This window comes from Triticum urartu, chromosome 5A (assembly GCF_056163025.1).
Source record: "Triticum urartu cultivar PI428250 chromosome 5A, HENAU_Tu73, whole genome shotgun sequence".
Classification (NCBI taxonomy): Eukaryota; Viridiplantae; Streptophyta; class Magnoliopsida; order Poales; family Poaceae; genus Triticum; species Triticum urartu.
The window spans coordinates 577517832-577589920 of NC_141877.1; the positions used below are offsets into that span (position 1 = coordinate 577517832).

The following is a 72089-nucleotide window of genomic DNA, read 5'->3' on the forward strand; positions in this document are numbered from 1 at the left end:
AACTGGCATCATAATGAACTTCCGCTTCATGCACATCCAAGGAAGAAGGTTATACATACATAGAGTCACGGGCCAGGTGCTGTGTTTGCTGCTTTGCTCCCCGAAAGGATTAATGCCATCCGCGCTTAAAGCAAACCATACATTCCTTGGGTCCTTTGCAAACTCATCCCAGTACTTTCTCTCGATTTTTTTCCACTGCGACCCGTCAGCGGGTGCTCTCAACTTCCCATCTTTTTTTCGGTTCTCACTGTGCCATCGCATCAACTTGGCATGCTCTTCGTTTCTGAACAGACGTTTCAACCGTGCTATTATAGGAGCATATCACATCACCTTCGCGGGAACCCTCTTCCTGGGGGGCTCGCCATCAACATCACCAGGGTCATCTCGTCTGATCTTATACCGCAATGCACCGCATACCGGGCATGCGTTCAGATCCTTGTATGCACCGCGGTAGAGGATGCAGTCATTAGGGCATGCATGTATCTTCTCCACCTCCAATCCTAGAGGGCATACAACCTTCTTTGCTGCGTATGTACTGTCGGGCAATTCGTTATCCTTTGGAAGCTTCTTCTTCAATATTTTCAGTAGCTTCTCAAATCCTTTGTCAGCCACAGCATTCTCTGCCTTCCACTACAGCAATTCCAGTACGGTACCGAGCTTTGTGTTGCCATCTTCGCAATTGGGGTACAACCCTTTTTTTATGATCCTCTAACATGCGACCGAACTTCAGCTTCTCCTTTTGACTTTCGCATTGCGTCCTTGCATGGACAATGACCCGGCGGAGATCATCATCATCGGGCACATCGTCTGGTTCCTCTTGATCTTCAGCAGCTTCACCCGTTGCAGCATCATTGGGCACATCGTCTGGTTCCTCTTGATCTTCACCAGCTCCCCCCATTGCAGCATCACCGTATTCAGGGGGCACATAGTTGTCATCATACTCTTCTTCTTCGTCGTCTTTCATCATAACCCCTATTTCTCCGTGCCTCGTCCAAACATTATAGTGTGGCATGAAACCCTTGTAAAGCAGGTGGGAGTGAAGGATTTTTCGGTTAGAGTAAGACCTCGTATTCCCACATTCAGTGCATTGGACAACACATAAAACCATTCTGCTTGTTTGCCTCAGCCGCATCGAGAAACTCATGCACGCCCTTAATGTACTCGCAGGTGTGTCTGTCACCGTACATCCATTGCCGGTTCATCTGCGTGCATTATATATAATTAAGTGTCCAAATTAATAGAAGTTCATCATCACATTAAAACCAAAGTGCATACATAGTTCTCATTTAACAACATATAGCTCTCCAGAGCATCTAATTAATTAAACCATACATTGAAACTATGTAACAATTGATCCAACGGCATAATGATACCAAGCCTCGATATGAATGGCATATGTTCTAATCTTTCTAATCTTCAAGCGCATTACATCCATCTTGATCTTGTGATCATCGACGACATCCGCAACATGCAACTCCAATATCATCTTCTCCTCCTCAATTTTTTTTATTTTTTCCTTCAACAAATTGTTTTCTTCTTCAACTAAATTTAACCTCTCGACAATAGGGTCGGTTGGCATTTCCAATTCACATACATCCTACATAAATAAAATCTATGTCACGTTGGTCGACATAAGTTTCATAAACAATAAATGAACCAATAGTTATAAAGATAATATATATACCACATCCGAATCATAGACAGGACGAGGGCCGACGGGGGCGGATACCAAAACCATCGCACTATATAAGATGCAATAATAAAAGTAAGAAAATAATACAAGTATCTATGTAAACATACAAGTAAGAATATTTTTCCTTTCAGATAGAAGATAAGAACAAGAGGCTCACCACGGTGGTGCCGGCGATGAGCTCGGCGCGGGTGATCGACGGCGGTGAAGACGGGGACGGGGCATGACTGACCGCTAAACCTAGACAAATATTGTGGAAAATGGAGTTTGGAGGTCGAGCTTGGAGAGGAGAAAGCTTAAGTAGTGTGGCTCGGGCATTCCATCCAACACCTTGTGTGCATAGGAGGTGAGCTAGAGCACCACCAAGCCCTCTCCCCCTCGGCCAGAAAAAAACAGAGCAGTGTGCTCTGCTCTCACGCGAGGGGGTATATATAGGCACTTCATTGGTCCCGGTTGGTGGCATGAACCGAGACTAAAGGGGAGCCTTTGGTCCCGGTTCAAGCCACCAACCGGGACCAATGGTGGTGGGCCAGGAGCGAGGCCCATTGGTCCCGGTTCATCCCACCAACCGGGACCAAAAGGTCCAGATGAACCGGGACCAATGGCCCACATGGCCCGGCCGGGCCCCTGGGCTCACGAACCAGGACCAATGCCCCCATTGGTCCCGGTTCTGGACTGAATCGGGACTAATAGGCTGACCCGGCCTGGACCAAAGCCCTGTTTTCTACTAGTGATATATGTTCATGACGATCTTTTGTTTCCTTCGTTTGCTTGCTAACACAATATATGAAACACCTAAATTAACCCCCCAAAACCCCCAAACCCCCCTTTCAAAAAAAAACAAAAACCTCAGTCACAGAAATGCTGACGCGTGGATGCCTATTGGTCCCGGTTGGTGCCACCAACCGGAACCAAAGGGTCTCCTGCCTGGGCTCCGCGCACAGGCCACGTGAAGGCCCATCTGTCCCAGTTCTGGATTGAACCGAGACTAAAGGGACAGGGCATTAGTACCGACCCTTTAGTCCCGGTTCAGGAACCGGGACAAAAGGCCCTTACGAACCGGGACAACAGGCCCTTTTTCTACTAGTGAGTACTATGGAAACTTTGGACAAGAAAGGTTCTCGGCTTGCATACTCCGGGCATACCTCTTTGTCTTTACTCTTGACGTCGTCCTTGCTCTGAAATTCCCGGCCTCCTTTGGTTTAGAGGAATTTCATAGGAATTCTAGAGGATAGGATTCTTACAAGATTTTTTTTCTTTAGAGCTCTTTGGTTCATAGGAATAGATTCCTATTCCTACATATGATTGGTTCCTATCCTCCACATTTCATAGGAAAATAAAAAAGAGCCTAGACTCAATGGAAAAATTACTTTGGTGTCAACCAAATGACATCTTGTTTCCTATTCCTACTCATAGAATTTGATATACATGTCATCTCATTTCCTACAAGATTTCTATTCCTATGATAATTCTATCCTATGAACCAAAAGAGGCCGTAGATTTACATGTCAGCTGGTTTCTATATGCACACGGCGGAAACTATGGACAAGACAGGTTCGAGCCATGCATGCATGTTTTCGAATACCATGGACAAGAGCATGCCTCTGTGGTTTGACGTTGTTCTTTGAACTGATACGCCCGTAGATTTGCATGCATGTATGACTCTTCAAATCTCAACGTTAAAACATGGCTTCTACACATGATCTCCCTCTTCCCGTTTAAAATTTGGCACCAATGGAAGGGTACACGCACGCAGTACTGGGTGGACGTATCCACGCACGATTCATGTCGGTTTTAGGCTGGTCACAATGGGGAGGAATTTAGGAGTAACATCACACACTTCAATACAACTTTGCTTATGTGTCACATATTAATGAAGAGAGAGGTGCTTGTGGTAACTAGCTAAGTTACCGGAACATCACACACTCCAAGAAACAATGAGTCTATAACCTAATAAATACATTGTTGCATGACACTATATAGATGTTCCTACCCACTGTGGAGGTAATAACATAGTCTAGGAAAGTGTGTAAATTACTAGACTATGTTCTTGCCCATTGTAACTAGCCTTAGGGGGTGAGCCAACAGATGCGGCGAGAGTCCACCACGCTTTATTACGTCCGGCAACGGACGATGACGGAACCATGCACGCACGCAAATAAAACGCGGCCGTTCACTTATAACCTACGCGTACGAACTTATATAGCAAGCTACGGTCTACATACGTCGTCACAGAATCGAAGGGCAGTGGCCCATGCGGCCGGCAGGTGAACTCCGTCAACGTTGCTCCGCCGGGCGCGCCACGCGTATCGCCGTGGCCCATGACGAGACGCGGCATGGCGCCGCTCCGGCGCCCCCACCTCGCACGTCTCGCTCCCGAACAGGGGGCTACATGCCTACGTACATGAAACTTTGGCAAGGCTTTTGGCCTACGCGCAACTGAAAAAAGGTCAGTGACGCAAACGTTGGGAGGGCATATTCCAGAAACTTCTGCTTCACGCTTGTATCGTGCACGCAGCTAAGCTCTTATCGTTTCAAGGAAAAAGCTACTTTCTCTCCGTTGAGGTTTGCAAGGCCATTTACAAAACTAATGAAATTCCTAAAATTAGGATGCGATTACCTAGTAGACAATGAGACCCATTCCTAAAATACTAGGTTCTTTTGAGTCTTATGACTGGCTGTGGAAACAACAAGATGCCTTCTCCCCAGCTCCTTCTTGAAGCTCAACCTAATTTTTTTTTTAGAAGCCTGCTAATTAAGGGTTAACCAGTAGGTTCCTAAACTAAAATTTTAGGTTCAGCGTCTAGAATAAGTTGGGGAGGAGACGTTTTATTTTCACAACCAGCCATAAGCCCCAAAAGAACTGGCAAAGAAAGTTGTATACAAGTCTATGTGTGCGCATGCGTCCCTGCAAGAGATGGGTTAATATCCGACCAATTACTCATTGTCTTGGTTTTACAGACATGGCTCTCCTGCCTAACAAACTCGAATGGAGGTACTACCAAAATCATAAATCATGAAATAATTCAAACTACAAAAATGTTATTACAAAAGTCTCTTACTAGTCGTTTGGAACAATTTTGTCATCTAAACTCTAGAAAGTAGACAAACCCTCTCAACTTTCAAATAAAACTTCGTACTCGTTGACTTAAAGGGGTTTGATTAGCAGGTGATGGGATTTTCACACTCTTTGTAGCCCTACCAGTAAAAAATAAAAAAATGTTTAGGATAATGATAATAAACAATTGGATAAATGGGATTTCATTTTTCAAATGAAAGCTTGAAGCCAAACCAGGAATTCGAAAAATTATTGAAAAGTCTTAAAAAAGGCAATAAGTTCATGAATATCCATGGAAAATCAGGAAATATAGGGATTTTCCATGAATGTTTTTAAATTGTTTGTGATTTTTCATTGACTTATTCATAATAGTATATGTCTTTTGATTTTATGTTAGTATTTTGTTTCTTGCAATCAAATTTTCTTGGTAACATATATAGATTTTTCCAATTTGTTTTCTGCTTTGAAATGGAGTGTGATGTTTTTCTCTTCACAAAAATAGTTTATTTTCAATGAATATTTATATCCTTTTCATATTTCTTATTCTTCTTTCACTTCTTTTGTGTTGGTTTGTGCTAGATCTCACAACCATATCATTGGTTAACTGCATTGAGTTGGGAGACAGGTAAATCTAACCACATTTAAAGCTAAGGGTATGCTTATCATGTTTTACAGTTTAAGGACCAAAAAAACGGTCATAGTTGATAGACTACTACTATATCACATAGCTAATCTACATCATTAATTCCATAGAATGTACTAAGCAAATAATGCACACGTGATTTCTTATAGTGTTATTTATGCTTAATCTAGTACTATGCCAAATGTATAGACTGGTCAGTAGACAGGGTTAGATCTTCTCTAGCACTAGTGACTCAATGGCAAGAAAGCATTTTAGTTAAGCTTGAGAATTGCCCCACTTTATTCTATTGAGGGTCATGGGTTTATCAGCTACCACTATCTGAAACCATAATGCTTCTTTTACTATCGGAGTTTCACATTTGACAATCTATGTGAGTTGTGGAGACAATTAATCTAAAACATTCTCCAAAGACACCTCTAATGTATTCACGTAATTTCATAAAACTGTAAATAGCTTAAATTCGTAACTGCACAAGATGTTGATGGCCCTGCAAAAAAAGCAAGATGTTTGATGGCACCCAAACAATGGTGCCAATTTAGTCATATATTTTCTGGGGAGTATCTAACACTTGAGTTTTTTTTAATTGTTTGGATTGCTTGCCACATGTATCATGTGGTACCTAACACTTGAGTTATCTTTCCATACAACCGCATAACTTGCGGTGGGGTTCCACTACGAAAAACAATAAAAGAAACAATAGAAATTACTATTCAGCCACATCAGAGTTATTTTATTTAAAAAGTATCTTAAAAATTTCAAAAAATATTCTGATCCATCAAACAGTAGTTTGTTCTTGTATTAACCATGTGATCTTGTCACAGTACCTTGCTAAGTTTTCATAATTTCCACATGACCGTTGGATGCCAGTCTGGCGGCAAGGAGCTGCATGTTACTGTAAACTGTTTGCTGGACGTTTCTCATGAAGAACGCATTGCCGTGTTTAACTGTACGTAATGGAATAAAATCACGTCGAAGTATTTTCTACCGGATGTAGTATTTGGACTGTACCTCACCCTGTGTGTGTTGTGCAACTTAGAGCATCTCCAGCCGCGTCTTAGGAAGGTCTCCTTAAACGATTTTCTCGCACCGTCATTTAAAAAACGGCCCAATCACGTCCCCAGAAGCCCGATTTTTACCGGCCTGAGCCGAAAACAGCGCCAACGGACTCAGGCCGAACCTGGCACGCTGGGGGGCGCCGGGGCGAGCTGTTTTGGCGCGAAAAAGCTGCGGGTTAGCCGCGTCAGCGACACGTCGCCTCGCCTTCCCCCAACGGCCTCGGTTCCCGCGGGGAATCAATGGCAAGGCTGCCGCTGGTCAGCCTTGCCATTGATTCCTCACGGACGACGCGTCACGGGACGGCGCGCCGACGCCTCCCCTCCCTCGCACGCGTTCACACGGGCGCGACGCGACTATATAGCCGGTGGCCTCACTCGCCTGTGCCCACACCAGCCCCGCCCCTCGCCGCCGTGCAGCCCCTCCCTCTACCTCTCCCTTGCGCCGCCGCCCAGCCCCTCCCTCTCCCTCTCTACCTCTCCCGAGCCCGTCGCCATGGCAGAGCGTTTCCCCGGAGACGAGGCGGCGGCCAACGGCTTCGGTCGCCATTCGCTGCGCGAACAGGAGTCCTGGCTCCTGTTCCAGGAGAACATCCCGGCGCCGCCGGAAATGCGCGCCGGGCCGACGGGGTGGAGACTCAGCGACGGGGGAGTGCCCGTTCCCCCGTTACCCGACGCCGTGGCCAAGCCCAAATACTTCGCCGAGGAGGTCGAGGTCGTACGCGCCTCCCTCACCGACGCCCAGCTCTCCCTCCCCCAGTACGCCGCCGACAACCACGCGGCTTGGGCGGCGTACTTCGAGCGCCGCCAGCAGCAGCGGTTGGCGTCCACCAACGACGCGCCGGTGGTCGGCGGCCAGAAGAACAGCGAGGGGTGCCACCTGTGGTGGGGCGTCCCCGGCCGCACACTCGAGGGCGTGCTGGCGTACCTCGAGGGAGGCAACGACCCGCCATTGGCGTACCCGGCGAGGGTGGCCGCCCCGGCGCACCACCGACGCGCCGGGCCATGGGCGCCAAGGAGGTTCGGGTCCTCCTCATCTTCTTCCTCCTCGCGATCTTTCTCGCACTCCTCCGATACTCCGGCCCTGCTTGGCGTCAAGGCCGAGCCCGCAGCGGAGACGCCGCTCGGCTGGCGCACTCGCGGCGCCGGCATCGTCATCAACGAGGGCGGCCGGCGCGCCTCCTCGTCGGCTCCTCCTCCGCGCTTCGTCAAGCCAAAGACGGAGTCGGGGCTCGCGCCGGTGAAGACGGAGCCGGGGCTCGCGCCGGTGAAGACAGAGCTCGACGACGACGACGCGACCCTGGAATGGGCGTGCAGGGACTCCATAGCGATGGAGAAGGAGCATCTGGAGAAGGCGAAGGAGCGCCAGTGCGCCGCCCTGCGCCGCTTCGCGGAGCGCCGACGCGGCCGCGACGAAGGCGGAGTCGTCGTCATCTGCGACAGCGACGACGACGACGACGCGCCGCCGCCACCAGCCCGCGTTGGTTTCGCCGATGAGAAGTCCGACGACGGCGGCGACGATGGCGGCGACGACGGCGACTACTTGGCGTTCAACCAGTTTCTTTTTTAGATTAGTTATGTATTTTGCTATGTAATGAAAATCCGCGAGCATATCTAATATATGCCCAAGTTTACCAAAATTTATCGTGTTTAACCGAACTTCGCCGAACTGTGCCGAAATTTGCTATACAGATTTTATTTTTAAACACGCCTGGGGGCGGCCCTGGGGCCGGCGGCTGAGGACCAACTCGCTCCAGGTCCAATTTTTACGCCGGCTCACCAGGCAGCGATTTTAGACGCCCCTGAGGTGGCAATGGCTGGAGATGCTCTTAGCCGCGTGGTTATGGTTTTGCTAGTTGGCCCGTTGGCCGGAGCTCACCGTCCGTGAGCATGATTTCTAATAATCTTCACGAGTAGCCAACTGACTGGTGACTGCGCTTGCGGAGAAGAAAAGCCCGACGAGTCCACGGCTCCACGGCATCCGCTGGCCGCAACAAACCTCCAGCCAGGCTGTGCTGCCCCCACTCCCGCCTACACGACAACGCTCCCTCTGCCTCCCCGCTGCGTCTCCCTCTGCCGCTCCGCTATATATACCTCTTCCTCCCCATCACCGTCTCCGGCAGCAACCACACCGCGCATTACATTACCACCGCAACAGCGCGAACAAGAGAAGAACCAGACAGTAGCAAGCAGCAGCAGCAGTAGCACACACGTGACGACCAAGACGGAATGGGTCTTTGTGTGTCGTACGACGCGGCGGCCGACGGCCCGGCGCCCGCGAGAGTGGTGCTCCCCAGCGGCGAGCTCCGGGAGTACTCGCCGCCCGCGACGGCGGCGATTGCGCTGGAGGAGGTGGGCCAGCAGGGGTGGTTCCTCTGCGACGCCGACAGGATGGGGTTCGAGGGCTCCGTCGCGGCGATGGCGGCCGGCGAGGAGCTCCAGCCGGGGCAGATCTACTTCGTCCTCCCCGCAGAGATGCTGCGCCGCCGCCTCACCGGCGAGGAGGTGGCCTCGCTCGCCGTCAAGGCCAGCGCCGCCCTCGTCAAGGCCGCCACCGCCTCCTCTGCCGGCGGCCGGCGCCGGCGAGGCTCCGTGGCGCCGCTCGTGTTCGCGCCGTCGGAGGAGGACTACTCGAACGAAACCTTGGCGACGTTTGCAGTGAAGCCGGCGGTGCCGCAGAAGCGGAGGGTGGCCTACCGAGGCGGGAGGTCGCCGCCGAGGTTCTCGCCTGACTTGACGGCCATCCTGGAGAGCGAGTAGAGCCGCGGAGCGCACGAGACTGCCAGAAAAGAAAAGCATCTTTGCACAAAGCCCTGCCTCGCCTGGCCGCGAGTGATGCGTGACCCGGCCGCTAATGTTGGATCGAACGGCGGCGACGCGGTAAATGATATGTGGAGTTAGTTTCTCGAGTTGGGTCGTAGGGATAGTCGCGTTTTGGACGTTGTTAATACTATACACGTCAGGAACATGTAGGGAATGCACATACAGATAGGTCAATGTAAATAACTGTATAAACAATGTGGGCCTAAACTCCACTGCTCGTGCCCTCATCTTCTATTCTAAATAGTTAGCCCCCACTAAGTATTTCTCTCAACATACAAATATCCCACCTCATCATTCAACATGCATGGAAAAAGGTCCATCTCAACATGCAACTATTCATATTAAAATTCCACCTCAACATGCAAACATGCAAGCATGAAAAGATCCATTCTATTGTGCTATTTACATTTTACTATTATATTCGTTCAAAAAACTATTATTTCAAATATTCATGTTTCATATAAAAACTTTATTGAAATGTTGCAAAACGTTCCCGCAACAACGGGCCGAGCTTCATCTAGTTTTTATGTTTGTCATGTGCAGGAGTAATCCTCCGCGTTCGAAGCCAATAATCGAATTGGAACCTGTAAAATTTAGGGCATGTGCGGAACTTAAAATTGACGCCTAACTCTTTGGAAAATCTATAGTACTGTCATAATTTTTACTTGAAAAACATCATCATCTTTATTTGAGAGTGGATAATGGCATCCATAGCAATGTGATATATCAAGAATCGTACCTTCGGTATGCAGAATGCCGGACATAACTCTCACTCTCCCTCTATTTGCTCCTTATCCAGCACAATGAACGGCATTGTGCTAAAAAAATGAACGCATCTTGCCCGACAAGTCAAGAAATAAAACAAGCAAAACAGAATTTTACCGATTAGGGTCTACACCAGATCAATCACAATTCATAAATTGTCAAGTTCGCAAATCACAACAACTTAGATGCTTTGAATTAACTCGAGCAAACTATATTACATAGAGGGGCTGAAGATCTCGTGGCCTTGAGTGATCGACGATGCCACAGAAGGAGAGGAAGATACCTAGGGCATGAGAAGCCGACTTGCGAGTGGCAATTGGGCCGGCCTGGCTCGGGCACGACACGACCCTTAGAGGCCCGTATATAAACAGGTCGTGTTGTGTCGGCCCAAGTGCTTCACCTCGCGGCCTAGGCATGACACATAGATTGTACAGGCCGGTCCAGCATGGCACGTGTACTGGTGGCTCACGTGCTATTTGGCCTTTTACGTTGTTTTTGGGCCAATTTTTGGCCTTTGGGATTGTTCAAAAATAAAGAATAACTGAAGAAAAAAACATAATCAACAAGTCGTGTTGTGCCGGCACGCGAGCCTCACACGGAACTTGACACGACCCCAGGCGTGCTACGGGCCAGACACGGCTGGTTTAGCCACATGTTGGGCCAGGCCGAGCACCCATGCTTTGGTGTCGGCCCGTGAAGCAAAGGCCCATTGGCCATCTTTAGTTTGCACTGTGGAGGATACATGCGAGTTAGGGCTAGCATTACAAAAATCCTATTACCCACTTGTATCGGGGTATACTTATTTCCCAGTATAATAAATCGTGTACGGGCGATGGTGATGGGTCAGTCCAACTAGAAGGACCGGGTGTAGTATTTGGTTCCGTTTTTGGAAGGTTCTCCCGGTTTTCCCTCTTTAATACATTTTTTCATTTATTAAATTTTTATCTTTTACGTTTCTATATACTTGCTTATATTTTATAGTTTTTCTTTTATGTTTTTTTATTTTTGGATATTTTTTCTTCTTCTTTTCTATGTCATTTTTTATTTTTATTATATTCTCCTTTTAAATTTGATGAAATTTATTCAAATTCATGTTTTATTTTTTTGAAAATTCCTAAAATTTTCAATAACAATAATTTCACAAACTTTTAAATATTCACAAAAAATTTGATAAATTTTAATATTGTTTTATAGAAATTTAACAATTTCCACAATCTCCAATATTTTTAAAACTCGCAACACTTTTTAAATTTATGAATTGTTTTTTAAATTCTGACATTTTTTGAATCATAAAATTAGTTTTTGATAAACATTATATTAATGTTAGGCACTTTTTATATTCATGGACATCATATGAATTGCAAAAAAAAATGTAAACATACTAAATCTAAAGAAATAATGGGATTTTTTTTCTAAAGTGGAGCAAACGTACGGGGCGAAGCCGGTTCTATGGAGAGCGGGACGTAATGAAGCAAGGGGGGGGGGGGGGGGGGCATTTGCAAAATGCACACTAACTGGCGCCTGAAGCGCCAAATAGGAAATGTCTGGCGATCCATACAACACATTCTTCCACAAATAGACCGCTAGACGCACACCGCACGAGCAAATGGCCCATTAAGAGACAATCTTTCTTCGCCTCTATTTCGTGCTTTTTTCACTACCTGTTGTAGTGACTCGGTGGCATTGCAACAGATCGGAGTACTGTAGCACAAGGTTTTTTTGCTCCTTCGTTTTTTAATTATTTCTTGGAAAACATGAATATTTTTAAAGTTTCTGACATTTTTTCAAGACATGGAGATTTTCTTATAAATGGCAAACATTTTTTCAAAACATGAATATTCGAAATTTTGAATTATTTTTTAAAACGGCAACATTTTTCTTATACTGTATTTTTTGGAAAACACGAACATTTTTTGAAAAAACAGGAATTTTTTTTAAATGTAGACTTTTTTGGAAATCCCAATATCATTTGTAATTATGGCCTTGAGAAAAATCCAAACTTTTTGAAATAAATAATCAGATATATTTTAGAAAGCTAGACCGGAACCTAAATCAGGATAGGAAACGTATGAAAAGTTCCTTAAATCGAATTCATGTAAGTGCTAAATGGGCTGGCCCATTTGTTGCTCGCTCGGACGATCAGTTATGCCAAGACTTGGGCAATTTGATGCAAAATGTGTCGAATAGAGATTACTGGTGTGCACGAGGAAGAGAAGCAAGCGCAGTGGATATAACTAGTAGCCCACATGAAACAAGATTGGTCCCAGCAAGCTCTTGGTCTTTGAGACCATTGAGTTTCCTTGTATCTAAAAGCCACTCCAATAGAGACGGAGTGGCCCCAAAGACTTAAATTTCTTTCCTTTTTGAGAAAACTCTATCAGTTTCTTTCTTTCTTGAGAAACGACTACCAATTTCTTTTGGCACGCCTTTTTCTATTAGAGAAATTTGTACACCATCTGATGCACAAAACATCACAACCCTCAACCCACAAAATACATGACTCATACCCATGGAGTCACGAGGTAGTCACTCAGACCCGCAGCCGTATTGTTGTTTCCTGGCGCTATTCGACGCCTACTGCATCAGATTTTTTTTTGAGGGAATTTACCGCATCAGATTGTGAGCAAACATACAAAGCATCGCTCCAATGGGCCAGCCCAACTAGACGAAACACGAAGAGTTTTCTTAGACTACCCACAATGAAAGTAATATAGGTGGTAACATCACACTTATCTAGGTAAAATAGATGATGTGGCATGTAATTAATGAAGAAAGAGAGGCATGTGGTAACATAGCTAGTTTTTTTTGCGGGTAAAACATAGCTAGTTACTGTAACATCACACATATCAAAAAAAGATGAGTCTACAACCTAATAAATGAAGTGATTCATGACACAACACATATGTTACTACCCACTGTGGAGGTAGTAACATATACTACTAACATATGCATGTTACTACTCTAAGTTACTCCCAACTGTGACTAGTCTTAGTAGCAACAATACAAATACGTGCCTTGTAACTCCTCCCATCACAGAGTAACGACACCGCAAGATTAAACCTAGCACCAAGCACCTCTCCCACTGGAGATAAATTGATCTACTTGACCAAAAAAATGGATAGATCGGAGAGAAATACAAGGCTATAAAATCACATAGAATAAAGTTTATAAAAGACTCAATTACTTTCAATAAATAATCTAATTATAAACCCACAACTCATTGGATCCCAACAAACACACCGCAAAGGTTTACATCAAATCGATCTTTGAAGAGATCATTATATTTAAGATCAAAAAGGGAGAGAGAGCCATCTAGCTACTGCTATGGACCCGTAGGTCTTGTAGGAACTACTCCCACATCATCATGGAGGCGGCAAGGTTGATGCAGATAGCCTCCCCAATGGTTTCTGTTGGGGATATTACTACTGGGCGTAAACTGGCCTATCTGGGCCGGATTAACTTCGTCAGTAGTTAAGTATGTTAAAGCCCGACAAGGCAGATAAGGGCTCAAGGCCCATGGTCGGTTCAAGGCCTATAGCCATAAACCGGCGTTGGTAGTTAACTTGTATTATAAGTTAGGAATAAGTAGAGACCAAACCGGACACATCTATGAGCCGGTATTGGGACTCTGTGAACCGACGGGCGTCACCCGTGTATATAAGGGGACGACCCGGCGGCGGTTCAAGGACAACAGACAACAACTCGAGACATAGGCGAAGCTTGTTTGCTCCCTAGTCATCGAAACCCCATCAATTCCATCACAACTAGACGTAGGCTTTTACCTTCATCGAAGGGGCCGAACTAGTATAAACTCTCTTGCGTCCGTGTGTCCGCTTTAACCCCTTCAAGTTAACCCGTCGCGATGGCTCCACGACTAAGTCCTTTCTCTAGGACATCTGCCGTGACAAAACCACGACAGTTGGCGCCCACCGTGGGGCTATCGCACGATGGTTTCAAGTTCTTGGAGGGCCGCTTTGAAGGACTCGAGGGCTACGCCATAGGCCGGATGACTAAGAGTCGTCGCGGCAAGCTCTACATCGACGATGCAGGCTGGGGCCCCGAGGCCGGTTCAGTTGAGTACGGGTACCGGGTCCCCTTTGGTGGCATTCACGTTTTCATTGGCAAGATCGGTGAACCGGGCCCTGAGCCGGACATCTGCACCGACCTCGTCGAGACGGCTCAGCGTGCGCGATCCGCCCGGATTAAACCGGCCATGAAGCGTGCCTTCGTGGGAGTCATCCATGGAGGAAGTTATGAGGATAGATCGGAATCTCGCGGCGAGACCGTCGTTTGTTCCGATGACGAGTCATCGACCGGAGAAACCGAATCTCTTTATCAGCTACAAGATGGCCGGATTGGGGGCTATTCCGATGGCGACAGTATTCCGGACCCCTCTGATCTGCCCAACCGAGTTGGAATATTCATGACCAGCACACAAGCAGCACTTCATTCTTCGACCGCTGCGGCAACAACCTCCGGTTCAGCAGCGGCGACGGCTGCCAGGGCAGGAGGCCCTGTGCGCCCGCCGGCTCAAGTTCTATCAGAGCTATTTGATGCATTGGCTGTGCTTATGGCGGAAGCTAATCCGGCGGATCCGGACGTCCACAACGCGGAGATTGCAAAAATAAAGGAACAGATCACCCAGGCCAAGGCGGATCTGGCAGCTGAGGACACTAGGATGGCCACAGAGCGGGCCGCTCTAGACGCACAAGCCTACAGGCTCATGTTGGACCGGAGCGCGTCGCAAGAAGTCATGAGGAGGAAGTACCGATCTCGTTTGCCTCCGGTTTTCGAGGCCAGAGACCTTTTCAACACCCCAGGAGTAGGAACCAGTAATCCGCTGGAGGGAAACCGGGCGGAAGCTCCTGGGACCGGTGCACCGGTTCAGCCTCGTCGGATGGAACCGCCTCGTCAAAACACCGTTATACCTCAGGCTGTTTTAACACCTCCGGGTCACTACTCCAACCCAATGGACAATCTCGTCGCCGCTGCTGCACGGCCGGAGGCCATTCCAATTGAAGGTGACTCGCCGCAGGCAGTAGAAACGCGACGGGTCAAGGAGCTTCTGAGGACATCTTTGGTCCAACAAGAAGCATACTCGTACAGCCGCGACCTGATCCACTCGACCCCCCGTCCAAGCCGGAGCTATAGCAGACATATGGATGAACCGGCAGTGTCAAGTAATGAACGACGTGGAGCACCCCGTGGCAACAACCCAGCGGGTGGTGCTGATAATGCTCAGGAAGTGGTGGACCGGGCCCGAGCGCGCGGGGAGGCCGAGTTAGCCGCACAGCATCAGGCTCGGCAGCTCACGCCGGTTCGTCCAACTATCTCGATCGAACCTGGTGTTACTTCTAGTTCTTTGGGGGTGCCTTGCCTTGTCCCCACTTTACGCAATGTGCGCCTGCCCAAGGATTTCAAAGGCCCGCACAAAGTACCAAATTACACGGCGGATCAACCTCCAGAGACATGGGTGGAGAGCTATGAGATGGCCATGGAGATGCTTGTTGTGGATGACGCGGCGTGTGCGAAATACTTCACCATGATGCTTGAAGGAACGGCCCGTACTTGGTTAAAAAGCTTGCCGGCTAATTCTATCAGTTCATGGGCCCAATTACGAGCCCGGTTTATCAGCAATTTCAAGGATACATGTAAACAGCCTATGTCGATAGTGGACTTAGCTGCCTGCGTCCAGGAGGAAGGAGAATCGATGACTCATTGGGTGCGCCGGGTTTCACAAGTGTTGCATTCATCAGACCGCATCAATGCTGACATCGCTGTATTAACCCTAGAAGGCAACTGCCAGTTTGGGCCCCTAAAGCTGAAATTGGGACGGATGAAGCGTCATTGCACTGACATGGGAACCCTCATGGCTGCTTTGGTAAAGTATGCTGATTCTGATAGTACCAAGGATCCCGAATCTGATGATGACAAGGCAGGGAAGGGGAAGAGGAACAGCAACTCCAAAGGTCAGCAGCATCACTGGGCAGGCAATGGTGGTGGAGGCAAGCGTAAAGCGGATGGTAACATGGACTTTGTGGCTAATACCAACACGCAGGACAATGGCCAGCGACGCAAGGGTAAACCGAAAAATCGCAACGGGGCACCCAACCCTAACCTGGACCGCCTAAACTATCTACTGAGCCAGCCCTGTCCAAGACATGGGACGAAGGAGGCGCCAGCAAACCACCTTTGGAAGGATTGCTTCATTATGCAGGAGTTCAAGAATTCTAATGCTTTCCGGTATGATCACGGCTCCGGCGGTGGCTCAGGGTCCGGGCCGGGTTACGGTGGAGGAAATTCCGGTTCAGGATTTAATGGTAATCCGGCAGACATAATAATCAAAATAGTCAGAACAACTAGGGTGGTTACAACCAACAGCAGCAACAGTCAGGTTACCAGAGCAACCCAAAGCAGTTGAGTAGTGGGCAGTACCATGTCTTCACCACTAGCTTGGACAAGCGAGACCGGAAGGTTCAGAGGCGGGCGGTCAACTCTGTTGAACCGGCCATACCCCGTTATCTACGCTGGTCTGAATAGCCAATCATATGGAGCAGAGAGGATCACCCTCCCCAGGTTGATAATCCGGGTCAGTTGGCTCTGGTGGTGGCGCCTCAGGTGGGAGGTTACAAGTTCACCAAAGTGCTCATGGATGGAGGGAGCAGCATTAATATCTTGTACTATGAGACCTTCCGTCGTATGGGACTAACAGATAAAAATCTCAAACCGTCTAATACGGTGTTCCACGGTGTAGTACCTGGCAAATCAGCATATCCTATTGGTAAGATAGCTCTGGAAGTGGCCTTTGGGGATGATCATGATTCCAGGTCAGAGGCATTGACGTTTGAAGTGGTGAAAATCCAAAGTCCATATCACGCCCTATTTGGGCGACCGGCCTACGCCAAGTTTATGGCACGGCCCTGTTATGTGTATTTGCAGCTCAAGATGCCGGGTCACAAGGGGACAATAAAGGTTCACGGAAGCCGCAAAATCGCTTTGGAGTGCGAGGAAGGAGATGTGGCCTATGCAGAGTCGGTTTGTGCCACTGAGGAGCTGAAGTATTATAAGGACAATGTTGATCCGACGGACATGACTCCATTAAAGAAGCCAACTACGGAGCATGATCCGGCCCTGAAGTTCAAATCGGCAGCAGAAACTAGGCTTGTTGACTTTGTACCTGGCGATTCGTCCAAGCAGTTCAGCATCAGTGCCAACTTGGATCCGAAATAGGAAAGCGCGCTCATCGAGTTCATCCATGAGAATCGGGACATTTTTGCATGGAAGCCCTCTGACATGCCAGGTGTACCGAGGCAACTCGCTGAGCACACCCTTAATGTGGATCCTAAATACAAACCAGTGAAACAGTTGCTCCGCTGGTTTAACGAAGAAAGACGCAAGGCGATTGGGGAAGAGGTAGCCAGGCTCTTAGCAGCTGGCTTTATTGTTGAAGTTTTTCACCCTGAGTGGCTTGCCAATCCAGTGCTGGTCCTTAAGAAAAACGGCACCTGGCGCATGTGTGTGGATTACACAGATCTTAATAAGGCTTGTCCAGCAGATCCTTTTGCCCTCCCCTGTATTGATCAAATTATTGATGCTACGTCGGGTTGTGAGCGTTTAAGTTTTTTGGATGCATATTCTGGCTATCATCAGATCAAAATGGCAGTTAAGGACCAGGAGAAGACGGCGTTCATAACTCCCTTTGGAGCCTTCTGCTGTGTGTCTATGCCCTTTGGGCTCAAGAGTGCCCAGGCAACTTATCAACCGTGTGTGCAAAATTGTCTTCACAAACAAATTGGCCATAATGTACATGCTTACGTGGATGATATCGTGGTTAAATCCAGGGAAAAGGAGACTCTGATTGATGATTTGAAGGAAACCTTTGATAACCTGAGGACATACAAGATGATGCTTAATCCGGACAAGTGCGTCTTTGGTGTACCGTCGGGCAAGTTATTGGGTTTTCTGGTGTCCAATAGGGGAATTGAGGCTAATCCGGAGAAGATCACAGCCATCACCTCCCTGGCTAAACCGAAGTGTATCAATGATGTTCAACGCTTGGCAGGCCGGATTGTCGCATTAAGCCGGTTTATCAGTCGTCTTGGTGAGAAGGCAATCCCTTTGTATCAGATGTTGAAGAAGACAGATCAGTTTGTCTGGAGTTCTGCTGCTGATGAAGCATTTGAGGACTTAAAGCGGCAATTGGCCAATCCGCCTGTGCTCGCCGCTCCCATTGACAAGGAGCCGTTACTGCTATATGTTGCTGCTAATGCTCGGGCGGTCAGCGTGGCTATTGTGGTGGAGCGAAAGGAGGCAGGTAAGGAGCATCCGGTTCAACGTCCAGTCTATTATATCAGCGAGGTGCTCATTGAGTCCAAGCAAAGGTATCCGCATTGGCAGAAGCTGGTGTATGGAGTTTTTATGGCAAGCCGGTAGCTTAAACAATACTTCCAAGGGCACCCAATTACGGTGGTCAGTTCTGCTCCTTTGGGGGATATCATCCAGAACCGGGAAGCAACTGGCCGGATTGCCAAGTGGGATATAGAGCTTGGGCCGCACGGTTTGAAGTATGTGCCTCGGACGGTGGTTAAGTCTCAAGCACTTGTTGATTTCATCAATGATTGGACGGAAATGCAAGCACCTGAAGAAAAGCCGGATCACACATATTGGACCATCCATTTTGACGGATCCAGGCAATTGGAAGGCTCGGGGGCTGGAGTCGTATTAACTTCCCCACGAGGTGATAAGTTTTGTTACGTTCTCTGCTTAATGTTCCCTTGTACTAACAATGCAGCTGAGTATGAAGCCTTGCTCCACGGTCTCCGGATGGCTAAGGAGATGAATCTAAGTCGAGTTAAGTGTTTCGGTGACTCGGACCTCGTGGTTCAGCAAGTGTCTGGCACTTGGGACTCCAAGGACCCACTCATGGCAGCATATCATCGTGAGGTGGATATTGTTGCAGGTCATTTTAAAGGCTATCAGGTGGGCCACGTGGACCGGCGGAAAAATGAAGCGGCGGACGCTTTAAGCCGGCTGGGCTCTCAGTGCAAACCGGTCCCGCCCAATGTTTTTCTGGATGTGTTGCACAACCCGTCGGTCAAGATCCCTGGTGAAGCGGATTTGGCTATTCCTGATCCGGAGACTCAATTGGTGGCAGCTCTTCATGTTATTCTGAATTGGACGCTTCCTTACCTGGCGTGCAAGAACCGGGGCGAGTTACCAGAGGATGAGACTCTGGCCCGACAGATAATCCGGCGATCCAAGTCCATGACTATTATCAACGGCGAGTTGCATCATTGCAGTGTGTCAGGGGCGTTTCAACGCTGTGTGTCTCCTGAAGAAGGCCATGAAATTTTGCGTGAGATCCACGAAGGAGATTGTGGTCACCACGCCGGTTCAAAATCTCTGGTGGCTAAAGCATTTCGCCATGGTTTCTATTGGTTAACTGCTCATGCTGATGCGGAGGATCTGGTCAGACGATGTGATGGTTGCCAAAAGTTTTCAAGACGTGCTCATGTACCGGCTCAAGAATTGAGAATGATTCCAATTACTTGGCCGTTTGTGACTTGGGGGCTGGATATGGTTGGGCCTTTCAAAAGGTCCAAAGATAAGAAGACCCACCTCCTGGTGGCGGTTGACAAGTTTACAAAGTGGGTGGAGGCAGAACCTATTAGCAAGTGTGATGCGGCCACGGCGGTTCAGTTCATCAAAAAAGTGATTTTCCGGTTTGGCTTTCCACACAGTATCATCACAGATAATGGTACCAATTTGTCCAAAGGTGCCATGAAGGAGTTCTGTGAACGGGAGCACATCCGGCTCGACATTTCATCGGTGGCACATCCATAGTCCAATGGTCAAGCAGAAAGGGCTAATCAAGAGATCTTGAGAGGAATCAAGCCCCGGCTTATGGTTCCTTTACAGAGAACAGCGGGTTGTTGGGTAGAAGAGTTACCATCTGTGTTATGGAGCATCAATACTACACCCAATAGATCAACAGGATACACACCGTTCTTCATGGTTTACGGAGCAGAGGCGGTTCTCCCCAGTGATATCCGTCATGATTCACCCCGTGTGGCGGCTTATGTTGAAGCGGACAATGAGACAGCACGGCAAGACGCTTTGGACCTGTTGGATGAAGAACGTGACATAGCAGCTGCCCGCTCGGCGATTTACCAACATGATCTTCGTCGTTATCACAATCACCGAGTCAGAACCAGAACCTTTCAGGAAGGAGATTTGGTGCTTCGGCTCATCCAAGATCAGACTGATATGCATAAGCTATCCCCACCTTGGGAGGGGCCTTTCGTGGTCAGCAAGAATCTGCACAACAGGTCATACTATCTGATCGATATTCGAGAGCATAAGGACTCACGTACATCAGAGGAGGAGACCAACAGGCCGTGGAACATAGCTCATCTTCGGCCTTACTATACCTGAGCCATTGGCTCTACTTATGTACATATTACGACGATGTATATATTATGATTAAATATAATAAACCGGAACCTCAGCTAAAGCGGGGTATCTGTTCTTTTACATCATGTGTGGTTACATGGAGTTGTTCTAAAGAGGCCTCCGGTTTACCCCTTGAGTTGGCTTTTTTTAAAAAGCATCATGTTATATCACTTGGGGGTTTGGTCGTGTCTGAACCAATACAATACCTCTTGGTAGGAGAGAGCCACCAGATCACTTGGGGACTTGGTCACGTCTGAACCAGTCATGCCTCTTGATCGGCCTAAGGCCACAGAATCACTTGGAGGCTTGGTCGAACCCGAACCATTGCCATGCCACTTGATCGGCATAAATGCCACGGCTTCATTTGGGAACCTGGCTGACTAGAACCATAGTTACACCTATCGGGAGCTTGGTCGTGTTCGGCCATGGTAACGCCATATGATCAGCTCAAATAAGCCTTTTTTTGCAAACGGTTTGGTCATTGCCTTTGCTTCACACTTTTCTTTGAAAGATATTGCTTTCTTTTTATTGCGTTTTTTAAACTGACAAAGTTTTCAACCGGTTCACACTGTCAATTGACGGAACACGGTCCATTTTTAATCCGGCGACTATTTGCTCGGTTTGATTTTTTGTTAACATCCTATTACGGAGTAACACAGTGTTTTACAACCCGGCATAGTTTACATGGTAAACCGGCATTATATATATACAGGAGCTGTTATCTCCTCCAAATGGTGTGGGTTTATAAACCTCCGCTTTAAGATTGGCTAAGACAATTTCATGTCCAACGATGGCAGGTATTATGTATCTCAAAGATTTAATTATATGCTTAAATTTCAGATATTTTGATTTTACATATGCAGACATCATACTCCGCCTGACGGTACAACCGCGGTGGCACTTTAAGATTTTTTATGTTGCAGAAAATACTTTGGACAGTTCATCACCCAAAGGAAGCACAAATTGCAGTGGTTATGCACGAAGGCATATTAAGATCAAGAGTATCAGCTAGCCTATTACAAGGCAACACGGTGCCCAAAATAAGATCATTATTTTTCAAAGGAGAAGCAGTTTAAACCGGCTTCCGGTTCAAGCTTGGTCACCAGCCTGGCCTGATGGTTGTGGGTCATCCCGCGCCGCTTCAGCTCCAGTTCTCTACCCAGCAGCTGGAAATCAACAGTTGTCCAGTCGATTCCCATTAATGCTCGAAAGACAACTTCATCATGGATCAGCAACGACGGTTCAATATCGGGAGCATAAGTATGCTTACGGATTGGAGGGATAAGATTTTCCGCTTCATGAATTGGTGCAGCTACTCGCTTGTTTTGATTGTCATAATGGGCTTGATAGTGAGACAAGTCTGCTTCTTCAGCCAATTGACAAGCTAGCGGACGCACCTCCCGGTTTATTGCTCGCAGATCCGCTTCACCAAACTCTGACCCATCTTCCTTCAGGCTGGGATAGCCCTGAGCCACTTCAATAGGATCAAAATCCGGTACCCAAGCTTTTGCCCGGATTAAGGCGTTGATCGCACCGGTTCGAGCAGCAGATTTCTTCAGCTATTCAACCCGGGCAGGAAGCACCGACAGTTTCTGCAGAGTGTCCTGAATCAAATGGGCGCCGGCTTGTTGTGGGATGCAGTACAGATGATCCGCTGCGCACCAGTATACAGTTGTTCGATCAATGTATAGGCGGCTTTCAATTTCTTCCGCACATCTGACCCCAGATGACCAACGCGTGTCCCTGAAGTATCACAAAGGGTTAACAAACTGGTAGCTCCATAAGACGGTTGAAGCAATCTAGAAATCAAACCAGCTTACCAAAGATAGCAGTGGTCATGGCATGCACATGCCGCTTTATGCTGGCCAGTTCGTCCACCACCGGTTTAAGTGCAGCCTCGGCATCTTCTGCTCGTTTGGTTAAAGCGGATTTTTCAGTGGCCCAATCCGCCCGTTCTTTCTTGAAACCCTCCTTAAGCTGTTCCATGGCGCTTAAAGCACTGGTTACTTCCTCTTTTTCTTTGGAGGTTTCAGCTTGTTGGGATTTCAGATTTTCTTGGAGATCGGCGACTTGGCTTTCTTTCGTCTTTAGCTCAGCCTGCATGCAGACAGTTATATGATTCAGCAAAACGGTACAAGGATTGAAGTACCAACCACATAACAAGTTATGCACTTGGCACTTGGGGGCTAATGCATATTCGATCTTCATCTTTCAATTGCTTACAAAGTCCCAAGATCAATACAAGTATTCAACTTGGCACTTGGGGGCTAATGGCTATTTGCTCGTATATATATTCTGATGCGGCGATCTCAATTACTTAAAGTCCCGGTTTAACTACGCTAAGTTGAACCGGCCCTTGGGGACTAAAACAGCAAATTTCAAAGCATTAATATTTATATTAATAAGTCCCGGTTTGAAAGAAGATTACAAACCGGCCCTCGGGGGCTAGGAGCGTCAACAAGAATTGAAATATACAAGCAGGAAAGAGCATATGGAAGTTACCTCATATTTATCTTTCATCATATTAACCAGACTGGCTTCATAATCATGACTGGTATACAGCCGGTTCAGGTAGCCGGAATGGATATCTTGGGCATTCAGAGCAGCGTAAGTCGCCAGGTCAGCATTCCACTTGCCTTTGCCAAAGGCAGCAAATTCTTCCTTGGCAGAATGTTTGGACAAAGCGACATGATTGCTTGGCTCTGTATGGCCAATGCCAGTAATGACAACCTCATCATCCTTGGTATCGCCGGTTTGCACTGGGGCTGTTGGCTTGTCAGTAGGCTTTGTTGGACCGGTGGATTTCTCAATCCGGATGGAGCTTGTGGGCTGATTGACAGGACTTGAGGTATTAATAGGTCTCTCTTTAGCAATAAGATCGTCGTCTTGCTGCGGTGGATCATTGGGTATATCCTCAGGAATAGCCGCTTCAAGATCTGGTGTTTTGCCCGGTTCAAGGACGACATCTTCTTCGGCCGCTTTGTCCAGGCAAGCCTTCTTGCTTGGCCTAGGTTTGGCCCTGAAAGGAATAAACAAAATCAAATACAGCATATGTTCCAAGGCGATGTGCTGCAAATATTATGATAAGTATAGCTTACCCAAGCACCGTTTTGAGCGGTGGCAACTGAGTAGCCGATGACTCGCCAGAGGATGAGTGGGAAGTAACCTGGTAATCAGAGTCAGATGGATTAAGAGGTTGACGAAAGTAGCCCACTTTAGGACAAGCACTGACAAGCAAATTAGAGACCTCTGAACGGTGTTTCCTAACCGGACTGTTCGGTAAACCGGCGGAGGTAACTACCTGGCCGCTGTGCCAGGTTGTGCGACGAGCTTCGTGCTGTTGGGTCTTCATAAGAAATTTGGGATCCAAATAAGCAAGAGGATGAGAAAATTTAACTTTCCGGTTTGCCTGACGGATTTTTAGTGAAGGCAAAGGTTCTGAATCGGAAGAGAGAATAATTACCTCTGCAGCATCAGCATGGCTGGCTTCGGCATCATCCTGACAAATATCATCATCAATAAGACGCATGAAGAATAAGCCAAGTGAGTCAAGCCCTACCTCAAGGTCCGGATTATCCACATCATTAGGGGCCGGGTTAGAGGATGCAGTGGTTCTTTTCCTGTGGGAAGTCTTCTTCACAGCTTTAGTCTTTTGCTGGGTTGCTCTTTCCGGTTTGTCTGGTTTGTCTGGTTTCTCCTGCGGCAGTTTCTTGCTCCAAAACGGATCATTGCCCTGGTTACACAGACACTGATATTAAACAATGACCAGATATATCAATAGAAGATTTAGCAAAAAGAAAAATCAAACTCTTACAGCTGGCAGTTTGTTGGTGGCACAGAAGGGAAGCAGGCCGGTTTTAGCACAGATGTGTTCCAGTTCATTCAGCATCTTATTCATAGCTTCTGTGATTTCTTCATCGGTGAGCTGGATGTTGGAATGTCGCAGTGGGTCATCAACACTGCCAGTATACTCACACATCAAACCGGAGTGCTGACTAAGGGGCAGTATGCTCCATGATATCCAACAGCGGGCGAGATCAACCTCTCTTAAACCGTTGGCCATAAAGGCTCTGAGCTTCGACAGTTGAGGAGCATATTTGCTTCTCTCCTGGGCAGTCAACGTTTGCGGAAAGGGGTGTGTATTGCTGAGCCGCTCCGGACGAAAGCCAGGCAAGGGATTTTCACCAGCAGGGGAGGTGTCTTTGCAATAGAACCATGTTTGATTCCACTCTTTGGGGTGGCTGTGCAGTTTGGCGTGAGGGTATGTGACCTCTTTCCTTTTCTGAATCGCCACGCCACCCAACTCCGTATTGGAGCCGTCAGTAAACTCAGTACGGCGGTTTAGATGGAAACAGTCTCTGAACAATTCCACTATGGGCTCCTCTTGAAAGAACGCCTCACAGAGCACTTGGAAGTGACACATGTTTGTAACAGAGTTGAGGCCAGTATCTTGTGGATGGAGTTGAAAATCGGCTAACACGTCCCGGTAAAATTTAGAACCGGACGGCTTAAAGCCCCAGGCTAAGTGATCTACGAAAATGACGACCTCTCCTTCTTGAGGTGTGGGAGGGCATTCTTGCCAGGAGCCCTCCAATGGATGGTATCTTTGCTGCCTAAGGCGCCGATCAGGACTAAATCATCCAGTTGAGCCTCTGTGACGCGAGAAGGAACCCAGTTGCACTCATATACTTGCTTGGCCATGATGAAATCTACAAGGTAGATGATCCCGGTTCAAAAATGCATTGATTAAGGTACATTGGTATGTGCAATGTTAAACCGGAGACAGATCTATCTAAACCAGAGTTTTATGAAGCAACAACAACTGGCGGTTCAACAAAGGGGACTAATGGTATATGCCGGTTTGGCAATTTTTTCTACAAAGTTAAACCGTCTGGTCTAAACATTGAAGCAGATGAGTAAGTTTACAGAAACAGATTTCACAAGACTTCTCTACAGCAACGGATCTGAAGCAAGTTCAGAAAAGTAGGAAAATATTCAAGGTTCAAAAAAGAACAGTACTGAATCAATGGGCAGAGATACATATAGATCTATGGTCTTGAGGCATGAAACTGAAGGCGGATGCTAAAACCTACCGCTACACAAAGCAAGGATTAATAGACGCATCTAGGAGCTATCGTATGAACACGGAATAGGCGATGAACACTAGAAGAACATGAAACCCTAGAACAGATCTGTGTTGAAAAGAACAGAAGACTTACTGGAGATGAGAAAGACGCAGAAGGTTGCTGCGGTACTCTGGTGCGCCCAAGTTGATGCAGCGGCCAAGGTTGATGCAGAGGTTGACGGTGGCGGCGGAGGTCCGAAGCTGGGCGACGCGAGGAAGACGAAGCAGAAGGGCACGGAGGGGAAAAAGAAATGACCCTTCGGTCCTATTTATAAGGCAAGGGACAGGAGTCAGGCGCAAAAATCAAGGGACCAAGGGTTTGGAAACGAAGATGTCGCCTTAATTGTCGCAGACCTATTAAAGTCCTTTATAACAGGTGACGTCACGCCGGTTTACAAACGACCAGAGAAGATGATATCACGGCGATTCAACAAACTACAAGAAGATATTGAAGATGAAGATTTTTGCTAAAGGATTGACATGAACATGTTCAAATCAATCTGGGGCCTAATGTTGGGGATATTACTACTGGGCATAAACCGGCCTATCTGGGCCGGATTAACTTCGTCAGTAGTTAAGTATGTTAAAGCCCGAGAAGGTAGATAAGGGCTCAAGGCCCATGGTCGGTTCAAGGCCTGTAGCCGTAAACCGGCGTTGGTAGTTAACTTGTATTATAAGTTAGGAATAAGTAGAGACCAAACCGGACACATCTATGAGTCGGTATTGGGACTCTGTGAACCGACGGGCGTCACCCGTGTATATAAGGGGACGACCCGGCAGCGGTTCAAGGACAACAGACAACAACTCGAGACATAGGCGAAGCTTGTTTGCTCCCTAGTCATCGAAACTCCATCAATTCCATCACAACTAGACGTAGGCTTTTACCTTCATCGAAGGGGCTGAACTAGTATAAACTCTCTTGCGTCCCTGTGTCCGCTTTAACCCCTTCAAGTTAACCCGTCGCGATGGCTCCACGACTAAGTCCTTTCTCTAGGACATCTGCCGTGACAAAACCACGACAGTTTCCCTCTCCGGCAGAGTACCGGAAAAGGCCTCCATATGGGATCAAGGAATAGAGGCTGGCAGTGACGAAAGAATTGTTTTGTGTCTCACTTCGGGGTTTTTCGAATATTGGGAATTTATAGGCCAGAGATTAGGGCAAACAAAGCATCAGGGGGGCTACATGCTTTGCTAGTGCACCTACCTGCGCGCTGCCAGGGCTTGTGGCCCCCTCGTATGTCTTCTGGTCTCCCCGTGAAGCTTCTAAAGTCTCTTACGTTTAAGAAAATATCATCATAAAGTTTTATCGTGTTTGGACTTCAATAGGTATGGTTTTTCTGTGAAACAAAAAACATGCACAAAACAGGAACTGGCACTGGGCACTAAGTTAATAGGCTAGTCCATAAAAATAATATAAAATGACATATAAAGCATACAAAAGTGATAATATAATAGTATGAAACAATCAAAACTTGTAGATACGCTGGAGATGTATCACCATACTAAACATTTTTGTCACTGGTGTTTAGAATAGCATTTCATGGTCTCTCTGCCCTTAGCCTCTTCGTGGCTCGATCTCTGTGATCCCGGGTACCTGTAGGGACAAAGATCACGAATGAGACAAGAGATATCTATGAAGCAATTTTATTTCACACATACAAGACATCAAAATGCTTCTATTGATCCTTATGAAAATTACATAGGGTTGTAGGGCTATGCCTCAACCCATGACCTTACTAACCATTGAAGATCACATCAAGAAGATTGAGTGATTGATAATATGTCTTACAGTAGTTGCCGGATGTAATACACGATTACAAAGTATGGCTAATTTGGATGAGTGCTATGGCGATGGTGATTGTGGCTATGGAGATGGAGATGGGAAATGGCGATGACTAGGGTTGTTGTGGATGACAAAGATGGAGGTCTCCGCAATGTTCTGTTTCTCGTTTGGTGTTGGCCCCTTTATATAAGTTGGATGGTTGGATGAGATGGAACCAGCGGCACCTCATATGAGCTAGTGCGCTCGTATGACACGTCTTCTTGCACTCTGGCTCCTCTACTACGCCTCCCACTTGATCCTCTCGATCTCATTTTTACTCATTTCCATGTATGTGCTTGATTGCATCCATGTTTAGCTCATTTCCCGTGGAAACAAAATAAAAGAAAGGATTGTGGAATCGTTTGTATAGTTGATACATCTCCAACGTATCTATAACTTTTTATTGTTCCATGCTGTTATATTATCATTCTTGGATGTTTTACAATCATTTTCTAGAAACTTTATATCATTTTTTGCGACTAACCTATTGACATAGTGCCCAGTGCCAATTGCTATTTTTTGCTTGTTTTTTACTTTGCAAAAAATAAATACCAAACGGAGTCTAAACGCAGCGAAACTTTTTGGAGAATTTTTTTGGACCAGAAGACACAAGATGGGCTAAAGAAGTACCAGAGGGGTGCCCTGAGGGGGGCACAACCCACCTGGGCGCGCCTGGGGGCCCAGGCGCTCCCTGGTGGGTTGTGCCCACCTCGTCCGCCTCCCGCACCACCTCTTTGCTCTATAAATACCCTGGAAATCCAAAAACCCTAGGGGAGTCGACGAAACACAATTTCAGCAACCACAAGTTCCATAAACCACAGATCCAATCTAGACACCATCACGAAGGGGTTCATCATCCTCATCGGTGCCTCTCCGATGATGCGTGAGTAGTTCATTATAGACCTACGGGTCCGTAGTTAGTAGCTAGATGGCTTCCTCTCTCTTTTCTGATTCTCAATACAATGGTCACTTGGAGATCTATTTGATGTAAATCTTTTTGCGGTGTGTTTCTTGGGATCCGATGAACTTTGAGTTTATGATCAGATCTATTTTATCCATGAAAGTTATTTGAGTTTTGATCTCTTATATGCATGATTGCTTATAGCCTCGTATTTCTTCTTCGAATCTTTGGTTTAGTTAGGCTGACTAGATAGATTTTTCTTGCCATGGGAAGAGGTGCTTTGTGATGGGTTCGATCTTACGGTGCTCAATCCCAGTGACAGAAGGGGAAATGTCACGTATGTATTGTTGCTATTAAGGATAACAAGATGGGCCTATTCCTACATGAATAGATCTTCTCTACATCATGTCATCGTTCTTATTGCATTACGCTGTTTCTTCATGAACTTAATACACTAGATGCATGCTGGATCGCGGTTGATGTGTGGAGTAATAGTAGTAGATCCAGGCAGGAGTCGGTGTTGGCGAATGTATTATTTCAAAAAAATTGCCACGATCACAGAAGATCTATCTAGGAGAAGCATAGCAATGAGCGGGGAGAGTGTGTCCACGTACCCTCGTAGACTGAAAGCGGAAGCATTAAGTAACACGGTTGATGTAGTCGAACATCTTCGCGATCCAACCGATCAAGTACCGAATGCACGGCACCTCCGCGATCTGCACACGTTCAGCTCGGTGACGTCCCTCGAACTCTAGATCTAGCTGAGGCTGAGGGAGAGTTTCATCAGCACGACGGCGTGGTGACGGTGATGATGAATTTACCGACGCAGGGCTTCGCCTAAGCACTATGACAATATGACCAAGGTGGAAATCTGTGGAGGGGGGCACCGCACACGGCTAAGAAATCAACTTGTGTGTCTATGGGGTGCCCCCCTCCCCCTATATAAAGGAGTGGAGGAGGGGGCCGGCCGGCCTCCTATGGCGCGCCCCAAGGGGGGGATCTTACTCCTGCTAGGAGTAGGTCCCCCCTTTCCTAGTCCAACTAGGAGGGGGAAGGAAGGGAAGAGGAAGAGAAAGGAAAGGGGGGCCGGCCCCCTCCCAATTCGGATTGGGCTTGGGGGGGCGCCCCTCCTCTTGGCCGCTTCCTCCTCTCTTCCACTAAAGCCCATGTAGGCCCATTAACCCCCCAGGGGGGGGGGCGTTCCGGTAACCTCTCGGTACTCCGGAAAATGCCCGAACTAACCCGAAACCTTTCCGGTGTCCAAACATAACCTTCCAATATATCATCTTCATGTCTCGACCATTTCGAGACTCCTTTTCATGTCCGGGATCACATCCGGGACTCCGAACAACCTTCGGTACAGCAAATCACATAAACTCATAATACCAATCGTCATCGAACGTTAAGCGTGCGGACCCTACGGGTTCGAGAACTATGTAGACATGACCGAGACTCATCTTCGGTCAATAACCAATAGCGGAACCTGGATGCTCATATTGGTTCCTACATATTCTACGAAGATCTTTATCGGTCAAACCGCACAACAACATACGTTGTTCTCTTTGTCATCGGTATGTTACTTGCCCGAGATTCGATCATCGGTATCATCATACCTAGTTCAATCTCGTTACCGGCAAGTCTATTTACTCGTTATGTAATGCATCATCCTGTGACTAACTCATTAGTCACATTTCTTGCAAGGCTTATAGTGATGTGCATTACCGAGAGGGCCCAGAGATACCTCTCCGATACTCGGAGTGACAAATCCTAATATTGATCTATGCCAACTCAACAAAGACCATCAGAGACACTTGTAGAGCATCTTTATAATAACCCAGTTACGTTGTGACGTTTGATAGCACACAAGGTGTTCCTCCGGTATTCGGGAGTTGCATAATCTCATAGTCAGAGGGACATGTATAAGCCATGAAGAAAGCAATAGCAATAAAACTAAACGACCATTATGCTAAGCTAATGGATGGGTCTTGTCCATCACATCATTCTCTAATGATGTGATCCCGTTCATCAAATGACAACACATGTCTATGGCTAGGAAACTTAACCATCTTTGATTAACAGGCTAGTCAAGTAGAGGCATAGGACACTCTATTTGTCTATGTATTCACACATGTACTAAGCTTCCTGTTAATACAATTCTAGCATGAATAATAAACATTTATCATGATATAAGGAAATATAAAACAACTTTATTATTGCCTCTAGGGCATATTTCCTTCAGTCTCCAACTTGCACTAGAGTCAATAATCTAGTTCCCATCGTCATGTGATTTCACACCAATAGTTCACATCTTTATGTGATTTGTTCACATCTTCATGTGACTAATACCCAAAGGGTTTACTAGAGTCAATAATCTAGTTCACATCGCCATATGATTAACACCCAAAGAGTACTAAGGTGTGATCATGTTTTGGTTGTGAGAGAAGTTTATTTAACGGGTCTGTCACATTCAGATCCATATGTATTTTGAAAATTTCTATGTCTACAATGCTCTGTGTGGAGCTACTCTAGCTAATTGCCCCCACTTTCAATATGTATCCAGATTGATATTCAGAGTTATTCAGATCAGTGTCAAAGCTTGCATCGATGTAACTCTTTACGACGAACTCTTTGTCACCTCCATAACCGAGAAACATCCCTATTTCACTAAGGATAATTTTAACTGATGTCCAGTGATCCACTCCTGGATCACTATTGTACCCTCTTGCAAAACTCATGGTGAGGTACACAATAGGTCTGATACACAACATAGCACTTTATAGAAACTATGAGTGAGGCACAGGGAATGACTTTCATTCTTTTTCTATTTTCTGCTGTGGTCGGGTTTTGAGTCTTACTCAACTTCACACCTTGCAACACAGGCAAGAACTCCTTCTTTGATTGTTCCATTTTGAACTACTTCAAAATCTTGTCAAGGTATGTACTCATTGAAAAATCTTTATCAAGCGTCTTGATCTATCTCTATTGATCTTGATGCCCAATATGTAAGCAGCTTCACTGAGGTTTTTCTTTTAAAAACTCCTTTCAAACACTCCTTTATGCTTTCTAGAAAATTCTACATCATTCTTATCAGAAAGGCTGTAGTGCTCCCACTCACTTTCTTGTAAATACAGGCTTCTTCAAAAGTCTATATAAAACCATATGCTTTGATCACACTATCAAAGCATATATTCCAACTCTGAGATGCTTGTACCAGTCCATAAATGGATCGTTGGAGCTTACACACTTTGTTAGCACCTTTTGGATCGACAAAACCTTCTCGTTGCATCATATACAACTCTTCTTTAAGATATAAATTAAGGAATGTAGTTTTGACATCCATTTGCCAAATTTCATAATCATAAAATGCGGCAATTGCTAACATGATTCGGATGGACTTAAGCATCGCTACGGGTGAGAAGGTCTCATCGTAGTCAACTCCTTGAACTTGCCGAAACCCTTCGCAACAAGTCGAGCTTTGTAGACAGTAATATTACCATCAGCGTCAGTCTTCTTCTTGAAGATCCATTTATTCTCTATTGCTTGCCGATCATCGGGCAAGTCAACCAAAGTCCACACTTTGTTCTCATACATGGATCCCATCTCAGATTTCATGGCCTCAAGCCATTTTGTAGAATCTAGGCTCATCATTGCTTCCTCATAGTTCGTAGGTTCGTCATGGTCAAGTAACATGACCTCCAGAACAGGATTACCGTACCACTCTGGTGCGGACCTTACTCTGGTTGACCTACGAGGTTCTGTAGTAACTGGATCAGAAGTTTCATGATCATCATCATTAGCTTCCTCACTTACAGGTGTAGGAATCACTGGAACTGATTTCTGTGATGAACTACTTTTCAATAAGGGAGCAGGTACAGTTACCTCATCAACTTCTACTTTCCTCCCACTCACTTCTTTCGAGAGAAACTCCTTCTCTAGAAAGGATCCATTCTTAGCAACATATAACTTGCCTTTGGATCTGTGATAGAAGGTGTACCCAACAGTTTCCTTTGGGTATCCTATGAAGACGCATTTATCCGATTTGGGTTCGAGCTTATCAGGTTGAAACTTTTTCACATAAGCATCGCAACCCCAAACTTTAAGAAACGACAGCTTAGGTTTCTTGCCAAACCACAATTCATATAGTGTCGTCTCAACGGATTTAGATGGTGCCCTATTTAACGTGAATGCAGCTGTCTCTAATGCATAACCCCAAAACGATAGTGGTAAATCGGTAAGAGACATCATAAATCGCACCATATCTAATAAAGTACGGTTACGGTGTTCGGACACACCATTATGCTACGGTGTTCCATGTGGCATGAGTTTGTGAAACTATTCCACATTGTTTTAATTGAAGGCCAAACTCGTAACTCAAATATTCGCCTCTGCGATCAGATCATAGAAACTTTATTTTCTTGTTACGATGATTCTCTACTTCACTTTGAAATTCTTTGAACTTTTCAAATGTTTCAGACTTGTGTTTCATTAAGTAGATATACCCATATCTGCTCAAATCATCTGTGAAGGTCAGAAAATAACGATACCCGCCGCGAGCCTCAACACTCATCGGATCGCATACATCAGTATGTATTATTTCCAATAAGTCACTTGCTCGCTCCATTGTTCTGGAGAACGGAGTCTTAGTCATCTTGCCCATGAGGCATGGTTTGCAAGCATCAAGTGATTCCATAAGCCCATTAGCATGGAGCTTCGTCATGCGCTTTACACCAATATGACCTAAACGGCAGTGCCACAAATATGTTGCACTATCATTATCAACTTTGCATCTTTTGGCATCAATATTATGAATATGTGTATCACTACGATCGAGATTCAGTAAACCATTCACCTCGGGTGTATGACCTTAGAAGGTATTATTCATGTAAATAGAATAACAATTATTCTTTGACTTAAATGAATAACCGTATTGCAATAAACATGATCCAATCATATTATGCTCAACGCAAACACTAAATAACATTTATTTTAGGTTCAACACTAATCCCGAAGGTAAAGGGAGTGTGTGATGGTGATCTTATCAACCTTGGGATCACTTCCAACACACATCGTCACCTTGCCCTCAACTAGTCTTTGTTCATTTTGTAACTCCTGTTTCGAGTTACTAATCATAGCAACTGAACCAGTATTAAATACCCAGGGGCTACTATGAACACCAGTAAAGTACACATCAATAACATGTATATCAAATATACCTTTCACTTTGCCATCCTTTTTTCCGCCAAATACTTGGGGTAGTTCCGCTTCCAGTGACCATTTCCTTTGTTGTAGAAGCACTCAGTTTTAGGCTTGGGTCTAGCTTTGGGCTTCTTCATGGGAGTGGCAACTTGCTTGTCATTCTTCTTTAAGTTCCCTTTCTTTCCCTTGACCTTTTACTTGAAACTAGTGGTCTTGTCAACCATCAACACTTGATGCTTTTCTTAATTTCTACCTTTGCTGATTTCAGCACCGCGAAGAGCTCAGGGAATCGTTTTCGTCATCCCTTGCATATTATAGTTCATCATGAAGTTCCAGTAACTTGGTGATAGTGACTAGAGAACTCTGTCAATCACTATATTATCTGGAAGATTAACTCCCACTTGATTCAAGAGATTGTAGTACTCAGACATTCTGAGCACATGCTCACTGGTTGAGCTATTCTCCTCCATCTTGTAGGCAAAGTATTTGTCAGAGATCTCATACCTCTCGACTCGGGCATGAGTCTGAAATACAAATTCCAGCTCTTGGAACATCTTATATGTTCCGTGGCGTTCAAAACATTTTTGTAGTCCCGGTTCTAAGCTGTAAAGCATGATGCACTAAACTATCAAGTAGTCATCATACCGAGCTTTGCCAAACGTTCATAACGTCCGCATCTACTCCTGCAATAGGTCTGTCACCTAGTGGTGCATCAAGGACATAATTCTTCTGTGCAGCAATGAGGATAATCCTCAGATTACGGACCTAGTTCGCATCATTGCTGCTATCATCTTTCAACTTATTTTTCTCTAGGAACATATCAAAAAATAAAACAGGGAGCTACACGCGAGCTATTGATCTACAACATAGATATGCAAAATACTATCAGGTACTAAGTTCATGATAAATTAAAGTTCAATTAATCATATTACTTAAGAACTCCCACTTAGATAGACATCCCTCTAATCATCTAAGTGATCACATGATCCACATCAACTAAACCATGTCCGATCATCCCATGAGATGGAGTGGTTTTCAATGGTGAACATCACTATGTTGATCATATCTACTATATGATTCACGCTTGACCTTTCGGTCTCAGTGTTCCGAGTCCATATCTGCATATGCTAGGCTCATCAAGTTTAACCTGAGTATTCTGCATGTGCAAAACTGGCTTGCACCCGTTGCATGTAAACGTAGAGCTTATCACACCCGATCATCGCGTGGTGTCTTGGCATGATAAACTGTAGCAATGGTGCATACTTAGGGAGAACACTTGTAGGTTGAAATTTAGTTAGAGATCATCTTATAATGCTACCGCCGTACTAAGCAAAATAAGATGCATAAAGGATAAACACCACAAGCAATCAAATAAGTGATATGTTTTGGCCATCATCATCTTGTGCCTTCGATCTCCATCTCCAAAGCACCGTCATGATCACCATCGTCACCGGCTTGACACCTTGATCTCCATCGAAGCATCGTTGTCATCACGCCAACTATTGCTTCTACGACTATCGCTACCGCTTAGTGATAAAGTAAAGCAATTACATGGCGATTGCATTTCATACAATAAAGCGACAACCATATGGCTCCTGCCAATTGCTAATAACCATTACAAAACATGATCATCTCATACAACAAATTATATATCATCACGTCTTGACCATATCACATCACAACATGCCCTGCAAAAACAAGTTAGACGTCCTCTACTTTGTTGTTGCAAGTTTTACGTGGCTGCTACAGGCTTAGCAAGAACCGTTCTTACCTACGGCATAAAAACCACAACGTGGTATAGTGATTGCTTTTTGATCTTCAGAAAGAACCCTGTTCATTGAATCCGGTTCAACTAAAGTTGGAGAAATTGACACCCGCCAGCCACCTGGGTGCAAAGCACATCGATAGAACCAGTCTCATGAACGCGGTCATGTAATGTCGGTCTGGGCCGCTTCATCCAACAATACCGCTGAATCAAGAAACAACTAGTGACGGCAAGCAATATGTATATACCCACGCCCACAACTCCTTTGTGTTCTACTCATGCATATAACATCTACACATAGACCTGGCTCGGATGCCACTGTTGGGGAACGTAGTATTTCAAAAAAATTCCTACGATCACGCAAGATCTATCTAGGAGAAGCATAGCAACGAGCGGGGAGAGTGTGTCCATGTACCCTCATAGACCGAAAGCGGAAGAGTTAAGTAACGCGGTTGATGTAGTCAAACGTCTTCGTGATCCAACCGATCAAGTACCGAACGCACGACACCTCCGCGATCTGCACACGTTCAGCTCGGTGACGTCCCTCGAACTCTAGATCCAGCTGAGGCCGAGGGAGAGTTTTGCTACCTCTTGAGCTTGCGTTGGATTTCCCCGAAGAGGAAGGGATGATGCAGCAGAGTAGCGTAAGTATTTCCCTCAGTTTTTGAGAACCAAGGTATCAATCCAGTAGGAGGCCACACTCGAGTCCCTCGTACCTGGACAAAATGATAGCTACTCGCAACCAACGCGATTAGGGGTTGTCAATCCCTTCACGGTCACTTACGAGAGTGAGATCTGATAGATATAATATTTTTGGTATTTTTGGTATAGAGATGCAAAGTAAAAAGTAAAGGCAAAGTAAAAAGCAAAACAAGATTAAAGTGATGGAGATTAATATGATGAGAATAGACCCGGGGGCCATAGGTTTCACTAGTGGCTTCTCTCAAGACCATAAGTATTCTACGGTGGGTGAACAAATTACTGTTGAGCAATTGACAGAATTGAGCATAGTTATGAGAATATCTAGGCATGATCATGTATATAGGCATCACGTCCGTGACAAGTAGACCGAAACGATTCTGCATCTACTACTATTACTCCACTCATCGACCGCTATCCAGCATGCATCTAGAGTATTAATTTAAAAACAGAGTAACGCTTTAAGCAAGATGACATGATGAGATAAATTCATGCAATATGAAATAAACCCCATCTTGTTATCCTCGATGGCAACGATGCAATACGTGCCTTGCTGCCCCTTCTGTCGCTGGGAAAGGACACTGCAAGATCAAACCCAAAGCTAAGCACTTCTCCCATGGCAAGAACTACCAATCTAGTTGGCCAAACCAAACGGATAATTCGAAGAGACTTGCAAAGATAACCAATCATACATAAAAGAATTCAGAGAAGATTCAAATATTATTCATAGATAGACTTGATCATAAACCCACAATTCATCGGTCTCAACAAACACACCGCAAAAAGAAGATTACATCGAATAGATCTCCACGAGAGAGGGGGAGAACTTTGTATTGAGATCCAAAAAGAGAGAAGAAGCCATCTAGCTACTAACTATGGACCCGAAGGTCTGAGGTAAACTACTCACACTTCATCAGAGAGGCTATGATGATGTAGAAGCCCTCCGTGATGATGGCCCTCTCCGGCGGAGCTCCGGAACAGGCCCCAAGACGGGATCTCGTGGACACAGAAAGTTGCGGCAGTGGAATTAGGTTTTTGGCTCCTGTTCTGATCGTTTGGGGGTACGTATGTATATATAGGAGGAAGGAGTATGTCGGTGGAGCTCCGAGGGGCCCACGAGGCAGGGGGGCGCGCCCTAGGGGGGGCGCCCCCCACCCTCGTGACGGCCTCTCTGATGCCTTGGCGTAGGGTCCAAGTCTCCTGGATCACGTTCGGTGAGAAAATCACGTTACCAAGGGTTTCATTTCGTTTGGACTCCGTTTGATATTCTGTTTCTTCGAAATACTGAAATGGGCAAAACACAGCAATTCTGGGCTGGGCTTCCGGTTAATAGGTTAGTCCCAAAAATAATATAAAAGTGGAAAATAAAGCCCAATATAGTCCAAAACAGTAGATAATATAGCATGGAGCAATCAAAAATTATAGATACGTTGGAGACGTATCAAGTTTCGTTAGCACGACGGCGTGGTGACGGCGATGATGAAGTTACCGACGCAGGGCTTCGCCTAAGCACTACGGCAATATGAACAAGGTGGAAATCTGTGGAGGGGGGCACCGCACACGGCTAAGAAATCAACTTGTGTGTCTATGGGTGCCCCCTCCCTCGTATATAAAGGAGTGGAGGAGGGGGCTGGCCAGTGATACGTCTCCAACGTATCTATAATTTTTGATTGTTCCATGCTATTATATTATCAATTTGGATGTTTTATATGCATATATATGCTATTTTATATGATTTTGGGGACTAACCTATTAACCTAGAGCCCAGTGCCAGGTTCAGTTTTTTCCTTGTTTTTGAGTATCGCAGAAAAGGAATATCAAACGGAGTCCAATTGACCTGAAAATTCACGGAGATTGTTTTTGGACCAGAAGAAGCCCACTAAGTATCGAAGATGGACCAAAAGAGTCACGAGGCCACCACGAGGGTGGAGGGCACGCCCTACCCCCTGGGCGCGCCCCCTACCTCGTGGATGCCTCGAGGACCCCCTGACTTGTTCCCGACGCCAACACCTCTTATATATCCCCAAACCTCCAGAAAATAACCTAGATGGGGAGTTCCACCGCCGCAAGCCTCCATAGCCACCAAAAACCAATCGGGACCCTGTTCCAGCACCCTGCCGGAGGGGGAATCATCACCGGTGGCCATCTTCATCATCCCGGCGCTCTCCATGACGAGGAGGGAGTACTTCATGTTGGGGAACGTAGCAGAAATTCAAAATTTTCTACGCATCACCAAGATCAATCTATGGAGTAATCTAGCAACGAGGGGAAGGAGAGTGCATCTACATACCCTTGTAGATCGCTAAGCGGAAGCGTTGCAAGAATGCGGATGAAGGAGTCGTACTCGTAGCGATTCAGATCGCGGTTGATTCCGATCTAAGCGCCGAACAACGGTGCCTCCGCGTTCAACACACGTGCAGCCCGGTGACGTCTCCTATGCCTTGATCCAGCAAGGGGAGAAGGAGAGGTTGGGGAAGACTCCGTCCAGCAGCAGCACAACGGCGTGGTGGTGGTGGAGGAGCGCGGGACTCCAGCAGGGCTTCGCCAAGCACTACGAGAGACGAGGAGGGAGAGGGGTAGGGCTGCGCCAACAGGGGAAGAACTTCGTGTGTTGGGCTGCCCCTTTACCTCCACTATATATAGGGGAAGAGGGAGGGCTGTGCCCCCACCTAGGGTTCCCACCCCAAGGGGTGCGGCAGCCCTAGATCCCATCTAGGGTGGCGGCCACAAGGGGGAGAGGGGAAGGCGCACCTGGGGTGGGCCTTAGGGCCCATCTGCCCTAGGGTTTGCCCCCCCCTCTAGGAGGCGCCTTGGGCCCTGGTGGGAGGTGCCCCAGCCCACCTAGGGGCTGGTCCCTTCCCACTATTGGCCCATGTAGGTCTCCGGGGCCTGTGGCCCCTCCCGGTGGACCCCCGGACCCCTCCGGTGGTCCCGGTACACTACCGGTGATGCCCGGAACACTTCTGGTGGCCAAAACCATACTTCCTATATATCAATCTTTACCACCGGACCATTCCGGAACTCCTCGTGACGTCCAGGATCTCATCTGGGACTCCGAACAACATTCCGTAACCGCGTACATACTTTCCCTATAACCCTAGCGTCATTGAACCTTAAGTGTGTAGACCCTACGGGTTCGGGAGTCATGCAGACATGGCTGAGACAACTCTCAGGTTAATAACCAACAGCGGGATCTGGATACCCATGTTGGTTCCCACATGCTCCACGATGATCTCATCGGATGAACCATGATGTCAAGGATTCAATCAATCCCGTATACAATTCCCTTTGTCTATCGGTACGATACTTGCCCGAGATTCGATCGTCGGTATCCCGATACCTTGTTCAATCTCGTTACCGGCAAGTCTCTTTACTCGTTCTGTAACACATCATCCCGTGATCAACTCCTTGATCACATTGTGCACATTATGATGATGTCCTACCGAGTGGGCCCAGAGATACCTCTCCGTTTACACGGAGTGACAAATCCCAGTCTCGATTCGTGCCAACCCAACAGACACTTTCAGAGATACCCGTAGTGCACCTTTATAGCCACCCAGTTACGTTGTGACGTTTGGCACACCCAAAGCACTCCTACGGTATCCGGGAGTTGCACAATCTCATGGTCTAAGGAAATGATACTTGACATTAGAAAAGCTTTAGCATACGAACTACACGATCTTGTGCTAGGCTTAGGATTGGGTCTTGTCCATCACATCATTCTCCTAATGATGTGATCCCGTTATCAATGACATCCAATGTCCATGGTCAGGAAACCGTAACCATCTATTGATCAACGAGCTAGTCAACTAGAGGCTTACTAGGGACATGGTGTTGTCTATGTATCCACACATGTATCTGAGTTTCCTATCAATACAATTCTAGCATGGATAATAAACGATTATCATGAACAAGGAAATATAATAATAACCAATTTATTATTGTCTCTAGGGCATATTTCCATCACTTCACCCTCGGGGCTTAGGGTATGTACCAGTAGCTATGTGTTTGATCTCTCTCTCTCTCTCTCTCTCTCCCTCTCTCTCTGTCTCTCTGTCTCTTGTGTTCTTGATGTGGCACAATCATGATGTACCGCGAGCTTTGCTATTATAGTTGGATCTTATGATGTTTCTCCCCCTCTATCTCCTTGTGATGAATTGAGTTTTCCCTTTGAAGTTATCTTATCGGATTGAGTCTTTAGGATTTGAGAACACTTGATGTATGTCTTGCATGTGCTTATCTATGGTGACAATGGGATATTCACGTGATCTACTTGATGTATGTTTTGGTGATCAACTTGCGGGTTCTGTGACCTTGTGAACTTATGCATAGGGGTTGGCACACGTTTTCGTCTTGACTCTTCGGTAGAAACTTTGGGGCACTCTTTGAAGTTCTTTGTGTTGGTTGAATAGATGAATCTGAGATTGTGTGATGCATATCATATAATCATACCCACGGATACTTGAGGTGACATTGGAGTATCTGGGTGACATTAGGGTTTTGGTTGATTTGTGTCTTAAGGTGTTATTCTAGTATGAACTCTAGGATAGATCGAACGGAAAGAATAGCTTCATGTTATTTTACTACGGACTCTTGAATAGATCGATCATAAAGGATAACTTTGAGGTGGTTTCGTACCCTACAATAATTTGTTCATTTGTTCTCCGCTATTAGTGACTTTGGAGTGACTCTTTGTTGCATGTTGAGGGATTTTCATATGATCTAATTATGTTATCCTTGTTGAGAGAACTTGCACTAGTGAAAGTATGAACCCTAGGCCTTGTTTCAACACATTGCAATACCGTTTTCGCTCACTTTTATCATTAATTACCTTGCTGTTTTTATATTTTCAGATTACAAAAACCTATATCTACCATCCATATTGCACTTGTATCACCATCTCTTCGCCGAAGTAGTGCACCTATACAATTTACCATTGTATTGGGTGTGTTGGGGACACAAGAGACTCTTTGTTATTTGGTTGTAGGGTTGTTTGAGAGAGACCATCTTGATCCTACGCCTCCCACGGATTGATAAACCTTAGGTCATCCACTTGAGGGAAATTTGGTACTGTCCTACAAACCTCTGCACTTGGAGGCCCAACAACGTCTACAAGAAGAAGGTTGTGTAGTAGACATCAAGCTCTTTTCTGACGTTGTTGCCGGGGAGGTTAGTGCTTGAAAGTATATCTTTAGATCTTGCAATCGAATCTTTTTGTTTCTTGTTTTATCACTAGTTTAGTCTATAAAAGAAAACTACATAAAATGGAATTGAGGTTGCCTCATATGCTTCATCTTTTTAATGTCTTTCATGAAAATAAGGATTCCGATAATTGTGCCAAAGTGTTAGAAGAAAAATGCATTAAAATATTTGGCACTATATCTTTGAATGATGAGAATGATTGCAATGTTGTTAGTATGAATTCCTTGAATATCCATGATGCTAATGATATGCAATGCCACAAGCTTGGGGATGCTATGTTTGATGAAGATGATATTTTTTATCCCCCAAGTTTTGATAAGCAAATTTATTATGATGATAGCATGCCTCCTATTTATGATGATTATATTGATGAAAGTGGATTTGGAGAGGCCATGACTTTATTTAATGATGATTCCACTATTTCGGAAGAGGTTCCAATTGATTATGAGAACAAAGTTGCTATCTATGATGATTATTGTGATGACACGTATGCTATAAACACTAATGATATCCATGAAACTTGTCATCATGATTTTAACTTTCAATTGGATTATGCCTCATATGATAGTTATTTTGTTGAGTTTGCTCCCACTACTATTCATGAGAAGAAATTTGCTTATGTGGAGAGTAATAAAAATTATATGCTTGTAGATCATGAAAAGAATGCTTTATGTGATGGTTATTGTCGGTGTCAAAACCGGCGGATCTCGGGTAGGGGGTCCCGAACTGTGCGTCTAGGTCGGATGGTAACAGGAGGCAGGGGACATGATGTTTTACCCAGGTTCGGGCCCTCTTGATGGAGGTAAAACCCTACGTCCTGCTTGATTAATATTGATGATATGGGTAGTACAAGAGTAGATCTACCACGAGATCAGAGATGCTAAACCCTAGAAGCTAGCCTATGGTATGATTGTTGTTCGTCCTACGGACTAAAACTCTCCGGTTTATATAGACACCGGAGAGGGCTAGGGTTACACAGAGTCGGTTACAATGGTAGGAAATCTACATATCCGTATCGCCAAGCTTGCCTTCCACGCCAAGGAAAGTCCCTTCTGGACACGGGACGAAGTCTTCAATCTTGTATCCAGGAGTCCGGCCGAAGGTATAGTCCGGCCATCCGGACACCCCCTAATCCAGGACTCCCTCAGTAGCCCTTGAACCAGGCTTCAATGACGACGAGTCCGGCGCGCAGATTGTCTTCGGCATTGCAAGGAGGGTTCCTCCTCCAAGTACTTCATAGAAGATTTTGAACACAAAGGTAGTGTCCGGCTCTGCAAAATAAGTTTCCACATATCGCCATAGAGAGAATAACCTTTACACAAATCTAATCTGCTGACGCATTCCGTAGCGCGACATCACACCACGGCCAAGTCTTTATTCGAATCGTTTTACTGTCCCACCTCAGCGCGTTTAGCGAGGCAGTTTCCTTGGCACGTCTTGTTAAATCAGAGATCGTGTCCCCTTATTCCGGGATTCTCATCAATACGGGTGTGGGTAACCCAACCGCGCCATTGACTACGACGCTTGGGAGATAAGCGAGTTTTACTAGGCTGATGGGGGCGCATAGTTGCGTCCGCCCAGATAAGGGGATAAGGATCCACCTTTTCATCCACGCCTTCTTCCTCCTTTTCCTATCCATTTCCGCGCACTCGAGCTCCAACGCCCAAGTCCGCACACCCCACCTCAACCTTCTCTAGCCATGTCCGGAGCGGGAGGCAAGTGGATGGTCTCCTCCGTCATGGAGGGACACATCAAAAGACTGAGGAAGGCCTGATACTTGTCTAACGACATTGCGCACCGGCTTCCCGAAGAGGGGCAGCTCATCCCCACCCCTAGGCCCCATGAGAGGGTGGTGTTCCTCCCCCATTTCCTCCGCGGACTGGGCTTCCCTCTCCACCCATTTGTCCGGGGGCTCATGTTCTACTATGGCCTGGATTTCCATGATCTGGCCCCGAATTTTGTCCTCAACATCTCGGCGTTTATGGTCGTGTGCGAGGCTTTCTTCCGCATCCGCCCCCATTTTGGCCTATGGCTCAAGACTTACAATGTCAAGCCGAAGGTGGTGCGCGGCACCCAAGCGGAGTGCGGAGGCGCCATGGTGGGAAAGATGCCCAACGTCCTATGGTTAGAGGGCTCCTTCGTGGAGTCCCTAAAGGGGTGGCAGTCGGGGTGGTTTTACATCATTGAGCCGCGCAACCCTGAATGGGTCGCAGCCCCCGAGTTCCGATTCGGACCCCCTAAGCGGCTCGCCTCCTGGAAAGAGACGGGCCTGTCATGGGGTAAAAAGGAGAGCTGACCGGACTCCAAACATGCGTCCAAACCCTGGTGGACAGGAATCTCAAACTTGTCAACGTAGTCTAGGTTATGCTCATCCGCCGGGTCCTCCCGTGTCAACAACGGGCTTTCAACCTGTGGGAATTCGACCCGGCGCGACACCGAACTCTGAGCAGGCTCTTCGACACGACGTACGAAGATGCCTGGAAGGTGCTTTTCAAGGGCGCCGAGGCCCCCGCATTCGCTACCGAGGATCGCGGATTCAGCACGCAGCGTCACGCTCATGCGGTAAGATGTTTTCACCTTTTACAGGGTATTAGTTTTTCATAGTGTGACTCCATGCGGGATCTAAGTTCCCTTACCTTTGACAGGATTGGCAGGAGACGTCCGGACAGATCAACTATCCGGCTCCTATGCCCGAAGGCCCAGCGGACGCTCGCTTGGCGAAGCTGCTGGCTCCGGCACCTTACATGGTGCCGGAGAAGAAGGCCAAGAAGAAGGCCACGGGGACTCGAAAGAGCACCCGGCGCCAGGAGGTGTCGGATTCACCATCTGACGACTCCAAGGCGCACTCCTCCCATGAAGACGAAGAGGAGGAAGAAGAGACCTCTCCCCCTCCAGCGGGGGGAGGGAAGAAAAGGAAGGTCGCCCCAACCAGGGAGGCCGAAGGGTCCAAGAGGGGGAAGCCCCTCCTCCGGACTACTCCACCAACACCGACGACGGCGAAGAGGAGTGACCGCACAAGACCAAGCCTCTGGTGAGATCGTAAGTATCCGGATACCCGAGTGATTCATAGTATTCCCCCATTGCAAAGCTTTTCCTTATGTCGAACATGATTGTGCAGTCCGCCCAAGGCCGGGCTCGACGAGTCATCGAGCAGCTCCCTGGATTCGTCGGATGTGAATTAGCTTCCGACGGCTTCCTCCCCCCACCCTACGGACGGCGCCGAGGTGGCGTCCCAACAGGTTCGAAGCCAGGAGGAGGTGGTCCTGGAGGCGCCGCAAGGCAACCTCCCAGACTCCAGGCGTAAAGGGGATAGAACCCCCAAGGGCTCCAAGTCCGGCCTTGAGCCGGACACCGCGCCGGAACCTTCAACGGTTCCGGACTCCGGTAGGCAGCCTCCTTCCAAGAGGAGCAAGCTTACCGAGCCGGTGACCTCCGTCCAACCGGAGGCACCGGACAATTTGCTGAAGACGCTTAATGGCGCCTCCATCGACGAGGGGCACCACACTATTATGAGTGCGGTGATCCAGAAGGTTCAGTCTGCCAAGAGCGGACTGACTGAAGCCTGTGCCAGCCTTCTAACAGGCTTTGAGGTAGGTAAAGAATATGTAAAAATATTACCGCATAGACAGTAGCCCTGATGCTCTGTTTGGCGTTCGGAAAGAAAAGCCGAATAGAGGATCTAATAATCGCAGGAGTCTAACATAATCAAGTCAATATGCATATGCAGGCTTCGCTGCTGGCCTCCGCCGCACTGACTGCGAAGGTGGATACGCTGAAGCAAAACCTCGAGCGGTCCGAGCAAGAGCTCGGCCTAGCCAAGCAGCAGCTCGAGGAGAAGGAAGGTAAGAAATACCTTATTGAAATATGTGAAAGGTGCAATTGCAAAAAGTGATAGGATTAATGCGGCTATTGTAGGGGCCACAACTGAGGTGGCGACCCTTAAGCAAGCGCTGTCCGAGGCCGAAAAGAGGGCGGCCACAGAGCGCACCGAGCGGGAGAAGCATGAGACGCAGGTTGGCGAGGTGCGGCAAGAGCTCCAGGCTCTCATGAAAAAACATGAGAGTTTGGAGCTTGACTCAAAGACGCGAGAGTCTGAGCTCGCGGCGGCCATTGAAGCTGGCAAGTCTGCCAAGGCCGAAGCCCAAAAGGCCCTCCAGGAGGTTGAGGTAGTAAAAAGGATAGCGGCGGGTAAAGCATTCTTTATGCAAAGCAAGCATGTAAAAGTGAATTACTTGTCACTTACCCGAATCCGGAGCTCTCCAGGAGCATTCCAGACTTGCCCCGTAGCGTGTCGGATGCCGCCGCCTTCTACTGCATCGAGGAGGGAAGCTCGACGGAGAAGGTGTTCTGGTGTCAGTATGCCGAGGCCGAACACCCGGTGCCCTTAAGCGACCAACTGAAACAGCTGGTCGAGCTCCATAAGGTGGCTGAACAGGCCATGAAGGGCCTCATAGTCCGGCTGTGGCCTGGAGAGGCCATGCCTGGGAGCTACTTCGGGCTAGTGACGCGGCTGGTGGAGGCATGTCCAAGGCTCGAAGTCATCAAGCGCTCCGTATGCATCGAGGGTGCCCGTAGGGCGCTTGCCCGTGCGAAGGTGCACTGGGGCAAGCTGGATGCTGAGAAGCTTGTGAAGGACGGGCCACCGCCGGGAAAGGAGCATCGCAAGCCCGAGATGTATTATGAGGGCGTTCTGAAGGATGCCTGCCTTATGGCGGATGAATGTTCCATGAATGTAATTTTTCAGTGAACTCGCTCGTTTTGTCCTGTGCGTTGAAAACTTGTTCATGTGCGCTAAGCAATGCTTTTTGAATTTAAAATATTACCTTCTGTGCGGCCGTTTATCAAATTTGAGAGATGGCGAGTCGTCGGCTTTTGCCCCCATGGCACGAGTGCTGGGGTGTTCGGGATAAACATGAGCGCTCTTTTTCCCATTCTTGGGTCCTTCGAGGGAGGTGCTCAACACAACGAACAAGGCAATCGAACTATAGTGCTTGAACACTCTCACTTAGCCATAGAATTCTATAATTTTAAATTTCGGCGAAGCCCCTAGTGTTCGGAAGACCGAGTTTGGGGCGCTATCCACGCCTAGGCCGGACAAAGCCGACTCCTCGCTCTAGGCGGCATAAGTCTTTAGGGACTCGAAAACCTCTCGAACAGCGATCAGCTCTCGCCTCATCATGACGGTTAGTTTTAGCTTTCTCTACTGAGGTGCTTAGCCCAGCTCAACTGGGGCACAATCGCAGTAGTTCTCCTAGTGCTACCTTAGCCGATATGACGGAACGTAAGGCACCAAAACATAGGAGCCGGGCAAACCCAACTATTGACCCAAGACATGATTCGGAGCCGATGCATATAATGCTATAAGTTCGGGGTGCCGCACTTGTGAAAGTGTTCGGACTTCTCACACCATGTTGTGGGGTACTTAAGCCCCTGGCGTATTAGCCGTACCAAAGTGTACGGGTGCAACATGTCATTAATGAACATATATTCGTAAAAAAAGGGTAATGCAATAATAGACGGAAGCTATGCATTGTTTATTTAAAAAAGCTGCAATCAAAGCAGAACGATACAAATAGTGCGATAAGCAAAAGATGGGACTATCAAATATGTCATTTCCAGGGGCGAGCTGCAGAATGTTGTGCGAAACAGGTATACTGCTCGTTATAGAGACCACCTTAGAGTTCCGTAGTGCGGCGTAGCTTTCTGCTTCCCTGGTTGTATCGTTTGTGCGGCAATTGTACTGCCGGACAAGCCTTCCGAAGAATGGAGTCCTGAAAATAAGAGAAAATTAAGAAATCGGCAGCCCCTAGTGCGGTTTAGGCCGCGTTTCGGGCGTGCCGTGATGGTGCCCCTCCCCCTGTGCCCATGGTATTTCTAGAGCGTAGTTATGTACGCACAACACTGGTTTCACAAGTTCACAAGGGCTGGGGTTGGGGCCGCATTGCTACGCTTGCTCGGAACGTGCCAGGCGGTCTTGTTGTAGGTTACTCCGGGCGCGCTTGACGGTGTCCAGACGTTTAATGGCCGGACTAGAGAATTGCCTTGAGAGGCTGCTTTGTACTTCCGCTGTGATAGCCGCCGTATGCTCCTCTGTTCGGAGAGAGCGTTCGGTGTTTCCATTGACGTGATGACGCCTCGAGGGCCTGGCATCTTGAGCTTGAGGTATGCGTAGTGCGGCACCGCATTGAATTTGGCAAATGTGGTTCGCCCGAGCAGTGCATGATAGCTACTGCGGAACGGGACTATGTCGAAGATTAACTCCTCGCTTCGAAAATTATCCGGAGATCCGAAGACCACTTCAAGTGTAACTAAGCCTGTACAGTTGGCTTCTACACCTGGTATGACGCCTTTAAAGCTCGTTCTGGTCGGTTTAATCCTCGAGGGATCGATGCCCATTTTCCGCACTGTATCCTGATAAAGCAGGTTCAGGCTGCTGCCGCCGTCCATAAGGACTCTAGTGAGGTGAAATCCGTTAATAATTGGGTCTAGAACCAATGCGGTGAATCCGCCATGACGGATGCTAGTGGGGTGGTCCCTTCGACCAAACGTGATCGGGCAGGAAGACCATGGGTTGAACTTTGGGGCGACTGGCTCCATCGTGTATACGTCCCTTAGCACACGCTTCCGCTCCCTCTTGGGGACGTGGGTTGCGTATATCATGTTCACCGTCCGCACTTGTGGGGGAAAACCTTTCTGTCCACTGTTGTTCGGCGACTGGGGCTCCTCCTCTTCATCGCTATGCAGCCCCTTGTCTCCGCTTTCGGCATTTAACTTGCCTGCCTGCTTGAACACCCAACAATCGCTGTTAGTGTGATTGGCTGGTTTTTTGGGGGTGCCATGTATCTGGCATGAGCGGTCGAGTATTCGGTCCAAACTGGACGGGCCCGGAGTATTTCTTTTGAATGGCTTTTTCCGCTGACCGGGTTTAGAGGCTCTGAATCCGGCGTTAACTGCCGTATCCTCAACATTGTTGCCGTTAATGCGGCGCTTTTGCTTGTTGCGACGTGACCTGCCACTGCTGTCCTTGGTATCCAAATTACCAGGGTTCTTGATCATGTTATTGCTGCGAGCTAGCCAGTTGTCTTCTCCTGCGCAAAAGCGGGTCATAAGTGTCGTGAGGGCTGCCATAGACTTCGGCTTTTCCTGTCCTAGGTGTCGTGCCAGCCACTCGTCATGGATGTTATGCTTGAAGGCTGCTAAGGCCTCTGCGTCCGGACAGTCGACAATTTGATTTTTCTTGGTTAGGAACCGTGTCTAGAATTGTCTGGCCGATTCCTCTGGCTGCTGAATTATGTGGCTTAGGTCATCGACGTCTGGTGGTCGCACATAAGTGCCATGGAAATTGTCGAGGAATGCAGCTTCTAGGTCCTCCCAACAACCAATTGATTCTGCTGGCAAGCTGTTAAGCCAATGCCGAGCTGGTCCTTTAAGCTTGAGTGGGAGGTATTTGATGGCGTGGAAGTCATCACCGCGGGCCATGTGGATATGAAGGAGGTAGTCCTCGATCCATACCGCAGGATCTGTTGTGCCATCATATGATTCGATGTTCACGGGTTTGAAACCCTCGGTGATTTGATGATCCATTACTTCATCTGTGAAGCATAGTGGGTGTGCGGCGCCCCTGTACTGGGCTATATCACGACGCAACTCAAACGAGCTTTGTCTACAGTGTTCGGCCCGGCCGGATTTACTATATCCGGCATGACGAGTACCGTCTCATGCCGTGGGGCGCCCACGTGATCCGTATATCGATCTTGTTTGCCTTGCCTTGTCCTCCAATATGTCTCACAGGTCAGACGCATTTTCCATGCCCTGGTATTTTTTGAGCGGCGCTGGGGTGCGACTTGAGTGGAGGGCCGAGAGGCCTCTCTGTCGCGGCCACGGGGTGGCCGGTCGGCCGCATCATGCGCTGGTGGTGTGGGTTTAAGTGCTTCCTCCTCTAATTGGGGTAGCAACCTGCGCTTTGGGTAGCTCTTGGAGGGGCGTTCGAGTTCATACTCTTCAGCCGCAAGGACTTCAGTCCATCTGTCGGCTAGCAAATCTTGATCAGCTCTAAGCTGTTCCTGTTTTTTCTTGAGGCTGCTCGCCGTGGCCATAATCCTGCGTTTGAAACACTCTTGTTCGACGGGATCCTCTGGCACGACAAGTTCGTTGTCGTCGAGGCTTGCCTCGTCTTCGGAGGGAGGCATATAATTATCGTCCTCGACCTCTCTGTCTGCTGCTCTCTTATGAGGGCTGGATTCTCTATCCTCCTATGCTGAATCTTGCTGGAGGTGGTTGTCTACGGCACTGTCCGGGGTGTTATTATCCCCCGTGCTGGAATCACCGTTTTTGTTTTGGCGGGATTTAGAGCGGCACTGCTGACGCCGACGCTTAGGCTGCTTCTTGGAGGGGTCATCCTCCGCTGTTCCATCGCCATTGCCTTCTTTTGGGGTGTCCACCATGTATATATATCATACGACGAGGTGGCTTTCCAATGCCCTATAGGCGCTGGATCTTGATCGTCTTCTGCATCGGCGTCCATACCGTCGATGTCTTCGGAGTCGAAGTCGAGCATGTCGGTTAAATCATCGACAGTGGCTACGAAGTGGGTGGTGGGTGGGCTTTTGAATTTCTTCATCATCCGCATCCCAACCTTGCCGACTATAGTCCGGCCAGGGCTCTCCTGACAAAGAGAGAGACTTTAGTGAATTCAGAATATCGCCGAAGGGCGAGTGCTGAAAGATGTCCGCAGCGGTGAACTCCATGATCGGTGCCCAATCGGGTTCGATCGGTCGGGGCGCAGAGGGCTCGGAGTCCGGAGAGGAGTCCTGCTCCTTGGAGTCACGGGCTTCACAAAGAATAGGGCTGGTGTTCGGCTCGACCACCGTAGAGATTGCAGCCCCCGAGGCGGTGTCTAACCACCCATCCTCGGTTGGTGTGATCGGCTCCGAGCTAGGGGTCGGAGCAGACACAGGTGCGGCCTCCAGGGCACTGTTCGGCGGCAGAGCTAAATCATGCCCGTCGTTACAGTGCGGCGCGCTCGGCTGTGGCTCGAATCCGTCGAAGATCAAGTCTCTGCGGATGTCGGCCGTGTAGTTCAAACTTCCAAATCTGACCTGATGGCCAGGGGCGTAGCTTTCGATCTGCTCCAGATGACCAAGCGAATTGGCCCGCAGTGCAAAGCCGCCGAATACGAAGATCTGTCTGGGGAGAAAAGTCTCACCCTGGATCGCATCGCTGTTGATGATCGGAGAAGCCATCGGGCCTAAAAGCGACGACACAGAGGAACTCTCAATGAAAGCACCAATGTCGGTGTCAAAACCGGCGGATCTAGGGTAGGGGGTCCCGAACTGTGCGTCTAGGTCGGATGGTAACAGGAGGCAGGGGACATGATGATTTACCCAGGTTCGGGCCCTCTTGATGGAGGTAAAACCCTACGTCCTTCTTGATTAATATTGATGATATGGGTAGTACAAGAGTAGATCTACCACGAGATCAGAGAGGCTAAACCCTAAAAGTTAGCCTATGGTATGATTGTTGTTCGTCCTACGAACTAAAACTCTCCGATTTATATATACACTGGAGAGGGATAGGGTTACACAGAGTCAGTTACAATGGTAGGAGATCTACATATCCGTATCGCCAAGCTTGCCTTCCACGCCAAGGAAAGTCCCTTCCGGACACAGGACGAAGTCTTCAATCTTATATCTTCATAGTCCAGGAGTCCGACCGAAGGTATAGTCCGGCCATCCGGACACCCCCTAATCCAGGACTCCCTCAGTTATATTGTTGAATTCATTCATGATGCTACTGAAAATTATTATGAGGGAGGAATATATGCTTGTAGGAATTGCAATAATATCAAGTTTCCTCTCTATGTGCTTAAAATCTTGAAGCTATGCTTGTTTTGCTTTCCTATGCTAGTTGATTCTTGTTCCCATAAATTGTTTGCTCACAAAATCCCCATGCATAGGAAGTGGGTTAGGCTTAAATGTGCTAATCATATTCTTCATGATTCTCTCTTTATGTTTCAATTCTGATCTTTTATGTGAGCATCATTGAAATCGTCATGCCTAGCTAAAAAGGCATTAAAGAAAAGCGCTTGTTGGGAGACAACCCAATATTTGTACCTACTGTTTTTGTGTGTCCACATGATTAAGCTACTGTGGTAATCATGTTTTATAGCTTTTGTTTCAATAAAGTGCCAAGTAAGACCTTTGGGATGATCTATGGTGACAGTTGATTTGATCTTGCTGGAAAACAGAAACTTTTGCGCTCAGGAAAACAATTCTCATTTTTAACAGAAGCATGGTAAAGGGATTTTTATTTTTGTGCCCCTGGTTCCTTAGCTCTACTCATTCATCCCCACTCTATTAACTTTTGCTCACTTTTCCCCACTCCCTTACCTGAAACCCTCAGAATAGGTTATAACGGACGTTGCCGCCGGGTCAATGCATTTGGCCGTTAGCTGACAAGTGGGGCCACGTATACGTGGGTGCATGCAAGACCGCGGTCATGGGGTAGCACGTGTCCATGGACATGCCCGAAACGCCCCATCATATAAAGAGGGCAACCACCTCCATCACCCCTACCATTTCCCCCCAAATCCCCTCCCTGCTGCATCGTCTTCCTCTCCCAAACCCCACCGGCATCGTCTCGCTCTCCTCCACTACCTCCATCGCACCATCTCGCTCTCCCCCACTGCATCCTCTTCCTCACCTTCATCGGCTCCATCTGTCAGATGGACGATGCTCGTGGTGACACCGGCGCAGCGGCCGGAGATGTGGTGGAGCTGCAGGGTCAGGGCGCGGTGACCACAGATGTTGGTGGCGTCCACGGCGTTGCGGGGAAACTCGCAACCGCTACGGCTGTGGCAGGGTCCGCCTCATCGCTGTAGAAGGTGACGACGTTGAGCGGCGCAGTCCATCCCGATGCCCCCGTTGTGCCGCTTGCCGTGGAGGAGCAGGTATTTGCACTTGCTTAGCTTGTAGAGTTAGTTGCTCCCTAGTTGCATTGGTTAGATTGTGATTCATACAGTAGTTCAGATGGTTAGAGTAGTTGGTTTGACGGATGGGCCAGGGTTTTTTGTATGGGTTGGGGGGATGGGGGTTTTTGGACTAGGGTTTGTGGAATAAATTCGTTGCAAAAATGCTAGCTAGATGTTGTGAACTATGATTTTAGGTGCTGCAATGATTGGGATTTTTAGATTTTTTTTTAGATTTGGATAAATTCGTTGCAAAAATGCTAGATGTTGTGAACATATTGGGGTTTTTAATGCTATGATGCTTATTAGATTTGTTTTTAGTGCTCACAGATTTGGATTTTTAATGCTACTCAGATTCGTTGCCTTAGATTGGGTCACTATTAGATTTGTTTTTGAATGCTACTCCGATTGGGGTTTTGAATGTCATATGCCCAAATGGAATCCATTGATTAAGAAGTTATTTGATTCATTGGTATATAATTTTTCCATAATATGTAGTTATATTAGCTCTGTTCTTCAATGTGTGTGCATGAGCAATGATCAATGTGTTATTTGAATGTCATATTGGGGTTTTTGATCAATGTGTGTACAAATCTAATACATTGATATACTAGTGATGGATGTGGTTTTTGAATGCATAGAGCTAAGGGGCACAAAAATAAAAAACCCCACTTCTAAAACATATCTGATATTGGGAGTATATTAGCCCTATGATCAATGTGTCATGTTTGTATATGTAAATTTTCAATTGGCTACTAGTGATGGATGTGATTGTATATTCAGGAAGACGATGGTTGGGCGGGGGAGAAAGAGGAAGCTGGCCGACTACGACCCGTACGAGGGGGCGTTTAGTGACGATTCTGAATATGAGGTAAGCCTATCCCTTGTTCATTTAGTTCCTTTGACATGGTGTATATGAATCTATAATGTATTAATGCAATTCATTCATGTGTGCAATATGATTCTAGAGATGATGTGTACAAGGGCAACATCGTGTCCTTCACAGCCAAGGAGGTGGAGAAGATCAAGGCCAAGGAAGTTGCTTGCTTCTACAACCGCAAGTTCAAGAAGTGGCACTGCCCCTACTGCACCACCAAGCCAAAGCCAAGGGATGGCCGCTTCGGTCACCTTCTGTCTCATGCTGAGGATGTGGCGATTCGCGAGGAGTGCTACCTCTTGAGCACTGCGTTGGTTTTCCCTTGAAGAGGAAAGGGTGATGCAGCAAAGTAGCGTAAGTATTTCCCTCAGTTTTGAGAACCAAAGTATCAATCCAGTAGGAGGCCACACGCAAGTACCTTGTACCTACACAACCAAATAAGAACCTCGAAACCAACGCGATAAAGGGGTTGTCAATCCCTTCATGGTCACTTACGAGAGTGAGATCTGATAGAGATAATAATGATAAGATAAATATTTTTGGTATTTTTATGATATAGATTGAAAGTAAAGATTGCAAAATAAAATAGATTGGAAACTTTTATGATGGAGAATAGACCCGGGGGCCATAGGTTTCACTAGTGGCTTCTCTCAAGATAGCATAAGTATTACCGTGGGTGAACAAATTACTGTCGAGCAATTGATAGAAAAGCGAATAATTATGAGAATATCTAGGCATGATCATGTATATAGGCATCACGCCCGTGACAAGTAGACCGACTCCTGCCTGCATCTACTACTATTGCTCCACACATCGACCACTATCCAGCATGCATCTAGAGTATTAAGTTCATAAGAACATAGTAACGCATTAGGTAAGATGACATGATGTAGAGGGATAAACTCAAGCAATATGATACAAACCCCATCTTTTTATCCTCGATGTCAACAATACAATACGTGTCGTTTCCCTTTCTGTCACTGGGATCGAGCACCGCAAGGTTGAACCCAAAGTAAGCACTTCTCCCATTGCAAGAAAGATCAATCTAGTAGGCCAAACCAAACTGATAATTCGAAGAGACTTTCAAAGATAACCAATCATACATAAAAGATTTCAGAGAAGAATCAAATATTGTTCATAGATAGACTTGATCATAAACCCACAATTCATCGGATCTTGACAAACACACCGCAAAAAGAGTTACATCGAATAGATCTCCAAGAGGATCGAGGAGAACTTTGTATTGAGATCCAAAGAGAGAGAAGAAGCCATCTAGCTAATTACTATGGACCCAAAGGTCTGAGGTAAACTACTCACACATCATTGGAGGGGCCATGGAGTCGATGTAGAGGCCCTCTGTGATCGATGCCCCCTCCGATGGAGCTCCGGAAAAGGCCCCAAGATGGGATCTCTTGGGTACAGAAGGTTGCGGCGGTGGAAATAGGGTTTCGTGGTGCTCCTGGATGTTTTCAGGGTATATGAGTATATATAGGAGGAAGAAGTAGGTCGGTGGAGCCACAAGGGGCCCACGAGGGGGGAGGGCGCGCCCCCTGCCTCGTGGCCTCCTCGTTGTTTCTTGATGTCCACTCCAAGTCCTCTGGATCACGTTTGTTCCAAAAATCATGCTCCCGAAGGTTTCATTCCGTTTGATATTCCTTTTCTGCGAAACACTGAAATAGGCAAAAAAACAACAATTTGCACTGGGCCTTGGGTTAATAGGTTAGTCCCAAAAATAATATAAAAGTGTATAATAAATCCCATTAAACATCCAAAACAGAATATATAATAGCATGGAACAATCAAAAATTATAGATACATTGAAGACGTATCAAGCATTCGCAAGCTTAATTCCTGCTCGTCCTCGAGTAGGTAAATGATAAAAACATAATTTTTGATGTGGAATGCTTTCTAGCATATTCTTCAATGTAATTTTCTTTATTGTGGCATGAATGTTTAGATCCAAAAGATTTAACATAAAACTTTAATGTTGACATAAAAATAATAATACTTCAAGCATGCTAACCAAGCAATTATGTCTTATCAAAATAACATAGCCAAAGAAAGCTTATCCCTACAAAATCATATAGTTTGGCCATGCTTCATTTTCATCATACAAAATGCTCTCATCATGCTCAACCCCGATGACAAGCCAAGCAATTGTTTCACCCTTAGCCTTTTCAAACTCTTTCAACTTTTACGCAATATATGAGCGCGAGCCATGGACATAGCACTATGGGTGGAATATAATATAATGATTGAGGTTGTGTGAGAAGACAAAAAGGAGAAAGTCTCACATTGACGCAGCTAATCAATGGGCTATGGAGTGTTGGGGAACGTAGTAATTTCAAAAAAATTCCTACGCACACGCAAGATCATGGTGATGCATAGCAACGAGAGGGGAGAGTGTTGTCTACGTACCCTCGTAGACCGGAAGCAGAAGCGTTAGCACAACGTGGTTGATGTAGTCGTACGTCTTCACGGCCCGACCGATCAAGCACCGAAACTACAGCACCTCCGAGTTCTAGCACACGTTCAGCTCGATGACGATCCCCGGACTCCGATCCAGCAAAGTGTCGGGGAAGAGTTCCGTCAGCACGACGGTGTGGTGACGATCTTGATGTTCTACCGTCGCAGGGCTTCGCCTAAGTACCGCTACAATATATCGAGGATTATGGTGGAGGGGGGCACCGCACATGGCTAAGAGATCAATGATCAATTGTTGTGTCTATGGGGTGCCCCCTGCCCCCGTATATAAAGGAGTGGAGGAGGGGGCCGGCCAAGGAGGGTGGCGCGCCCTAGGGGGGAGTCCAACTCCCACAGGGAGTAGGACTCCCCTTTTTCCTATTAGGAGTAGGAGAGGGAAGGAAGAGCAAGGAGGGAGGAAGGAAAGGGGGGCCCGGCCCCCCTCCCAATTCGGATTGGGCTTGGGGGGGGCGCCCCCTCCCTTGCTCCTTTCCCCTCCTTTCCACTAAGGCCCAATAAGGCCCATATACCTCCCAGGGGGTTCCGATAACCTCCCGGTGATCCGGTATTGTCCCAATCTCACCCGGAACCTTTCCGGTGTCCAAATATAGTCGTCCAATATATCGATCTTTATGTCTCGACCATTTCGAGACTCCTCGTCATGTCCCCGATCTCATCCGGGACTCCGAACTCCTTCGGTACATCAAAACATATAAACTCATAATATAACTGTCATCGTAGCGTTAAGCGTGCGGACCCTACGGGTTTGATAACTATGTAGACATGACCGAGACACGTATCCGGTCAATAACCAATAGCGGAACCTGGATGCTCATATTGGCTCCTACATATTCTACGAAGATCTTTATCGGTCAGACCACATAACAACATACGTTGTTCCCTTTGTCATCGGTATGTTACTTGCCCGAGATTCGATCGTTGGCTTCTCAATACCTAGTTCAATCTCGTTACTGGCAAGTCTCTTTACTCTTTTTGTAATACATCATCTCGCAACTAACTCATTAGTTGCAATGCTTGCAAGGCTTATAGTGATGTGCATTACCGAGTGGGCCCAGAGATACCTCTCCGACAATCGGAGTGACAAATCCTAATCTCGAAATACGCCAACCCAACAAGTACCTTCGGAGACACCTGTAGAGCACCTTTATAATCACCCAGTTACGTTGTGACGTTTGGTGGCACACAAAGTGTTCCTCCGGTAAACGGGAGTTGCATAATCTCATAGTCATAGGAACATGTATAAGTCATGAAGAAAGCAATAGCAACAAACTAAACGATCAAGTGCTATGCTAACGGAATGGGTCAAGTCAATCACATCATTCTCCTAATGATGTGATCCCATTAATCAAATGACAACTTATGTCTATGGCTAGGAAACTTATCCATCTTCGATTCAACGAGCTAGTCAAGTAGAGGCATACTAGTGACATACTGTTTGTCTATGTATTCACACATGTATTATGTTTCCGGTTAATACAATTCTAGCATGAATAATAAATATTTATCATGATATAAGGAAATAAATAATAACTTTATTATTGCCTCTAGGGCATATTTCCTTCAGTCTCCCACTTGCACTAGAGTCAATAATCTAGTTCACATCGCCATGTGATTTAACATCAATAGTTCACATCACCATGTGATTAACACCCATAGTTCACATCGACATGTGACCAACACCCAAAGGGTTTACTAGAGTCAATAATCTAGTTCACATCGCTATGTGATTAACACCCAAAGAGTACTAAGGTGTGATCATGTTTTGCTTGTGAGATAATTTTAGTCAACGGGTCTGTCACATTCAGATCCATAAGTATTTTGCAAATTTCTATGTCTATAATGCTTTGCATGGAGCTACTCTAGCTAATTGCTCCCACTTTCAATATGTATCCAGATTGAGACTTAGAGTCATCTGGATCAGTGCCAAAAGTTGCATCGACATAAACCGTTACGACAAACCTTTTTGTCACCTCCATAATCGAGAAAAATATCCTTATTCCACTAAGGATAATTTTGACCGGTGTCCAGTGATCTACTCCTAGATCACTATTGTCCTCCCTTGCCAAACTCAGGGCAGGGTATACAATAGGTCTCGTACACAGCATGGCATACTTTATAGAACCTATGGATGAGGCATAGGGAATGACTTTCATTCTCTATCTATCTTCTTCCGTGGACGGATTTTGAGTCTTACTCAACTTCACACCTTGTAACACAGGCAAGAAATCCTTCTTTAACTGTTCCATTTTGAACTACTTCAAAATCTTGTCAAGGTATGTACTCATTGAAAAAACTTATCAAGCGTATTGATCTATCTCTATAGATCTTGATGCTCAATATGTAAGCAACTTCACCAAGGTCTTTCTTTGAAAAACTCCTTTCAAACATTCCTTTATGCTTTGCAAAATAATTCTACATTATCTCCGATCAACAATATGTCATTCACATATACTTATCAGAAATGCTGTAGTGCTCCCACTCACTTTCTTGTAAATACAGGCTTCACCACAAGTCTGTATAAAACTATATGCTTTGATCAACTTATCAAAGCGTATATTCCAGCTCCGAGATGCTTGCACCAGTCCATAGATGGATCGCTGGAGCTTGCATATTTTGTTAGTACATTTAGGATTGACAAAACCTTCTGGTTGCATCATATACAACTCTTCTTTAATAAATCCATTAAGGAATGCAGTTTTGTTTATCCATTTGCCAGATTTCATAAAATGCGGCAATTGCTAACATGATTCGAACAGACTTAAGCATGGATATGAGTGAGAAACTCTCATCGTAGTCAACACTTGAACTTGTCGAAAACCTTTTTGCTACAATTCTAGCTTTGTAGATAGTAACACTACTATCAGCGTCCGTCTTCCTCTTGAAGATCCATTTAATCTCAATGGCTTGCTGATCATTGGGCAAGTCAATCAAAGTACATACTTTGTTCTCATACATGGATCTCATCTCAGATTTCATGGCCTCAAGCCATTTTGCAGAATCTGGGCTCATAATCGCTTCCTCATAGTTCGTAGGCTCATCATGGTCAAGTAACATGACCTCCAGAACAGGATTACCGTACCACTCTGGTGCGGATCTCACTCTGGTTTACCTATGAGGTTCGGTAGTAACTTGATCTGAAGTTACATGATCATCATCATTAGCTTCCTCACTAATCGGTGTAGTAGTCACAGGAACAGATTTCTGTGATGAACTACTTTCCAATAAGGGAGCAGGTACAGTTACCTCATCAAGTTCTACTTTCCTCCCACTCACTTCTTTCGAGACAAACTCCTTTTCTAGAAAGGATCCATTCAAAGCAATGAATATATTGCCTTCGGATCTGTGATAGAAGGTGTACCCAACATTTTCTTTTGGGTATCCTATGAAGACGCACTTCTCCGATTTGGGTTAGAGCTTATCAGGTTGAAACTTTTTTCACATAAGCATTGCAACCTCAAACTTTAAGAAACGACAGCTTAGGTTTCTTGCCAAACCATAGTTCATACGGTGTCGTCTCAACGGATTTAGATGGTGCCCTATTTAACGTGAATGCAGCTGTCTCTAATGCATAACCCCAAAACGATAGTGGTAGATCGGTAAGAGACATCATAGATCTCACCATATCTAATAAAGTACAGTTATGACGTTCAGACACACCATTACACTGTGGTGTTCCAGGTGGCGTGAGTAGTGAAACTATTTCACATTGTTTTTAACTGAAGGCCAAACTCGTAACTCCAATATTTTACTTCTGTGATCATATCATAGAAACTTCTATTTTGTTACGATGATTCTCCACTTCACTCTGAAATTCTTTGAACTTTTCAAATGTTTCAGACTTGTGTTTCATCAAGTAGATATACTCATATCTGCTCAAATCATCTGTGAAGATCAGAAAATAATGATACCTGCCGCGAGCTTCAATATTCATCGGACCACATACATCAGTTTGCATGATTTCTAACAAATCTGTTGCTTGCTGCATTGTTCCGGAGAACGGAGTCTTAGTCATCTTGCCCATGAGGCATGGTTCGCAAGCATCAACTGATTCATAATCAAGTGATTCCAAAAGTCCATCAGCATGGAGTTTCTTCATGCGCTTTATACCAATATGACCTAAACGGCAGTGCCACAAATAAGTTGCACTATCATTATTAACTTTGCATCTTTTGGTTTCAATATTATGAATATGTGTATCACTACGATCGAGATACAACGAACCATTTTCATCGGGTGTGTAACCATATAAGGTTTTATTCATGTAAAAAGAACAACAATTTATTCTCTTACTTAAATGAATAACCGTACTGCAATAAACATGATCAAATCATATTCATGCTCAACGCAAACACCAAATAACACTTATTTAGGTTCAACACTAATCCCGAAAGTATAGGGAGTGTGCGATGATGATCATATGAATCTTGGAACTATTTCCAACACACATCGTCACTTCACCCTTAACTAGTTAATGTTCATTCTGCAACTCCCGTTTTGAGTTACTACTCTTAGCAACTAAACCAGTATCAAATACCGAGGGGTTGTTACGAACACTAGTAAAATACACATCAATAATCTGTATATCAAATATACCTTTGTTCACTTTGCCATCCTTCTTATCCGCCAAATACTTGGGGCAGTTCCGCTTCCAGTGACCAGTCCCTTTACAGTAGAAGCACTTAGTCTCAGGCTTAGGACCAGACTTGGGCTTCTTCACTTGAGCAGCAACTTGCTTGCTATTCTTCTTGAAGTTCCCATTCTTCCCTTTGCCCTTTTCTTGAAACTAGTGGTCTTGTCTACCATCAACACTTGATATTTTTCTTGATTTCTAACTTTGTTGATTTCAGCATTACGAAGAGCTTGGGAATCGTTTCCGGTATCCCTTGCATATCATAGTTCATCACGAAGTTCTACTAACTTGGTGATGGTGACTAGAGAATTCTGTCAACCACTATCTTGTCTAGAAGATTAACTCCCACATGATTCAAGCGATTGTAGTACCCAGACAATCTGAGCACATGCTCACTACTTGAGCTATTCTCCTCCATCTTTTAGCTATAGAACTTGTTGGAGACTTCATATCTCTCAATTTGGGTATTTGCTTGAAATATTAACTTCAACTCCTGGAACATCTCATATGTTCCATGACGTTCAAAATGTCTTTGAAGTCCCGATTCTAAGCCGTTTAAGCATGGTGCACTAAACTATCAAGTAGTCATCATATTGAGCTAGCCAAACATTCATAACGTCTGCATCTGCTCCTGCAATAGGTCTATCACCTAGCGGTGCATTAAGGACATAATTTTTCTATGCAGCAATGAGGATAATCCTCAGATCACAGATCCAATCCGCATCATTGCTACTAACATCTTTCAACTTAATTTTTCTCTAGGAACACAATAAAGTGGGAGCAACATCGCGAGCTATTGATCTACAACATAGATATGCTAATACTACCAGGACTAAGTTCATGATACATTAAAGTTCAATTAATCATATTACTTAAGAACTCCCACTTAGACAGACATCCCTCTAATCTTCTAAGTGATCACGTGATCCATATCAACTAAACCATGTCCGATCATCACGTGAGATGGAGTAGTTTCAATGGTGAACATCACTATATTGATCATATCTACTATATGATTCACGCTCGACCTTTCGGTCTCCGTGTTCCGAGGCCATATCTGTTATATGCTAGGCTCGTCAAGTTTAACCTGAGTATTCCACGTGTGCAACTGTTTTGCACCCGTTGTATTTGAACGTAGAGCCTATCACACCCGATCATCACGTGGTGTCTCAGCACGAAGAACTTTCGCAACGTTGCATACTCAGGGAGAACACTTGTACCTTGATAATTAGTGAGAGATCATCTTATAAAGCTACCGTCGAACTAAGCAAAATAAGATGTATAAAAGATAAACATCATATGCAATCAAAAAATGTGACATGATATGGCCATCATCATCTTGTGCCTTTGATCTCCATCTCCAAAGTATCGTCATGATCTCCATCGTCACCGGCATGACACCATGATCTCCATCATCTTGATCTATATCAATGTGTCGTCACATGGTTGTCTCGCCAACAATTGCTCTTGCAACTATTGCTATCGCATAGCGATAAAGTAAAGCAATTATTTGGTGCTTGCATCTTATGCAATAGAGAGATAACCATAAGGCTTTTGCCTGTTGCCGATAACTTCAAGAAAACATGATCATCTCATACAACAACTTATATCTCATCACGTCTTGACCATATCACATCACAACATGCCCTGCAAAAACAAGTTAGACGTCCTCTACTTTGTTGTTGTAAGTTTTACGTGGCTGCTACGGCCTGAGCAAGAACCGTTCTTACCTACGCATCAAAACCACAACGATAGTTTGTCAAGTTGGTGCTGTTTTAACCTTCGCAAGGACCGGGCGTAGCCACACTCAGTTCAACTAAAGTTGGAGAAACTGACACCCGCCAGCCACCTGTGTGCAAAGCACGTCGGTAGAACCAGTCTCGCGTAAGCGTACGCGTAATGTCGGTCCGGGCCGCTTCATCCAACAATACCGCTGAACCAAGGTGTGACATGCTGGTAAGCAGTATGACTTATATCGCCCACAACTCATTTGTGTTCTACTCGTGCATATTACATCAACGCATAAAACCTAGGCTCGGATGCCACTGTTGGGGAACGTAGTAATTTCAAAAAAAATCCTACGCACACGCAAGATCATGGTGATGCATAGCAACGAGAGGGGAGAGTGTTGTTTACGTACCCTCGTAGACCGGAAGCGGAAGCATTAGCACAACGCGGTTGATGTAGTCGTACGTCTTCACGGCCTGACCGATCAAGCACCGAAACTATGGCACCTCCGAGTTCTAGCACACGTTCAGCTCGATGACGATCCCCGGACTCCGATCTAGCAAAGTGTCGGGGAAGAGTTCCGTCAGCACGACGGCGTGGTGACGATCTTGATGTTCTACCGTCGCAGGGCTTCGCCTAAGTACCACTACTATCGAGGATTATGGTGGAGGGGGGCACCGCACACGGCTAAGAGATCAATGATCAATTGTTGTGTCTATGGGGTGCCCCCTGCCCCCGTATATAAAGGAGTGGAGGAGGGGGCCGACCAAGGAGGGTGGCGCGCCCTAGGGGGGAGTCCAACTCCCACAGGGAGTAGGACTCCCCTTTTTCCTATTAGGAGTAGGAGAGGAAAGGAAGAGGGAGGAGGGAGGAAAGAAAGGGGGGGGGCCGGCCCCCCTCCCAATTCGGATTGGGCTTGGGGGGGCGCCCCCTCCCTTGCTCCTTTCCCCTCCTTTCCACTAAGGCCCATATACCTCCCGGGGGGTTCCGATAACCTCCCGGTGATCCGGTATTGTCCCAATCTCACCCGGAACCTTTCCGGTGTCCAAATATAGTCGTCCAATATATCTATCTTTATGTCTCGACCATTTCGAGACTCCTCGTCATGTCCCCGATCTCATCCGGGACTCTGAACTCCTTCGGTACATCAAAACATATAAACTCATAATATAACTATCATCGTAGCGTTAAGCGTGCGGACCCTACGGGTTCGAGAACTATGTAGACATGACCGAGACACGTATCCGGTCAATAACCAATAGCGGAACCTGGATGCTCATATTGGCTCCTACATATTCTATGAAGATCTTTATCGGTCAGACCGCATAACAACATACGTTGTTCCCTTTGTCATCGGTATGTTACTTGCCCGAGATTCGATCGTTGGCATCTCAATACCTAGTTCAATCTCGTTACTGGCAAGTCTCTTTACTCGTTCCGTAATACATCATCTCGCAACTAACTCATTAGTTGTAATGCTTGCAAGGCTTATAGTGATGTGCATTACCGAGTGGGCCCAGAGATACCTCTCCGACAATCGGAGTGACAAATCCTAATCTCGAAATACGCCAACCCAACAAGTACCTTCGGAGACACCTGTAGAGCACCTTTATAATCACCCAGTTATGTTGTGACGTTTGGTGGCACACAAAGTGTTCCTCCGGTAAACGGGAGTTGCATAATCTCATAGTCATAGGAACATGTATAAGTCAGGAAGAAAGCAATAGCAACAAACTAAACAATCAAGTGCTATGCTAACGGAATGGGTCAAGTCAATCACATCATTCTCCTAATGATGTGACCCCGTTAATCAAATGACAAGTTATGTCTATGGCTAGGAAACTTAACCATCTTTGATTCAACGAGCTAGTCAAGTAGAGGTATACTAGTGACATACTGTTTGTCTATGTATTCACACATGTATTAGGTTTCCGGTTAATACAATTCTAGCATGAATAATAAATATTTATCATGATATAAGGAAATAAATAATAACTTTATTATTGCCTCTAGGGCATATTTCCTTCATGGAGATGCCCACCGATTGATGTCAATGCAAGGAGTAGGGATTGCTATGCAATGGATGCACTAGAGCTATAAATATATGAAAGCTCATCAAAGAAACAAAGTGGGTGTGCATCCAACTTGCTTGCTCATGAAGACCTAGGGCATTTGAGGAAACCCATCATTGGAATATACAAGCCTAGTTCTATAATGAAAGATTCCCACTAGTATATGAAAGTGACAAAATAAGAGACTCTCTATCATGAAGATCATGGTGCTACTTTGAAGCACAAGTGTGGAAAAAGGATAGTAACATTGTCCCTTCTCTCTTTTTCTCTCATTTTTTTATTCGTCTAGAGTTTCATCCTGACTTGTGGGGGAATCATAGTCTCCATCATCCTTTCCTCACATGGGACAATGCTCTAATGATGATCATCACACTTCTATTTACTTACAACTCAAGAATTACAACTCGATACTTAGAACAAAATATGACCCTATGTGAATGCCTCCAGCGATGTACCGGGATATGCGATGAATCAAGAGTGACATGTATGAAAAATTAAGCATGGTGGCTTTGCCACAAATACGATGTCAACTACATGATCATGCAAGGCAATATGACAATGATGATGCGTGTCATAATAAACGGAACGGTGGAAAGTTGCATGGCAATATATCTCGGAATGGCTATGGAAATGCCATAATAGGTAGGTATGGTGGCTGTTTTGAGGAAGATATAAGGAGGCTTATGTGTGATAGAGCGTATCATATCACGGGGTTTGGATGCACCGGCGAAGTTTGCACCAACTCTCAAGGTGAGAAAGGGCAATGCACGGTACCGAAGAGGCTAGCAATGATGGAAGGTTGAGAGTGTGTATAATCCATGGATTCAACATTAGTCATATAGAACTCACATACTTATTGCAAAAATCTACAAGTCATCAAAACCAAGCACTACACGCATGCTCCTAGGGGGATAGATTGGTAGGAAAAGACCATCGCTCGTCCCCGACCGCCACTCATAAGGAAAGCAATCAAATAACACCTCATGCTTCAAATTTGTCACACAACGTTTACCATATGTGCATGCTACGGGACTTGCAACCTTCAACACAAGTATTTCTCAATTTCACAATTACTCAACTAGCACACCTCTAATATTACCACCTTTATATCTCAAAACAACTATCAAGTATCAAACTTCTCTTAGTATTTAATGCACTTTCAAGTTTTTATCTTGGATGCCTATCATATTAGGACGAATTTTATAACCAAAGCAAATTACCATACTGTTCTAAAGGACTCTCAGAATAATATAAGTGAAGCATGAGAGATCAATAATTTCTATAAAATAAAACCACCACCGTGCTCTAAAAGATATAAGTGAAGCACTAGAGCAAAATTATCTAACTCAAAAGATATAAGTGAAGCACATAGAGTATTCTAATGAATTCCGATTCATGTGTGTCTCTCTCAAAAGGTGTGTACATCAAGGATGATTGTGGTAAACTAAAAAACAAAGACTCAAATCATACAACATGCTCCAAGCAAAACACATATCATGTGGTGAATAAAAATATAGCTCCAAGTAAAGTTATCGATGGACGAAGACGAAAGAGGGGATGCCTTCTGGGGCATCCCCAAGCTTAGGCTTTTGGTTCTCCTTGGATTTTACCTTGGGGTGCCCTGGTCATCCCCAAGCTTAGGCTCTTTCCACTCCTTGTTCCATAATCCATCAAATCTTTACCCAAAACTTGAAAACTTCACAACACAAAACTTAACAGAAAATCTCGTGAGCTCCATTAGCGAAAGAAAACAAAACACCACTTCAAGGTACTGTAATGAACTCATTATTTATTTATATTGGTGTTAAACCTACTGTATTGCAACTTTTCTATGGTTCATAAACTCCATTACTAGCCATAGATTCATCAAAATAAGCAAACAACACACGAAAAACAGAATCTGTCAAAAACAGAACAGTCTGTAGTAATCTATAGGTTTCGAATACTTCTGAAACCCCAAAAATTCTAAAAGAAATTTCTGTACGTGAGGAATTTATCTATTAATCATCTGGAAAAATAATTAACTAAATATCACTCTCCAGTAAAAAAGTGTAGCAAATCTCGTGAGCGCTAAAGTTTCTGTTTTTTACAGCAAGATCGCAAAGACTTTCCCCAAGTCTTCCCAAAGGTTCTACTTGGCAGAAACGCTAATTAAAAGCATAAAACCACATCTAAACAGAGGCTAGATGAATTATTTATTACTAAACAGAATCAAAAAGCACAAAACAAAAATAAAATTGGGTTGCCTCCCAACAAGCGCTATCGTTTAACGCCCCTAGCTAGGCATAAAAGCAAGGATAGATCTAGGTATTACCATCTTTGGTATGCAATCCATATGTAGCTCTCATAATAGATTAATAAGATAATTTAACTTTATTTCTAGGAAATTTTTCCATGCCTTTCCTTAACGTAAATTGGAATCTAATATTCCCTTCTTTCATATCAATAATTGCACCAATCGTTCTAAGGAAAGGTCTGCCAAGAATAATAGGACATGAAGGATTGCAATCTATATCAAGGACAATGAAATCTACGGGCACATAATTCCTATTTTCAACAATAAGAACATCATTAATTCTTCCCATAGGTTTCTTAATGGTGGAATCCGCAAGATGCAAGTTTAAAGAACAATCATCAAATTCACGGAAACCTAGCAAATCACACAAGGTTTTAGGAATCGTGGAAACACTAGCACCCAAATCACACAAAGCATAGCATTCATGATATTTAATTTTAATTTTAATAGTAGGTTCCCACTCATCATAAAGTTTTCTAGGGATATAAACTTCCAATTCAAGTTTTTCTTCATAAGATTTCATTAAAGCATCAACGATATGTTTAGTAAAAGCCTTATTTTGACTATAAGCATGCGAAGAATTTAGCACGGACTGCAACAAGGAAATAAAATCTATTAAAGAGCAATTATCATAATTAAATTCCTTGAAATCCAAAATAGTGGGTTCATTGCTATCTAAAGTTTTGACCTCTTCAATCCCACTTTTACCAAATTTTGCATCAAGATCTAAAAACTCAGAATCATTGGGACGCCTTCAAACTAAAGTTGACTCATCTCCTATCCCATCATTATCAAGATTCATATTGCAAAACAAAGATTTAATAGGAGATACATCAATAAAGTTTAGATCTTCATCCTTATTATCATTGAAATTAGAAGAACACGCTTTCACAAAGCAATCTTTTTTAGAACGCATCCTAGCGGTTCTTTCTTTGTCCTCATCAATGGAAATTCTCATAGCTTTGAGAGACTCATTGGTATCATGCTTAGGTGGAATAGATCTAAGTTTCAAAGAATCAACAAGAGAAATTCTATCCATGTTCCTAGCCAATTCATCAGTCTTAGACAATTTTTCTTCAATCAATGTCAGAGTAAATAGCCATGGGTAGCCTAGCCGGCTTCCCCTGGCCCTTCTGAAAAAATTACGAGCCCGTCCGGCTCTCAAGAATCCAAGACATGGGGCCGCCTTCCCCTTGCTGGCTGTCACCCAGGCCGGCTTTCGGAAGGCGGCCCGACTTTAGCCCTCATGAAGAAAGCCATGGAAGGGCCAACTTCGAGAAGCCGGCCGCGAGGAGGCCGACTCCAAGAAGCCGGCTCTCATGAAGCGGCCGAGACCGTACCCTCAAAGTTTGCATCCACCTAGCGGCGATGAGACGGGGCGTGGCTATAGTAAAGCCTGTCACCCCCAAATCCCAGAGCACGATCGGCACAGTGCACCGTACGGGTGACCATGACCCGCCCAGCGCAACACTGTTGCCATGTCGACCCTGACGCCATCCACGACGGAGTACCAGCGCGGCCCACGGGCGGTGGGTCCCTTCGGGCAGAGAGACACCCGAAGGTGGCCACGCCTCCCCCAGTCGGCCCAAGACAGAGCCGGCTCCCCGCAGCCGGCTTGCCATCTTCCTCGAAGGAGATGCACCATTAAGGAGACAAGACGCGATGAGGCTACAGCGATCGCCCGCCGGGCGGCAACACTGTAGCCACGCCTACCACGACGAAGCCCACATCACCAAGATGGAGCAACAGTAACCAGCCGCCGACCAGGTCCTGGACAGTGGGGCCTGCCTGTCGACCAAGAGGCCGGCAGCCGGCGGGACCCACCAGTCGGCGGGCCCCAGCAGCCGACGCAGAAGCCGGCGAGCGCAGTCATAGACGGCTGGGCCCCGCGCCCAGTCGGATTACCATTGTACCCCCGGGGGGTAGGCCTATATAAACCCCCCGGGGCACCCATGCAAAGGGTTGGACCCCCAGCTAGTTTTAGACACCACACAAGGAGAAGAAGCAAGCTAGCCGTGCCCTTCTTCCTCCTCCCACCGAATAGCTCAAGGAGCATTGTGTAGCTACTTGTCCATCTAGTGATCATGCGGAGACCCTGCAGAGCAGCAGTAGGGGTGTTACCTCCACGGAGAGCCCCGAAGCTGGGTAAGATTCGCCGGCATGCATGTCTTCGCCTCACCCCATTTCCAGGCACCGGCGACGTCTTACTGGCTCTCACAATGATAAGCCACCCGTTGGCATATGTCGCACCTACCACCCGACATTTGGCGCCCACCGTGGGGCCAGGTGCACTGTCGTCCGGAGACCTGTTCTGGACGGGAACCCTCTTCCTCCCCAGCGAGCGTAGCCAGCCCGGCACGCCCGATGGCGCTTGCCACGACGCGCTGCAAGGCGTCACCAGCATCTGTGCGGCGAGCAGCCTCGCCAATCTCCTCGACGAAACCCTCATCTCTGATGAGCTCGCCTCCGATGCGGGCACCGACCACCTCGCCAACCTCCTCGGCCAGCTCCATGTCTCCAGCGAGCACGCTGTGGATCTGTTGTCGGTTGGCTCCACCGACCCGATGCCTGTCGACTCCGACACGGCCTCCTTCGACACCTTCCCCACCAACGTCGCGATCTACAATGACCCGCTTCCTCGGACCGACGGCCTCGATACTGTCACCACCGAAGTGATGGTCGTCGGCCATGGCGGCCCGGCCGACGAGAGCGCCCACGACGCCCCGCACGCGGCGGCCCACGACTTGTCCACCCCCTCCCGGCTGATGCCGATGATGAAGCACTGGAGGCGCGCCACCTCGCCCTCCTCGCAGAGGGCCGGAGGCTGGCTTCCGTGAGACGCCTCACTGAGGCCTACCAGCGCGAGGCTGACCGAGCCGCCTTCGGCACGCCGGCCCCAGGCGGGCCAAGCCGGGCCGGCATTGTCAAGCAACGCGGCGCCGTCATTGCCGACATGCTAGGAGTCGACCGCCCGGTCTATGCCACTCCGCTCGAGAACTTGCGTGCCGCCAAGGCGGCCGTGGGCGAGTTGGACGGCTTGGAGGCCGAAGAACTCCCTCACATGACCCGGCGCATCCAGCAACTGATTGACGCGGCCGCACGGCGGCACGAAGCCGACACCCGCGCGGGAAGCCCTCCCCCGCGCCGAGATCACGGCGCGACGTCCCGGACACCGACTACGAGCAACGCTCGCGCGTGGCCCGAGAAAGAGCCGGCGGCCAGCCGAATCCGGACCCGAATCTCCATCGAGCGAGACGCGGACGGCCATCCCCGAGCCATGGAATGGCGGGGCAACCCGCCACCGCCTCGACCCCGTGGAGAGAGATATCCCACCCCGCCGCCAGTGGCGCACCCGACTCTCAGCGGCCGACAAGGTCGCCGCGAAGGAGTCGGCGAGAACGACGCCCGCCATCGGATCGACTGCCTGGCGCGATGCCTGGCGCTGGAAGAAGAAGACGATGTCGTCCCGCCTTGTTTCGGCCCCCGCATCCGCGACGAGCCTTTCCCCAAAGGGTTCTCGCTCCCAAGAGACACGCCCAAGTACAACGGCTCCGTGAAGCCGGAAGCTTGGTTGATCGACTACTCCACGACTGTCAGCATAGCCAACGGCAACCGGCGCGTTGCCGTGAAGTACGTGCCCCTCATGCTGCAAGGCACGACGCGGACCTGGCTCAACAGCCTCAAGCCTCTCAGCATCAACAGCTGGTAGATTTCACTGAAGCTTTCATCCGCAACTTCACCAGCACGTACAAGCGGGCCCCCAAGCCCAGGCAGCTCTCCCTGTGCGTACAGGGCCCAGCCGAGTCCACTCGCGACTACCTCACGCGTTGGGCCGAGCTCCGCAATTCTTGTGAGGGGGTGCACGAGGTGCAAGCCATCGAATACTTCACTGCCGGGTGCTGAGAAGGTACCCTCCTCAAGCACAAGCTCCTCTGCGACGAGTCGACTACCCTCGACGAGCTTCTAGACATAGCAGACAAATACGCCACCGCCGACTCTTCGATGAAGACCGAGCTCCGAGTAGACGCGTCCGGGAAAGTACTAAACCCGGCGCCCAAGACGCCGGCAGGGGATTCCGGCCGACGCTCACATCCGAACGATCACAAGCGCAAGGGCCCTGCGCCGCCTCCCGCCAGTCGGCAGGTGGCCACGGTCGAAGACGCGCTGCCTGAAGGGCGACCCGCACCCAAGAAGCCCAAGGGCGGCCGGCCGGCTTGGCAGCCGGCTTTCTCCTACGAGCAAACTCTCGACGCCCCGTGCAAATTCCATAGCGGCGCGAAGCCATCCAACCACACAACCCGGAAGTGCCATTGGCTCTCCCGAATCTCTAAAGGCGAGGGGCTCGTGCCGCCTCCGCCTGCCGGCCCGCCGCCTCCGGCTCCGCCGCCTCCAGTCGCTCGGCCCGCAGTCGGAGCCGTGCACAACGAATTCCTCGACGAGCAAGCAACCTACATCGTCTTTACAAGCCAGCTCGAAGACCGGCGCGGCAAACGCCGAGAGCACCTGGAAGTCAGCGTGGTCGCTGCCAACCCCGCCGGACACATGCATTGGTCAGAAAAACCCATCAGCTGGAGCCGGGCCGACCATCCAGAGGTGATGCCGTCTCCCGGCTCTTATGCGTTGGTCCTGGAAGCCACCCTCGTGACGGACAGACGCGCTGCCCGCTTCTCCCGCGTGCTGATAGACGGCGGGAGCAGCATCAACATCCTGTACCGTGACACCCTGGAGAAGCTAAATGTCAAGACGAAGCAGCTCATGCCTACTCGGACAGTGTTTCATGGCATCGTACCCGGCTTGTCCTGCGCCCCCATTGGCAAGATCAAGATTGATGTACTCTTTGGGGACAAGGAGAATTTCCGCCGGGAAGCAATCTGGTTTGAAGTGGTGGACCTGGAGAGCCCCTACCATGCGTTGCTTGGCCGACACGCCTTGGCCAGGTTCATGGCAGTTCCCCACTATGCATACCTCAAGATGAAGATACCAAGTTCCAAGGGCGTCATCACCATAGCCAGCGATTACAAGAAGTCTTCCGAGTGCGCTGCCGCCAGCAGCCGGCTGGCCGAGTCCCTTGTGATTGCCGAAGAGAAGAAGATGTTGGACCGGGTCGTGGCCATGGCCAGCAAGCAGCCGAACCAGTCCCCCGACCCCAAGGAGTATGATGCCCTAGGATCTTTCCAGCCGGCCAAAGAAACCAAGAAGATACCCCTTGACCCCGAGCACCCCGAGAGGTTTGCCGTCATCGGGGCAAGCCTGAACAGCAAATAGGAAGGCGAGCTCGCCGATTTCCTCCGTGAGAATCGGGACATCTTTGCATGGTCCCCCAAGGACATGCCGGGTGTTCCGAAGGAATTCGCCGAGCACAAACTACACGTCCGAAAAGACGCGAAACCAGTCAAGCAGCCCCTCCGCCGACTATCAGAGGAAAAGAGAAGGATTGTAGGGGAGGAGATAGCCCGGCTTCTGGCAGCCGGCTTCATTATGGAATTCTTCTTTCCAGAGTGGCTTGCCAACCCGGTCCTCGTGTTAAAGAAGAACAACAAGTGGCGCATGTGTATAGACTACACAAGCCTCAACAAGGCCTGCCCTAAAGATCCCTTTGCCCTGCCGAGGATTGACCAAGTGATAGACTCCACGGCCGGATGCGAGCTGTTGAGTTTCTTGGATGCTTACTCAGGATATCACCAGATAAAGCTAGATCCGGATGACTGCCTGAAGACCGCCTTCATCACGCCATTTGGAGCCTTCTGCTACCTGACTATGACATTCGGCTTGAGAAATGCCGGTGCCACTTTTCAGCATTGCATGCATAAGTGCCTCCTCAAGCAACTCGGCAGAAATGCTCA

The 72089-nt window shown here is 46.9% G+C and overlaps 1 protein-coding gene across 1 annotated transcript; it reads left to right on the forward strand.

Moving 5' to 3' along the window:
- The first annotated feature begins 8532 nt into the window (after nt 1-8532).
- LOC147973017 (uncharacterized) lies at nt 8533-9507 on the forward strand. The gene has a single exon (XM_087521818.1). The coding sequence runs from the start codon at nt 8673-8675 to the stop codon at nt 9201-9203; it is 531 nt and encodes a 176-aa protein (XP_087377944.1). The 5' UTR covers nt 8533-8672; the 3' UTR covers nt 9204-9507.
- The last annotated feature ends 62582 nt before the right edge of the window (nt 9508-72089 follow it).

What these genes read in the sequence shown, in the direction of transcription:
- LOC147973017 (XM_087521818.1), top strand. Translation starts at nt 8,673, where the DNA reads ATGGGTCTTTGTGTGTCGTACGACGCGGCGGCCGACGGCCCGGCGCCC.